The sequence below is a fragment of the Haliotis rufescens genome, unplaced genomic scaffold (assembly GCF_023055435.1).
Source record: "Haliotis rufescens isolate VD_foot unplaced genomic scaffold, xgHalRufe1.0.p SCAF_15, whole genome shotgun sequence".
In the NCBI taxonomy this organism is placed as follows: Eukaryota; Metazoa; Mollusca; class Gastropoda; order Lepetellida; family Haliotidae; genus Haliotis; species Haliotis rufescens.
This window is the reverse complement of record NW_025963835.1, coordinates 22,440,233-22,512,321: the sequence shown is the minus strand read 5'-3', so window position 1 is coordinate 22,512,321 and position 72,089 is coordinate 22,440,233. Positions and strand designations below refer to the sequence as shown.

The following is a 72,089-nucleotide window of genomic DNA, read 5'->3' as shown; positions in this document are numbered from 1 at the left end:
ACAACAGAGCGTGTACCAATACTTACCACAACATACCCTGTAACCATATTTACCACAACAAAGCTTGTACCCATATTTACCACAACATACCTTGTACCCATGCTACCACAACATAGCTTGTACCCATAGTTATCATAGCAGAGCTTGTACCCATATTTACCATAAAATACCTTGTACCCATATTTACCAGAACAAAGCTTGTACCCATATTTACCACAGCATACCTTGTACCCATGCTACCACAACAGAGCTTGTACCCATAGCTATCACAGCATAGCTTGTACCCATATTTACCACAGCATACCTTGTACCCATATTTACCACAACATAGCGTGTACCCATATTTACGACAGCATACCTTGTACCCATGCTACCACAACATAGCTTGTACCCATAGTTATCACAGCATACCTTGTACCCATATTTACCACAACATAGCGTGTACCCATATTTACGACAGCATACCTTGTACCCATGCTACCACAACATAGCTTGTACCCATAGTTATCACAGCATAGCTTGTACCCATATTTACCACAGCATACCTTGTACCCATATTTACCACAGCATAGCGTGTACCCATAGTTATCACAGCATAGCTTGTACCCATATTTACCACAACATACCGTGTACCCATATTTATCACAACATACCTTGTACCCATATTTACCACAACATAGCGTGTACCCATATTTACCACAGCACACCTTGTACCCATGCTACCACAACATAGCTTGTACCCATAGTTATCACAGCATAGCTTGTACCCATATTTACCACAAAATACCTTGTACCCATATTTACCACAACATAGCGTGTACCCATATTTACCACAGCATACCTTGTACCAATGCTACCACAACATAGCTTGTACCCATAGCTATCACAGCATAGCTTGTACCCATATTTACCACAGCATACCTTGTACCCATATTTACCACAACATAGCGTGTACCCATATTTACGACAGCATACCTTGTACCCATGCTACCACAACATAGCTTGTACCCATAGTTATCACAGCATAGCTTGTACCCATATTTACCACAACATACCTTGTACCCATATTTACCACAGCATAGCGTGTACCCATAGTTAACACAGCATAGCTTGTACCCATATTTACCACAACATACCGTGTACCCATATTTATCACAACATACCTTGTACCCATATTTACCACAACATACCTTGTAACCATATTTACCACAACAAAGCTTGTACCCATATTTACCACAACATAGCGTGTACACATATTTACCACAACATAGCTTGTATTTATATTTACCACAACATACCTTGTACCCATATTTACCACAACAAAGCTTGTACCCATATTTACCACAACATAGCGTGTACACATATTTACCACAACATAGCTTGTATTTATATTTACCACAAAACATCTGCCTCCAAAGGCACATTTACCCCATTCAGCTTACACAGGCATGACGACAGGAGCACAAGCTGTTGGAAGGAAATAGCAATATTATTTTATGGAATGCAAAGCACAATGCAACCGTTTTATCAATAGCTGAGATCACATGGACCGATGCTGGCATAAACAGGAGGACAAGTATGACAACAACAGGTGTGTGACCTCTTGAGTGTTCATGATCATCTAGTAACGCGAGGCCCGTGAAGATCCGGGGGTAGAATAGGTCTTCAGCAACCCATGCTTGCCGTTAAGGGCGACTGTGCTTGTCATTAGAGGCGACATACGGAATTGGGTGGTCTGGCTCGCTGACTTGGTTGATGCATGTTATTGTATCCCAATTACGATGTGTGTGGAGGGGGAATGGAAGGGTACAAGGGTTAATTGGGTAATAAACAACAGAATGTGCTCTAAACATACTAGACTATGAAGGTGTACTAAAAATGCACTGAAAATGCACAGTTCCTCGGAAAGGTAGCAAGGGAAATGAGGAACATTCTGTAGGTAACGCGAAAGACATTGTGTGTGTGTGTGTGTGGAGGGTGGGCGGGGGGGGGGGGGGGGGGGGGGGTAGTTGGGATAGGAGGAGGATGTTGGGTGAATAGTGGTTGGATTTATATATGAGGAAGCGATGCACCCAGTGTGTTTATTACAATTAGTTGCTAAGACATCGGATCCATGCAGTATGAGCCCCATCATACATCAGGGCAACCAGATCGCTCATTGGTGTAAGGCTTTAAATAGTAGCATGTCACACAGACAGACGCGTTCAGACGAAAATCACTTTGATGCCTTCAAGCTCAGAAACCATTTCCAGATAAGAGAGTCAAAGGGATATTTTGCTGAATTGTCACACATACCACATGTAGCTCTTTATAAAAAGAAATGCCACGACTGTCACGGGAGCAGAGAGAGAGAGAGCCATCGGTATGGCCGAAATGGGGACAACACAGGTCCAAATTGCCAAAAGGTGCGGTAGTACACCATTGACAGTAGCCAGGCTGATTCAACGGTACAGGCAGACAGGGAGGACACTGGACAGGCCTAGAACCGGACGATCTCGAGTGAAAACACCACTGGAAGACGGTCAGATACGGCCCATTCACCTGCGAAACAGACTCGTAACGGCGATGGCGATGGCAGAACAGCGTTGGGACATCCCATTAGCCAACGTACAGTACAACGACGACTTCGTGCTGCTGGAATCCGAGCGTATCGCCCTTTCCGAGCAATGGAACTGACTGCTCAACATCGACGCCTGAGACTGCGATGAGCGAGGCAGGTTCGACGCTGACAAGTGAGAAATTGGCGTCGAGTGCGGTTTACTGATGAAAGTCGGTTTAACTTGTTTCGAAATGACGGCAGAGAACGAGTTTATTGACGCAGAGGGGAACGTTTGGCTCCGGCGTGTATTCGAGAGGTCCATCTTTTCGGCGGGGGAGGTGTCATGGTTTGGGGCGGTATTTGTGGAGATGAGAAGACTGAATTGGTGATTAAACAGGGAAACCTGAACGCTTTGCAGTACAGAGACCAAGTGTTGCAGCCAGTTGTGCTTCCGTTCTTACAAAACTAACAGCAGGGGACATTGTTTCAACACGACAATGTCAGGCCCCATACTGCAAGACTGACTCGGAACTTTCTAAACCAGCAGAACGTTGACGTTTTGCCCTGGCCTGCCCACTCACCCGATATTAATCCTATTGAACATCTGTGGGACCATCTTTACAGACAGATTAGAGCACGCCATCAGCCTCCCGTCAACAGACAAGAATTGCAGCAGGCCCTGAGAGACGAGTGGCAACGGATTCGAGTCAACGTCATCAGAAGACTGACGTCATCGATGAGGCGGCGTATCACAGCATGCATTGAGGCAGCTGGAGGTCATACACGCTATTGAAGGCAACTGTGTCGACAATGAACTTGTAGTGTGTCTGACAATTTTTTGGTGACATTTCAGACAACTTTTGAAAATGAAATTTCTTACCCCACCATTGTTTACCTTGAGCTTACATTAACTGTGATTGCACAATTTCATTCGTACTGTGGTTGATCAATCATTTGTTACCCTCCATAGATTAGATTATAATTCATAACAAAACCTCTTCTTGTTATTTTTGTACCGATCATGGAACTCGACCTATACTTTCTTTTGCCGCCCACTTTATATAGCTGCTGAAGAATTTAAGGTCCAGGAGATAACCTGAACGCGGTAAACGTTATGGAACAGCTGATGTTCACGCCAGACTTATATTTACAATGATCTATTTGTCCTGAATTTCATAGAAATGAAATGGTGAATTTCACAGTGAATTACCACTATCATAACAGTGAGTTGAATGACTTCTTTAAATTCTAGCACACGCCCGTACAGTCGAATGTAAATACACATCGAATCAATACTATGAATAATAGGAAGCATATGTGTAACCCAGAGCTGTGTAAGTGGGTCGAGCTAAGTCAAACCTGTACGTGTATGTATGCTTCCCCATAGAGGCATTGGCGAAGCATGTGTAACATTCTTAAAACTACAATTTGTCCGGTGACGAGATTTAACATAAGACAATGCAAAAAGCCTTTATTGACGTAAATCGCATGGTCCTGACGTACTTACTTAATAATATTTAAAAAATCCGTCACAATCAGGGTTACAATTAGTTCTCTGCAACCCATGCTTGTCGTGAGAGGGTGATCAGACTCGCTGACTTGGTTAATGCATGCATCGTATACCAATTGCGCATACCCATGCTCATGATGTCAATCACTGGATTGTCTGGTCCACGTTCAATTATTTACAGACCGCCGTCGTATAACTGGTATATTGCTTAGTGGGGCGTTAAACAACAAACCATCATAATTATATACAACATCAACGCCTGTCCATAACCAGAACATTATATGACGCCGTAAATGATGAAATGACACCGGTGTGTTCGTGCTTCAGGTAATAATCCAGCAGTATCAGGCCGGGACACCAGAAATGTGTTAATCACATTTAAGGATGGTACTTGTTATAATATTACATGCCGCTTAACAACATGATTTAACACAAGTTCTAGTCGGTTCGGAGTCAGAATACTGTGTCTGAGTGGTGTATCCATGTAAAACTGCTGCATGGTGTCTCAGTGGGCTGGCACTGTAAAACCAGCATTAGTCCGGACTATAACAAACAGCACCCCAGTCCCCAGCCCCCAGCCCCACACACACTCACGTGCATGCACTTCGCTATTTAAGTGGATGAATAATCTTGAACGCGACCTCACAAGTAATTTCACGTCACGCACCTTCTTCAGGGATGGTGTACAGTAATTAATTCAGGCATCAACTAGGGATTTTACGTGCGACCGTCCAGCTTGTGATCGGCGCGTTTTGTTATACACAGGTTGGCAGTACCGAATTACAGCCTGGGACCTACATACAACATTCACAACAAAGATAAAGAGCTTCATAACTACTACTACTACTACTACTACTACTACTACTACTTACAATAATAACAAAGACACTTGCAATGCACCGAAGCCACCGACTGGTGAATGTTGACCTCGCTATATATTGTCATTGGATTGGTATACACTCGAATTTTATCGCCTTATGTGGCGCCATATGTGTGTCTATCCATGTCGTATTTGAAGACCTGTAATTCTGATTCTGCTGTTTCTGTTTGTAAAATGTTATTTGAAGATCCTGTAAAATGAAAGAGTTGAAGGTATCAATAGTCGTTCAATAATATTTCTATACTTGTATACCTCATATAAGCATATTTGCTAAATGGAATCCATACAGCTCTGTATCATTTATGGAGAACCCATGATCTCAGGTTTCTGGCGTGCTCAAGGGACGCACGGCGAATTGCGGTGCCCCAGACGAGTAGGCCACCCGTGACTCCTGGACATTGAAGTGTTCCTGAGAAATGGAAACCGAAAGTGTTCATTGTTGCAAGTACATAATCGAGTCTGGAGCACACAGTGGCTGGTATTATAAGTAACGTCCCACGTGGCCAGGGCAGCCCGTGGCTGGTATTATAAGTAACGTCCCACGTGGTCAGGGCAGCCCGTGGCTGGTATTATAAGTAACGTCCCACGTGGTCAGGGCAGCCCGTGGCTGGTATTATAAGTAACGTCCAACGTGGTCAGGGCAGCCCGTGGCTGGTATTATAAGTAACGTCCCACGTGGCCAGGGCAGCCCGTGGCTGGTATTATAAGTAACGTCCCACGTGGTCAGGGCAGCCCGTGGCTGGTATTATAAGAAACGTCCAACGTGGTCAGGGCAGCCCGTGGCTGGTATTATAAGTAACGTCCCACGTGACCAGGGCAGCCCGTGGCTGGTATTATAAGTAACGTCCAACGTGGTCAGGGCAGCCCGTGGCTGGTATTATTAGTAACGTCCAACGTGGTCAGGGCAGCCCGTGGCTGGTATTATAAGTAACGTCCCACGTGGCCAGGGCAGCCCGTGGCTGGTATTATAAGTAACGTCCCACGTGGCCAGGGCAGCCCGTGGCTGGTATTATAAGTAACGTCCCACGTGGCCAGGGCAGCCCGTGGCTGGTATTATAAGTAACGTCCAACGTGGTCAGGGCAGCCCGTGGCTGGTATTATAAGTAACGTCCCACGTGGCCAGGGCAGCCCGTGGCTGGTATTATAAGTAACGTCCCACGTGGCCAGGGCAGCCCGTGGCTGGTATTATAAGTAACGTCCCACGTGGCCAGGGCAGCCCGTGGCTGGTATTATAAGTAACGTCCAACGTGGTCAGGGCAGCCCGTGGCTGGTATTATAAGTAACGTCCCACGTGGCCAGGGCAGCCCGTGGCTGGTATTATAAGTAACGTCCCACGTGGCCAGGGCAGCCCGTGGCTGGTATTATAAGTAACGTCCAACGTGGTCAGGGCAGCCCGTGGCTGGTATTATAAGTAACGTCCCACGTGGCCAGGGCAGCCCGTGGCTGGTATTATAAGTAACGTCCCACGTGGCCAGGGCAGCCCGTGGCTGGTATTATAAGTAACGTCCCACGTGGCCAGGGCAGCCCGTGGCTGGTATTATAAGTAACGTCCAACGTGGTCAGGGCAGCCCGTGGCTGGTATTATAAGTAACGTCCCACGTGGCCAGGGCAGCCCGTGGCTGGTATTATAAGTAACGTCCCACGTGGCCAGGGCAGCCCGTGGCTGGTATTATAAGTAACGTCCAACGTGGTCAGGGCAGCCCGTGGCTGGTATTATAAGTAACGTCCAACGTGGCCAGGGCAGCCCGTGGCTGGTATTATAAGCAACGTCCCACGTGGCCAGGGCAGCCCGTGGCTGGTATTATAAGTGACGTCCCACGTGGCCAGGGCAGCCCGTGGCTGGTATTATAAGTAACGTCCCACGTGGCCAGGGCAGCCCGTGGCTGGTATTATAAGTAACGTCCCACGTGGCCAGGGCAGCCCGTGGCTTGTATTATAAGTAACGTCCCACGTGGCCAGGGCAGCCCGTGGCTGGTATTATAAGTAACGTCCCACGTGGCCAGGGCAGCCCGTGGCTGGTATTATAAGTAACGTCCAACGTGGTCAGGGCAGCCCGTGGCTGGTATTATAATTAACGTCCAACGTGGTCAGGGCAGCCCGTGGCTGGTATTATAAGTAACGTCCCACGTGGCCAGGGCAGCCCGTGGCTGGTATTATAAGTAACGTCCCACGTGGCCAGGGCAGCCCGTGGCTGGTATTATAAGTAACGTCCAACGTGGTCAGGGCAGCCCGTGGCTGGTATTATAAGTAACGTCCCACGTGGCCAGGGCAGCCCGTGGCTGGTATTATAAGTAACGTCCCACGTGGCCAGGGCAGCCCGTGGCTGGTATTATAAGTAACGTCCCACGTGGCCAGGGCAGCCCGTGGCTGGTATTATAAGTAACGTCCAACGTGGTCAGGGCAGCCCGTGGCTGGTATTATAAGTAACGTCCAACGTGGTCAGGGCAGCCCGTGGCTGGTATTATAAGCAACGTCCCACGTGGTCAGGGCAGCCCGTGGCTGGTATTATAAGTAACGTCCCACGTGGCCAGGGCAGCCCGTGGCTGGTATTATAAGTAACGTCCCACGTGGCCAGGGCAGCCCGTGGCTGGTATTATAAGTAACGTCCAACGTGGTCAGGGCAGCCCGTGGCTGGTATTATAAGTAACGTCCCACGTGGCCAGGGCAGCCCGTGGCTGGTATTATAAGTAACGTCCAACGTGGTCAGGGCAGCCCGTGGCTGGTATTATAAGTAACGTCCCACGTGGCCAGGGCAGCCCGTGGCTGGTATTATAAGTAACGTCCCACGTGGCCAGGGCAGCCCGTGGCTGGTATTATAAGTAACGTCCAACGTGGTCAGGGCATCCCGTGGCTGGTATTATAAGTAACGTCCCACGTGGCCAGGGCAGCCCGTGGCTGGTATTATAAGTAACGTCCCTCGTGGTCAGGGCAGCCCGTGGCTAGTATTATAAGTAACGTCCCACGTGGTCAGGGCAGCCCGTGGCTAGTATTATAAGTAACGTCCCACGTGGTCAGGGCAGCCCGTGGCTGGTATTATAAGTAACGTCCAACGTGGTCAGGGCAGCCTGGACATTATAACTTGAAAGCATGAACAATGATCCACACCATCGGGGTACGATGTCACGCATAGGCCACACAGTCTGACCACCCAGTATCTTAAGTTGTCGGCTCTTCTGTCGTCAGGTATTGGGAGCTTTACTGGGAATTCTGACCTGGACAACAGCTTTCATGGGAATATAGAAGGTAAGGAGAGGTGAAGTGGGGTTTAACGTCGCGTTCAAGATTATTCCACTTGTATAGCGACGTGCATGGCTGTAATTCGAGACTTCCAATAAGCGAAGTACATGCACACGCGCGCGTGCTTGCCCACTGAGATACCATGGCGCAGTCCAGTACTTGTATTTTAGCCCCTTAATGCCGAGCGCCAGACAGGGTAACAACAAGTACCATATTTTAACGTATGTAGGTATGACACGACCGGGGATCGAACCCCGGACCTTCCACTCTCCTATCGGACGCTCTACCACTAGACCACGATGACGGCGGGAACATAAGGTTTCATGCCAAAGGTCACTGACTGGTTTAGGTTTCCTATTTCCCTAAAATGATTGCAACTGTTTTATCCAGAGTTCACTAGAGGAATGGACAGGTCATTGGAAGATGATGCACTCACCAACAATTTGTATGTATTCCTTATTTGATTAGGTTAGTTCGTCTGTTGATCCATTCCTCGGACGTCATCAGTGATTCAGAATGGTCTGTTTGCTGAGTACAATAAACACAGTGTCTAATGCTGTCATGAGCGTCTCCTAACTTTGTAGAGATTTCAAGAACTGTCACAGAAACTGCTTGTGTACATTGTCATTCAGCATTTCTACCAACAGTCTCTTTCAAGTTGTTGTGAAGGCAGAAAAACCAACGTACACACTGTTATACCATTCTACCAGGCAAGCAGGATGATACGTTGCTTTGATAATCCTGTTCCACTACAATCCAAGTATTGCGAGAAGTCTTCCATCACTGATATTCCTGGCGCATTATTTTATTCTATGATTTAGTTGCATGGTCATGGCTTTTCTCAATATTGATGTTGGTGCAACTTTCTAACATATGAAGCATTCAGATGGTTCAGGCGAATTACTTCCAGGAACTTTACTACTGCTCCCATAGAGTGACCTTTCCTTGCACTTTACAGCTTGGTATTATTTAACATCAGCCTATGGCTTTCATGATAGTTTACCCTTACTCGTCTCAATGTGTGTTCCATACCACCACTGTGTTCTACTCTGGTTGGCTCAAGCATTATTGGTAGAGCATTCAAAATCATGAAACAATTGAAGTTTGGTGGCTGTCTTGTTATAACCATCCTGCTCTGTCGCGTTCATGGTTCATGGCGATGAAAGACTAGTACTTTCAGTATTGGTCTGTTGACAAAGCCAACATTTGCTCCAATCAGTTTGGCATTTAGATGCCATTGTTTTCAGGTGAGAGGCCGCGCGTTTATCACCTTTCATCGAATACACTTTTTATTATGTCACACAACTAGGTTCAAGCCACTGCAATACATGTAGCTCGATCAGGGGTCACGAGTGGCTCAGTCGTCTAAGGCGCCGTGATTCGCTGTGCAGAGTTGCGTCCCTTGGGCACGCCAGAAAACTATGATTGTGGGTTCGAATCCCGGTTCGCCCCGATTATGTTTCTAGGTTTGTCAGCACCATTACCGTGCTCGTGGGTTTCACCGAAGTGGTAAACATCTGAGACCTGCATCACTTCGGGCTTTCCTCCCACATTAAGCTGACACCCCGCGATATAACTGGAATAATGTTAAAAGCGGCTTTAAACCCAACTCACTCACTCTAGCTCGATCATTCATCCATTGTCATTCACGTCCTGTGCGATCTATACACCTTCCCCACACAACCTTCCCCAAACATCCTGAATGTTGACATGCACTCTTTCATCATTTATCCCTTGCGACAAACTCTTTCTACTTTATATTTTATTCAAAACATTTTCAAATGAAAATCATATCACTGACTTCACTGATGATCTCCTCAAAGAAAACAGTTTGTACATTCGTAAGTCTTTGGTGGTTAATTTTAGATCGATAATTTCATATATTTTTCTTTAAAACAACAAAGAATCAAGGCACAAATCTGTTTAACTGTATTGACCTTTGCGAAACGAGTGTGTACATACTAGAAAACATAAATCAATAGTATATCAATCGTATAACTATGTCAGTTTCTAGGTTTTAGATTTTCAAATGATCAACACATTTTGTGTGAACAAGTAACCCAAGGCGACTGACTATACATGCACATTGTTCCTCTTGTATCATCATACCGCCTCCGTGGTCTAGTGGTAGAGCGTCCGCCCGGACAGCGGAAGGTCCGGGGTTCGATCCCCGGCCGCGTCAAACCAAAAGACGTTAAAAGATGGTACTTGTTGTTACCCTGTCTGGCGCTCGGCATTAAGGAGCTAAAACAAGGACTGGTCGGCTCGGAGTCAGTATACTGTGTCTGAGTGGGGTATTCATGTTAAACTGCGGCATGGTATCTCAGTGAGCTAGCACTATAAATCGGCATCAGTCCGGACTAGTACAAGCAGCCACACAAACACACACAATTATTTAATGAACGTTTTCATTATGACATGGGGGGAAGTCGGGTAGCCTAGTGGTTAAAGCGTTCGCTCGTCACGCCGAAGACCCGGGTTCGATTCCCGACATGGGTACAATGTGTGAAGCCCATTTTTTGGTGTCACCCGCCGTGATATTGCTGGAATATTGCTACAAGCGGCGTAGAACCAAACTCACTCACTCACTCATTGTGACATCAACACCCTTCATGGGGGTTGGTTTCTTGGAGAACGAGAATCTTATGAAGGAGATTTCCGCAGAAACAATGTAATGGGCAAGGATGTATGCAGAACTAGCAGGGCCGTATTTTGTATACCTTCTCAGAACATATAAGACGGTCCTTTCATGCTTTATGAAGAAGGGGTTCCAGAGGACATATATGTTTCCCCCGACTGGATGCCTGGATATGCAACACAACATCTCTGTATTACAAGTACCTGTATCTAGGTTGGTGGCTCGCCAGGCGTCGTAGAAGAAGCCAGTTAGTTTGTTGTCAGAGGGACAGGACGAGATCCTGACCCAACAAACGCCTCCAGCATGTCTGGTGGCACCTGTTGAAAGTTTACAGCACATTGAAATAACAATATAAGCCGTCTGCAACCTTTGTAACATTCTACTTTTACCTGTTATCCGTACTTTGTTGAAACTTTAGTGCACAGGCCTGACATACTTTATGATTATATTTCTACATCAGTACACGTTCTGCTCATTACAGTATAAACCATGCAATTGTCATCAATGGGCCCGTGGCCTCTTACGTCTCCGAAATAAATTAACACTATCTGTCACAGTGTTATATTGAGTGACAAATACTTGTTGGGCCATCCATGCTTGTGTAGGTATGGATTGGCAGGATTGAGCCCACAATACATACAGTCACTGAAAACCCACAGGAGGGCCTATTGGGCCATACATGTGTGTATAGCGATGGTCAGAATCGAAATCAGAGTAAAGCCACTGACTACGCATAAGCGTACATGTTGTCTCGTACATGTTTGTGCAGGCATGAGGAGGGTCAAAGCTTCAGTACATCCACATGCTGCCCACAAACGTACCTGTTGGGCCACTTATGTTAGGGTAGGGATGATCAGAATAGACCTCAGTGCAGCCACTGACTGTCTAGGAACGTACCTATTGTGCCATACGTCCTAGAGATAGACGACTAAGATCAAATTCACAGTACAACCACTTAATAACCAGAAACGCACCTGTTGGGTAATGTTCGTGCGTGTACAGGGGTGAGCAGGATCAGACCAACCCACTGACTACGCAGATACGTACCTGTTGGACCATAGATGCTTGTGTAGGGATGAGCAGGATCGGACCCACAATTGACCCACTGGACATCTGCTCTAGCCAGACACTTCTCCTCGTCTGTCAGTCCGCCATGGGTCTCCCCCTTGCCATCTACCACCAGTCTCCCGGGATGGAAACCGCCATGTTTGGGACACCCGTAGTTGGCGGAGTAGCAGCGCCTTGATTCAATAAGCATACACCAGAAGAATGTATAAAATATTGTATGTCTTACTATTCGTTTTTTAAGGTGGAGGTGCTCGTTTTTGTTTCTCGTGCTTTAGTTTAGGGTTCTTACATTAAAAGTAAATACCACGTTTTGTCTCTCCCGAAAACACACACAAGAATACACTTAACATCGATAATCATACAATAAATATTAGTTTAATTTTGAATTAAGGATATGTATTGTTCTCGGACCCGTGGGTAATGAGTGACAACTGTAACGAAGGGTCATGCATAGGTTTCAGGGGATTTCATAACACAATTTCACCTGTAGGCCCGAAGACTACAGTGACAGTTTCGTTGTCCGGTGAGCCACAATACTGCCACTGTCTGGCTGCCCGTTTCAGACAGTTCTCCTCCTTTACCCCAGTCTGCTCATGCTGCTCCCCCACACGTCCCGCTGTGTGCCACTGATGGGGTGGGACGGGCACCCGGAGTAGATCAACCAACAACCTGTAATAGCAGAATTCCTGATACTCGTAATCAATCAGTTGATACGTATGTAAGTTTATAGAGGGTTATGTAATACGTATAAGTTTAGGTTGGTGTAATACTTATAATATATACATAAATTGCAAGTGAATCCGTGGCTTTTGACTTGTGGATGCTTCAAGAATTTGTGCTTGCGTTCAAGTGTACATCAACTGAAAAACATTTAGGACACGCCCACTAACACAAATGATTCCTAACTGGCTGATAATAGAATGGTCGTTATTTGTGTTTCATTATTGAGCTGAACGATTTTGTATTGTTGTTATAGTTTGGAGTTTGATTAAATAAGAAGATGATGACTGTGAATTTTGAAATGGAAGTACCAAACAATGTGACAACAAGATTTATGTCCTTAATTTAAAATATATATATATATATATATATATATATATATATATATATATATATGACGCTCGGAAACAGCATAACGTTATCAACGGATATATTTCAGCCACCATTGATGTATCCATGAATGTTATATTATCATAATTTTCCAGTTAAAAGAGGCAGATCAAGGACAATACAATTAGCATCAAGAAAATGCCCACGCTGCCATATGTGACAAGGGACATGAATGTCACTATTTGTGTATCTGTTAAAATATAAACAGATCTGTTCAGAAAATATGTTTGTGGCATTGTGATACTGTATTAATGTACATACATTTGTGCATAATCAGTACATGATTCGTACCTCTAATGTACTGTTACTTTGTAAAAGTTGCAACAAATAAGTCAGTTTTACTTAAATGAGCTTTTCAGTCTCAACATAAAGCCATAAAAACATAAGTCCACAACGTCAATCGTCTGTTTAAAATAGACAAATACATATTACCGAATATACTTGTTTATAAAGTGGAATAAGTACGCTCTCTGACCCAATCATAATGTGATTCACAGGAATCTCGTGCCAGTCGGGATGGTCCTTGAGTTAATTGCGGTATTATGGAAAAATCAAGCCTAAATTCATGCATAAACATTATAAATAGCTGTTACACTATAACGATAAGGAAATATATGACATCATCGATTGTATTGTCTGGAGGTATTAGCCGTCATGACATAACTGGAATATTACAACAGTATCTGATTTTGTCATAACACATAAAACAAACGATGCTTTTGGGTAGACACTCGTCACATGAAATGGCATACGACCATGTCCGAAGAAAACTACACTCACCTTTAATTATATATATTAATTCATTTTATGTTTTTTGTTGTTACTTTTACTTTAAGATATGTTTTAGCATGTGACATATAGGTAAAGTATCTGTTCCTAAGAACTACATTTCAAATGCCAATTGGTCCTCAATATTAATTACGTACCAATATATCGAGTCATTAAAACAGATGCACACCTTGCTTTGGGATATTTGGGTAGAGTGTGTTAGGACCAGAACCATCTGAGAAGTATGGCGTCTGTGGTGTCTTTGTTGCTGGGGCGACGGTCCCGGCACATGCAGGAGCTTGAACTGGGGGCGTCTTAGTTTGTCTGGCTGTAAAAGTGTACAAGTAATAAAGGATATTCAGGTCATAAAATATTAATGACATTTTATTGATATTCATCCTGCCTGCTTCACTACCTAAAACCCATCTCACATCATCTTATCTCCCAAAGTACACCCAAACAATGGATACTGTCTACATGTGTTCTTTTGCTCTTCTTTCTTTACTTGGTGAAATACACCATAGACAAATCATTCGTTGAGTTAATGTATGCACATGTCTTGAACAGCGACAAGATAGATGCCTCCCTCTTTACAAGTTTTAATCAATTGAATGAAAATCTAAGATCATGTATCTTATGGCCCTATCATGTCACTGTAGTAACTGTCTTGATATGTGGTACAGTGATGATGACTAAATGATAGATGGTCCACTGACCTTGGTGCATGTAGACAGGCCCTGTAGCATAGCGAGGTCCCACGTGGTTCACGTCTATTGGCTGGGGGAAGTTAATGGCGTTGGCCCACTCTTGCGCATGACATCTGACCCGGAAGTCAGCATCCTCAGGTGACCAGAAGTCAGTTGGCGATATGGACTGACATTTAGTATTAGTTTAGTTGAGAAGATATGACAGTGATCATTTGAGCTTTAGCAATAAGTACAACGTTGCAAGCCAGCATGTTAAATGTTCACAATCAATGTGTGGGGTGGCAGGTGAAGTTACTCATCTACACAAAGTATCGAAGCTGATAAGTTGCAAAACAATAACAGTATGTAGGCTTTTTCTTCCATTGTGATATAAGTTCTTGACTATTAAACCACTATGGTGACGTCATGCCATTGTTGTTAGGATATATTACTCGCATCTGGTGATTGCAAAAGAGGCAAATTCCAATGTAGACGGAAATTACTTCAACTTGTGATCGAATTGAATTCCATATTTGAGCCAAAATGTCCACGATACCGACAGTGCCTTTTGTGCATTTACCTGATCGTGCCTGTGTGCTATTTAAGTTTCCTCTGTGAGGTATGGTACCACTACTGTACGGCGTATTTTGTGCTGTATTTTAAGAGGAATCATGTTTCAATCAGTATTAAAGAGACCTGATTCGAGAGTAATTATGTCAAATATATGCAGACATATATACCTAGTCTTGAAATACCATGCACATTACCTTATGATTATCGTGAATGTAGAAGTACTCTGGTTTCTCTATACCGCGACCTTTGTAAAAGATATAGGGGATCCCACGAATGTTGTAAAAGATGTTGTTGTAGATTTGATTGCCTGAAATAAAGTTCGACTTGAAATTGTTGTCATCATTTATCATCATTACATCAATCATCATCATCATCATCATCATCATCATCCAACAGCACATAGAAAAAGGGAGATAACTTTTTGCGAGCTTCGGACCACCAGCAACTTGGCCACTTTTCTGGGACCACGGGAATTATTTGGCTCCGTTGCTTCTTTCATGATACCTGAAGAGGATGTACCTCCTATCTCTGGTTATATTTATATCATAATCATCCAATAATGCGAGGATTTTCATTCTTGTTATTGTTAACCACTTTGATTAACACCCAAACATCATCGTTACAGGGGTAGCACTACTGACATAGACAGACGATGCGTCTGGCTGCATATTTAGGGGTGTTGCTTTACTACACTGCACACGTGCTGAATGTCACTTTCATTAACGTGAACGAATGTGTGAGTAAACACGGTTATATATCGGCATACCAAATTTGTAATAGGTATCACAGCTTTGCGGCATCATTAATTTTGTACCGAGGGCATTGTGTTCTGACTTCAGTGTACCATTTCAGAAATATTTTAAGACTTCAACTTGTGGCTGATCACTGCGACTGCACCTGTGAATGGGTGTGTCATTTCATATTCTGATTTGCAAAATACGTGAACTGTGACTGGCTTTCTGAATCGACTTGTGATTGTTCTATGCAGAAACGCTCCCGTACCTGCTGGTTCCAGTGGGTTTGTTATGTTCGCCAGTTTGGGGTATCTGCTGGTCCACAGTGGGTTCCTATAGGGCATAGTCTGGAAGGAAACGTCAGGATACTGGGGACATGCATGTCTGAAGTCATACTTCTCTCTAAAGATCAGATCACATGGACTGGCATTATCAGAAATATATCATTACCAGAGTCTTCGGCATGAATGATGACGCTGCGATTAACCCAAAGCATTGTTGACAGAAATGTAATCATTACCAGTATCCAATGGCCTAAGGCTCCTTCTCATGTGCCCATCGTGCATCCTCAGTGGAGCCGTTTGTGAAGGTTGTATTGGTATTTCCAGGAATCCCTGTCACGTCAATGTACCCCTGAACATATCACAACAATTAGTACAGTATTAACAGGTATGAACAAAGTTTTATTCTCTAAGGTCATTCCTCTTAGTTCTCACTCGTCGAGCTGGAGACTGTTCTGACACACACCCAGTGGGTATCCTGACAATTCCTTCTTGTCCTGAAAACTGAAAGCAGTGCATGGACGTCTGATAACGGACCTCACATTTCTTTTATTGAGGGAGGGAGGGAGGGAGGGCGTTAACGAGCGAGTAGGATGGGTCTGCACAACATTTTACATCACGGCGTGTCAGCTTTATGTTTGATAAAAGCCTGAAGTGACTGATTCCCAACCGGAATCATAGAACTGAAAAACCATAAAGATGATAATCGAGGTGTATGAGCAATTTGCACCCGTGATCCGTGGATCACGGCACACCTAGGGGACGCAACTCTTCACAGAGAGTCTATAGCGGTAAGGGCGAGAACGCTAAATATCGTGGTCTTCTTTACTTTTGTGTGTACAATATACACTTTATTATTTACAAGTTTTCGATGGTGCGAAATTGAGATATAAAACAAAAATACCCTTAATGATGAATGCTTTGTGGAATCTGTCGGGTAGTGCAGCTGAGTTAGTGAGTGATTTAAATGTTAGTCTCCTCTGCAGTATTTCAGCCATATGCCATCATCCAAAGTTAGTACAAATACTTGGGACATTTGGGACTTACAAAACCAGTGCTATCTGCATGACAATCCAGCACAAGTATTTCGCTGGAGTTTCTTTTTAAAGTTACCTGGTAAAAAAATCGCAAGCACAAAATGTATTGATTTTAGTAAAACTAGCGAAGACAAGTATATGTGGTACATTTTCCCTTAGTTGAATCTGAGACATTGTCACTATTGTATCTTAATGTTTAAAAAGTATAGCCGAGCTTTGAACATAAAATCTACCTCATTTGGGTACCTGGCCAGGTGTAACGGGTTTCCGTTGATAAACAGCTCCAGCCATGAAGTCTTAGTTATGAAGAAACCAAAGCGCGTGATGTTGCCATAGTCAGATATTCCAGCACTCGGGAGGTGGACTTGAAGAATCTAGAAACAGTGACCCGAAGTTGATAAGTCACAAAGCTGTGAGTTTACGGAGTTGATAAAGAGTGAGTGAGTTAGTTAGTTTGATTTTAAGCCGCCTTTAGCAATATTCTAGCAATTGCGGGTGACACCAGAAATGGGCTTCACATATTGTATCCATGTCGGGAATCGAAGCCGGGTTTTCAGCATGACAAGCGAACGCTTTTACCACTAGGCTTTTACCGACCGCAGTTAATAAGAGGGCTAGATTACATATGTATACTTTTCCATGTATGTCAGCAGCATTATTTGCTTCAGAGTTTGGGGGGTTGCCACCAGTTTGAGTTTTGTTTCGTGAGTGAGTTTGCAATTTCGACTTACCCATCCATATTCAACAGTTATTGTTATGGCCTGTATACGTATATATAAAACTAATGATTGATACAGTAAACTACTTACATAACGAGCTGACGGATATTACGAACTCTTTTTTTATTCCCGACCATTTGTTGAAAATATGCTGTATATATGCTTATAAGGAAGTACGGTTATAACGAATTGAAATTAATGGTCCATTTGAGTTCGTTATAACCGTAGTTTACTGTAAACTGAATAACGCCCACGTCAAAGGGTTACGACGACTAGCTACCGACATCACGAAGTCACCGAACAGAACCATCGATGCATTAACCTTCTTTCACCACGAGCATAAGGTGTCTAAGCCAGAATCCCCATGTGGGTTTGAACATAAGTTGAAGTTATATCACAGGGTACAATGCTTAACTGGTGAGGCAAGGCCGAACAGATCCCAATCAGGCCAAATCTTAAATGTGCACCCAGGATCATAGGAAAACTGGCAAAGTTAACAAATGGAACCAAAAACAGCGAATTACGGCGACATCAACGTCTAGTGCACCAGTAAGCAAGGCATGTGTACATGTTAGACAACGACACATATGGACCATGCTCCGTCGTACCTTTCCGCGGGCATTCTGTGGCAACATTTGAAGAACTGCGTTGTCCGTGACCTTGTGGAACATCGAGGCTGCCATCCGCTTTCCGCCCGTCTGAAGGTCAGATCCCAGTGACATGTTAACTCAAACATGAACAAACGGACGTTTCTGAATACATACATAGTTTTCAAAACTGTCAAGTAAGCTGATTTTATTGTTGACTTGAAACAAGTCATAATTTTCCATTATCCTAAGCATGTCATAAGCATTCGTAGGTGATGTACACTCAATCATACTCAAATAGTGTTGACCAGAGAATACATGTAGCCACTAGAATACATTCCTCTTGTCATTCTTAGGGACGGACTCCGTGGTCTAGTTGATAGAACTTCTGCCCGACGGTTCGATCCACGTCATACATAGCCACGTTAAAATATGGTATTTGTTGTTAACCTGCCCGGCGCTCGGAATTGAGGGGATTAAATAAGGACTGTTCGGCTCGGAGTCAGTATACTGTGTGTGGGTGGGGTATCCATGTTAAACTGCAACATGGTCAGTGGACTAGCACTATTACAAGCAGCACAGACACATTCACGTGAACGCATTTCGCTATATAAGTCCAATAATATTAAATCTGATGTTAAACCCAATTTAACCACCATCACTTCCAAGGTATTTATTATTCATTTCAAAATTACGAACTTGTACGAAGAGGAACAGTACGTGTTATGTTCATCATTTATACAGGACCGACCTTGTGTGAGTTGGCTAGAAGGCCGGTTAAAGTAGTTCAAGTTGTACGAACAAGATAGCAATGAACTTTGGACATATTAATTCAACACGTCAACGCCACAAAGGCCACACAGTGATGAATAAGGTTCTGCTATACGATGACGGCCTGTAAACAATCGAGTCTGGGCCAGACAATCCAGTGATCAATATCATGAGCGATGATCCAAGAGGTTGGGGTACGACGCCACGCAAAGTCACCAACCTTTATCACCCATCCACTGAGGTTAGTACGAAGGTGTGAAAACTCACTATCAAAGTCATAAACCTGTTGAGATAAATTAGATAATTGTCGACTCACCACGTGCACCTCCTGGTCATTGTAGGCCCTGAATGTGACCGGGGCCGTGTATTTGGATGTAAAGTGGAGGGTGGAGGGCAGGTCATAGTAACCCTTCATCAGCTCAACATAGATGGCTGAAAAACATCAGAATGAACGTTATTCTAATGACATTTGCAGTTGATATCCGTTTGATCCTTGAGTCGTCTTTCTCATTTTGATATGTGCATTAAAAATTCGGCTCCACATGCCCTTATTCCCCACATGCATAGAATGTGTGAAGCCTATTCTTGTTCACCTCCGACCCCTTTTGGTTTATACCTTTTGCCCACCACGTGCACCTCCTGGTCATTGTAGGCCCTGAAGGTGACCTGGACCTGGTTTATGGATGTAAAGTGGAGGGTTGAGGGTGGGAGGCGGGTCATGGTAACCCTCCATCAGCTCGACATAGATTACCGAATTTTAAAAGAATGACAGTGACAATTACAGTTAATATGAAAATTATCCATATATTCTTTGCGTTTTTGTTATCCTGCTGATTTATACAGAACATTTTCTTTCTCCTCTCTAGGCCCAACATACACGTACAGAACGAGTGAAGCCCATGCTTGTTCACGTCTGACCAGTCTCCGTTTTGTTATAATATAATGTAAATAATCTCTCACATTAACTTTAAACAGCAGAAACAAAACACCTCAAAAAGAATTATTTTGAAACTATGTTCCGGAGGTTCTGGTGGGTTCCATGCACACGGACAGGTACGTATTTTGCGATTTTTCCAGTTAGGTTCTGAAGCTCACATTCGAAACAGGAATTGGTTTGTCCACACAGTGATATGTTAAAGTTTCTACTTACTATTGCCTCTCATTCCAGGCTCATCGATTTTAGACTTGGCCTTGTCCAAGGTCTTCAGAGGATGACCCACATCCAGGCTACAGAAAAAGTATGTGCGTTTATTTATGACATTGTACGCAGGCAATTAATTGCGGAAACATCAAATCACTCGGAAGTGCATATTTTACCCCCTCTGACATTTGTTTCGCGATATTTTGTTTCACCTCTTCCGGCAAAATGCATGAAACAGCATTGGCACAGTGTAAATTGATCTTATCCCCAGCCTATTTACATACCCTGAATTCGAATCCGACCCAGTTGGACTGACATAGACGTGGATAGTTTGGGCCCTACCAACAGCGCTCACCACGCATTGTATTAGCAGCCACAGCCACATTCCTTGTCCAGGCGCAGCACTAAACTGAGGCTATCTTGGCCAAGAACTCTTTGTCAGCGTGTGAAAAGTCACCTGATTTCTGATTAATATTTACTCCTAAAAAAACAACGAACACGTAATAATGGCACGGCAGCAGTGCTGGAGAACTGGCTGTTTTACGTAACGATTCAGACTGGATCGAATACAAAATAGGGCCAGGATGTACCGACTTCGAATTCGCCATTTACGTATTGCCAACAACTGCAGACGGAAGGTCGACCGATTTGGCAGGAGCAGCGTGAACGCGTATGCGGAAAACTCCCACACTCATAGAAAGAAATTTGTCTATGTCAACTTAATGACTCAATAATATTGGAAGAAAATTCTACAACCTCATTTTCCCATTATGAACCATGCTAATGTCATATGTCAAGACTACAATGCTAGACCGCACACAATACGTTTACAGACGCATTCTTGCGGAACCTCCATGAACTAATCCCCCGTGACGTTCCTTATCGCAAAATTTGAACGCAACAGACATTCACTGCCGGAGTTTGTACAGGCACTATATTGCAGGGTTGGTTGACATTTTTCAGTGTGTGATTCATAATCTCATTTCGTCCATGAGCAGAAGGTAGCAAGCAGCACTTGACACTGATGGTGAACCCTAAGTGCACATGATCTTTACCTTTGATATTGAAGTGTAATCTCTTTGTATTGGAAACGTGCGCTATAGTTCAACATTCACCAAGTGCCCAGTTGTGCAGTAAGTGTGTTTCTTCCCACACCAATGATCGGGTTATGATTTTCTTTTTGTTTGGTGGAATGTATACGCCCAGTTATCAAAGCTTTTTATTTCTAAATAACTCATGCATGATAAACAACAAATAACTAGTCTCGACTGTTAAACTATATGTTGATACATGTTCTTAGGGCGCAGTCTTAGAAATTGCTCTTGGTTTGTAGAAGGCCGTGACGGGGAGGTCTCGATGGTACCCACAGTGTTGCCAGAAGTGGTCAGCTCGGGCCAGGCACTCGGTGGAGTCATTATCTGGAATAATTGAAAACGTCATTCTCCAAATTATATTGTTTTGTGGCTTTTTAACCAAATAAAAAGGTTTTGAAGAGTGATTTGGTTTTGTTTGTTGTTTAACGCCGCACTCAGCAATATTCCAGCTATATGACCGCGGTCTGTAAATAATCGATTCTGGACCAGACAATCCAGTGATTAATATCATGATCATCGATCCACGCTATTGGGATCGATGACATGCATCAACCAAGTCAGCGAGCCTGACCACCGATCCCGTAATTAGTCGCCTTTTAAGACAAGCATAGGCACCTTTCACGGCACGCATGGGTTGCTGAAGACCTTTTCTACCCCGGAATCTCCACGGGTCTTTTGAGTGAGTGAGTTGGGGTTTACACCGCTGTTAATAGTATTCACGGAGTGTCAGCTTAATGTGGGAGGAAAGCCCGAAGTGATGCATGTCTCAGTCGTTTACCACTTCGATGAAACCCACGAGCACGGTATGGTGCTGACGAACATAGAAACATAATCGGGGCGAACCGGGATTTGAACCCACAATCATAGGTTTCTGGCGTGCCCAAGGGACGCAACTCTGCACAGCGAATCGCGGCGCCTCAGACGACTAGGCCACCCGTGTGAAGCTATGACAGGAGTGAATTCAACAGTGAATCTGTGGAGTGGGTATTGGTGAGCAACACGATCCGAAAGACAATACAAAGACAAAGGTGATCGGAAAAGAGCGTAAAATGAAAACACACGTGATTTGGAAATTCAGAGAAAAGTGGTGAAAAAACAGAGAAGCTCGTACACTGTGGCTACAGTCACGCCAAACCAACGTGGCGGACATACAAGGACAATTCAAATTAAAACAACGGTAGCGAAGACGTCAAAGTATGTTCTCTCTGCTTATAAAGGAAATGACTCTCACGGGATCAGATCTTAATCAGAAGAAAACTAAGCTGTAAAGATAATACATTTGATAACAGATGAGAAAGTCAATATAGAGATTATTTCTGTTCATGAGGAAACTGACTCTAAGCTCGAAGCATTTGAGAGAAAAATACAAGACATTCAAAAGTATACTCAAATGTTATAAATGGGAAACCGGCGGCAAATTCTGTTGAAAGACTTGTTGCAGTACAGAACTGACGAGGATACTGATTCTGGTGTGACAGAGAACAAAGTGGTGGCGTTGTTACGTGACGGTCTGACGCTACGCGATGTTAACATCAACAAGGTTGACAGGAAGAGGCAGAGAGGTAATAACCAAGCTTTAGTCATAGCAACTATGCACTCTTTGGAAGCAAAAACTGATCGACACTCAAAGACTGAACACTGCTCAACACTAGCAGCAACCTCAGAACATTGATCTGAGAAATAGTGAAAGACAACCTTTACCCAGTTAACAGTAGATCATACATCTCAAGCGCATCGACAAAACACCCGAATTGTGTCCGGCTTGGTTTATGGAATATTTGCGGGTGGTCTCTAAAAGATGTAAACTGTAAATTCAGTTTAGGGTTGGTTGGTTGGTTGGTTGGTTGTTTAATGCCGCACTCAGCAATATTCCAGCTATATGACGGCGATCGGTAAATAATCGAGTCTGGACCAGACAATCCAGTGATTGATATCATGAGCATCGATCCACGCAATTGGGATCGATGCCATGTATCAACCAAGTCACCGAGCCTGACCACCCGATCCCGTTAGTCGCCATTTACGACACGCATAGTCGCCTTTTACGCCAAGCATGGGTTGCTGAAGACCTTTTAGCTCAAAATGGTAAATACGTCCAAAATATTTTACATTTTATGGTGTTTTCTTGCGTATTGGTATCGGTGGTTATCAGCGTTCGTGTGGCTACATTCTCAGTTCTTTTGATTGTGCTTATCGTTATCTGGGAATATTTGGACATGCACTTGAATGTAAAAGAGCTTTGAAAGTCCTCTCGTAGAACGTTGTCTGCTCTGTACGCTAAGTATATATATGTTGTGGTATGTCATATGATGTTTTTACGATGTTGTATAAATCGCTGGTTGAACCAGCTTTGTTTAATTGTGTCAGTATATTGGGCGTGCTTATTTTTAAAGAAGTTGAAGTTGTGCAGAATAAGACCGCCAGAATGTTTATTGGTTTATGTAAATATGCACCTGTTGCAAGTGCAAGGGATATGGGATGGTGTTCAGCTTCGGTAACTCCGACACATTAGCAAACATTTTACTACTACTGCATTACCTGTATCTAGGTTGGTAGCTCCCCAGGCGTCGTAGAAGAAGCCAGTCAGTTTGTTGTCAGAGGGACAGGTCTTTATTTTGATCCAACACCCGCCTCCAGCATGTCTTGTGGCACCTTTGAGTAAAATGATTATACTGTAAATATAGTTTTTTTCAAGATTATTACATAACGATTCAATAGCTGTCATCGATCAATATAAGGTTGATACATTACGTCATAGCTGTCATAGAGTAAATAAAAGGTTTTTACATAACGATACCATAAATGTCATAAGTAAATATTAAGATGGTACATAACGATTTCGTAGTTGTCATAAAGCATGAAATAAGGTTATTACATTACGATACAATAACCGTCATACAGTCAATATTAGGTTGTTACATAACGATGTCATAGCTGTCAAACTGGTACATGACTATATCTAGTTGTCATAAAGCAAATATTGAGGTTATTACATTACGATTTCTAAGCTGCCATACAATAACATGCACCCATTGCCCTGATGGGTAATATGTTTGTGGAAATACCAGCAGGTCTACGGTTGATCAGTAGCTGTACCCATAAATAGAAGACGACGAACTACGTTGTATTGAGTTGCGTCCCTTAACCTTGTCGGGATCCTCTGATCGTGGATTCTAATCACAGGTTCGCCTCAGTATACTTACCAATCGTCATACTTACCAATCGTCATAGGTTTCTCTGTTCCTTTGCCCTGTCGACCATCCTTCCCACAATAATATGATCCGTCGTTGTACGACTGAAATTCTGTTCAACGCGGTGCCAAACTCACTCAATCATTTACGCGATGTATTCACAGACGTACCTGTTGGGCCATAGATGCTTGTGTAGGGATGAGCAGGATCGGACCCACACCATGTCCATTGGCCATCAGCTCTCGTCAAACACTTCTCCTCGTCTGTGAGTCCCCCGTGGGTCTCCCCGTAGGCATCTACCTCCAGCCTGCCGGGATGGGCACCGCCATGACTTGGACACCCGTAGTCGGCGAAATAGCAGTGTTTCCCAGCAATGGTCATAGCGCCTGACACACAATAATCATGTTCATATCAGACACTTTTTTTTAAGTTTCCACAAACAAATAACCAAAAAACATCAAATTTATATTGACTAAGCCATGTGATATTATTTTGTGATCTATGGGGCTTCTGGGGTAGATAGGGGGCACGGGTGGCAGAGTTGCGTCCCTTGGGCACGCCAGAAACCTATGATTGTTGGTTCGAATCCCAGTTCGCCCCGATTATGTTCTAGGTTTGTCAGCACCATACCCGTGCTCGTGGGTTTCACCGAAGTGGTAAACGTCTGAGACCTGCATCACTTCGGGCTTTCGCCGTGATATAACTCAAATACTGTTAAAAGCGGCGTTTAACCAAACTCACTCACTCAATCACTCACTCTGGGGTAGACGTGTATTTGGTGACGAAATGAGACACCAGAGCTCTAATGTTTCATATCTAGAGCATGCCTGTAGACACTGTTATTAGTTCCCTGATGGGCATAAAGCATATTCTGCCACAGTGATAACAGCCAACCTGTAGGTCCGAAGACTGCAGTGACAGTTTCCTTGTCGGGGGAGCCACAGTACCGCCACTCCTTTGCTGCCCGCTGCAGACAGTTCTCCTCCTTCACCCCCGCCTGCTCATGCTGCTCCCCCCACACGTCCCTCTGTGTGCCACTGACGGGGTGGGGCGGGCACCCGGAGATGATCAACCAACAACCTGAATAGATGGAGCTCTTTGATTGACATTCTTACCTGTTGTGTGTGTGTGTCACCAAAATTCACACACATACCACTTAACTGTATAACCGTCTGTTGTTCTATTCGCGTTTTACTGGTGGGAGTGGAGGGCACGCGGATTAGATTAGCCAACACCCATTGACACACGATTAGAATTATTAGATACACTTGCACTGAATTGGACGGGAATACACTTTTACATACACGGTAGTCAAGGTTAAAAACATCCTCACCATTAATCGTAACAGGTACATCTGTTAACACACATTCTGTATGACCAACATAAATGTACTAGAATTAGAAGAAGTATTACTAATCAGTGGAAATAGTTTTCATTGCTTTACTTTCTTTTTTCTTTTATCATATGGTGAGGTGAGATGAAATGGGGTTTAACGTCGCGTCCAAGATTATTGCACTTATATAGCGACGTGCATGTACGTGTGTGTGGCTGCTTGTACTAGTCCGGACTGATGCCGATTAATAGTGCTAGCACACTGAGATACCATGCCGCAGTTTTACATGAATACCCCACTCAGACACAGTATACTGACTCCGAGCCGACCAGTCCTTGTTTTAGTCCCTTAATGCCGAGCGCCAGATAGGGTAACAACAAGTACCATCTTTTAACGTCTTTTGGTATGATGCTGCCGGGGATCGAACCCTGGACCTTCCGCTCTCCGGGCGGACGCTCTACCACTAGACCATGGAGGCGGTCAATTATCATATGGAATACGGAGGTGTTGTTGTGATTAAGATGCATTTATTTAAATGTTGAGATTGTCACCAAACAGTTATATTGGTCCAAAGAAATACCTTGTTTTGGAATGCTCGGGTAGAGTGTGTTTGGACCAGAGCCATCTGAGATGTATGGCGTCTGTGGTGTCTTCGTTGCTGGAGCGATGGTACCTGAACATGCAGCAGGTTGAGCTGGAGATTTTTGAGTTGGTCTGGCTGGAAAGAATGAGTGGGCGAATGTTGTTTAATGCCACAATTGTTATGAAAAGTCCAGACGTACCTCCGTGGCCTGTAAATATTCGAGTCTGGACCAGACACGCCAGTGACTGAAACAATGTTAACTATGTACGCCATCGGTGTACGATGACAAGCAATTGGCCAAGTCTCACAGTCAGAGCACCGGATCTATTTTAAAACGAAACTCTTGCAACAGCCATAAATTACAAGAGACACGTTTTACCTGTGCCAAAGGGCCGTGAAACATAACCCTGGCTTTAATTAATTTATGGTTCATCTACGTATGGATAAAACAAATATTTCGCTTCATTGGATAAATAAAATATTGAAAGCTTGCTATACATTTTTACAATAAATACAACAATATTCTTTGTGAATATCGGGGGCGCGGGTGCCCGTCTAAGGGACCGCGATTCGCCAGAAACCTATGATTGCGTGTTCGAATCCCGGTCCTCCCTGATTATGTTTCTAGGTTTGTCAGCACCATACCCGTACTCGTTGGTTTCACCGAAGTGGTAAACGTCTGAGACCTGCATCACTTCGGGCTTTCTCCCATATTAAGCTGACACGCCGCGATATAACTGGAATACTGTTAAAAAGGGGCGTTAAATCCAACTCACTCACTGAATGAAATAACGTGACATAATACTAAGAAGAGGCGTTATCTCTATTATATCCTCACTTGAAATGCACATTTCTACTGAGTCCTATATTCACTTCAGGGCAAATCCGTTACATGGTGACTTTTATTATCCTCTGACCTATGGAGTTAAGCATAATCCGACACAATACAAATAACGTGTGACAAATGATACCATAAAATACATTGGTATAAATAAACTGACGCTGGTTCAAGTAGCTTGGTCCTGTGAAGTAACGTGGTCCCACATGGTTTACATCGGGGGGCTGGGGAAAATTGATAGCGTTCGCCCACTCTTGCGCATGACACCTGACCCGGAAATCAGCATCATCACGTGACCAGAAGTCAGTTGGTGAAATCGACTGTGAAGTAAAATTGAATGAGCATTTCCTGTTTGATATATTACTGTAATTATACTCAACAAGACACTTCACCTAAAGAATGCAAACTTTTATGTATTAGGATTCACAGAGAACATAAATAACTACATGAACATTTAATGTGGTATGAATGCAGGGACAGGTGACAGTTGAAGGTAAAAAATTCAAAAACGTAAATTCGTGTGATTTCAGTGAGTTTCAATGCAAGCTAAACATCTTTGTCACACGAAATCAACCAAACGCTGGAGACCTGTTGACTGTCATGTTCGATCCGAACAAATGAGTCTCCAAGCGCCCGATGATCTTCTGACGCTCTTGTCAGACTTTCAAGACGTTGATCTATTTCATCACACACATGTGATACAGGAGAAAGATCTGGAGGTCGACCAAGCCAGGGCAACACATTCACATTTTTCTTTATAAGATATTGCTGGACAATACGTGCCATATGTGGTCTGGCGTTGTCGTGTTGAAAAGTCAAACCCCTGGAACTGAAGAACGGGATGACAACCGGAAAAGATTCCGGGGTAGAATAGGTCTTCAGCAACCCATACTTGCCGTAAAAGGCGACTATGCTTGTTGTAAAAGGCGACTAACGTGATCGGGTGGTCAGGCTCGCTGACTTGGTTTATACATGTCATCGATCCCAATTGCGTGGATCGAGGCTCATGCTGTCATTCACTGGATAGTCTGGTCCAGACTCGATTATTTACAGACCGCCGTCATATAGCTGGAATATTGCTGAATGCAGCGTTAAACAACAACCAACCAACCGGAAAACGCCCTCTTTGCGATTCCACCGAGCGTTCAAGTTTTACACAGTCAAACGAGTCCTCTGTGGTGCTGTTATCTCACCCCAAACAATAATGCTGTCTCCGACATACCGATCTACTTCAATGACAGTATTGACGAAAACGGAACTAGTCTGTGACCATTACATTTATCCACTGCTTTGCAACCTCTCATAAAATTACCCGCAAAAAGGGAAAAATAGGCGTCACACTAACTTGTGTTTCTGAGTATACATACGTATTGACGTTTTCTCTCTCAAATGGTCATGCATTATATTACCTTATGGTTATTCCTCACGTAGAAGTACTCTGTTTTTTCTATACCAGCTTGGCTGTAATATATGCTTGGGATGCCATGAGTGTTGAAAAATATATTATTTGAGATTTCGTTGCCTGAAACATAATTGTGAATGCAATGATATGTATCGTCTTTAATGGTTTAAAAAATATAGGTATATTGATACATAATAGTGTTTCAAGGTATGTAATATTGTGAGTGTAATAGTTCATAAGGATACCCACTGACTGCCTGAAAACTAATAAGTATGACTTGAGAGTTGTGTACATATGTTCTCCTGTGATGGATAATTGTTCTGAAATAATATTTAGCCTGTAAGCAGCAATACATAAGTAATGTCGGGGGACCTCATTACTGTTACCTTTACAGTCCTTATGTGTGAACAAAACACATCATTTAGTTCTGTTTCTTTATGAATATGAATCGGAATGTCTGCTCGGATTGGCTAAGTGAAATCAAGGTTATTTAGCCTAGTGGTCAAGTTTTTTTTATCAGGGTTACATCTAGTGCCTCGGTAAAGCTTTCAAAACGTTTTATGGTCGACATGTGGTGGTCACTTGACGAAACAGTGACAAACCGTATGTTCGATGCAGTTCCCCATTTGGCGTGTACCATATGTTCCCGTGTGAACAGTTGACTTGCCTTTGCAAGTGTTTGTGTTGTTTGGGATGGTGCCACCGGTGGGGATGGATATGCTCACCCTTTCCCGAACACTTGGCATCATTTTGATTTGACAGTGATTCATAAGGACATGCTAATGGAACAGTCTCAATCGTGAAATCGACTCTTTCTTGCAGATACGAAAATGGCTTGTTTCTTTTATCATGAATAAAAGACACAAAACCATTTCCATAATATATGAAATCTCTAATGAAAGTAGCAACCCTGGTACAGATGCGGCCACATCAGCATGTGTGCTTAGCATCTCTATCAAAAAGTGATGATGCCAGATGCCATATCATACTCCACCGGTGGCACCCATCACAAACACATTCAAAGGCAAGTAAAATGTTTATCAATAAGGTATCAGGTTATCAACTCCATTGTGCACCTATATGTTATCAAAATTATAATTACCAGATAATATTTGAAGAAACGCTTATTTTAATGGATCATTTATGCACACACTCTGATATACCTCTTGGTTCCCCAGGGTTGGTGATGTTTGCCAATTTAGGGTATCTGCTGGTCCACAGGGGGTTAGTGTACGGCATAGCCTGGGATGAAATATTTTGCATTGTTAGATAAAATAAGGGAAGAGTATGCTACATATATTAGTACAGTAAACTACGGTTATAACGAACTCAAAGGGACTGCTAATTTTAGTTCGTTATAACCGTAGTTCGTTATAAGCATATATACAGCATAACTACAGCAAATAGTCGGGACCAAAAAGTAAGTTCGTTATATCCGTCAGTTCGTTATAAGCGTGTTCGTTATAACCGTAGTTTACTGTAGTACTATGTTAATCCAACTCCAGGTGAAACACACATACATGAAGGGAATGGAAACACAACCATGTATCCTTAGTCGTACGCAAGTAACGATGTAAATACGTTATAACATAGGTTCGTGCATAATGCCGATTTGAGGGCTGTCGTGTATATCTATAAAGGAAAGACGAAACACAGGACAATCATTACATTCCAACAATATGACAAACACCCGTGTCGTAGTGACCTCAATTTGTCATCCACAACATTCTTCCACAGGAGATATTGCTTGGGTGAGATCAAGCGATATCTACTAGGATAAGTAATTGCAGACGTCATTGGTTACGATGATGTCACAAACGAACAACATCACCAATCCTTCTGCTTCTGAGGATATTAAATCGTACTTTTTACACTCAAGACACTGGTTATTATTGTTTTCAAACTAAAAACATTGGAAGAGTGACTTGGATGATAAATAGAATCTCAACCTCGTCGATAGACGCTTCAAAAATTGTTTCGACTCGTGTAACTATATTTGACATCATAAGACATTCGCGTGTATGGTGTAAGCGCCTCAAAGGTAAAGTTTTATCAAAATTGACCTTGAGTGTGGATAGAGCATGTTCTCAGATGAAGGTTATTTTTTTCATTTTTATCTATGTTGTCCTCTGTATGTTGAACACAAATATTGTTGTTGCAAAGCTTGTCAATATTATTATTGTCGGTAAATTGACATATTTGACCTCCACAAAATAAAATTTAAACGTGTCTATCATTTAAAATAAATCTGAAAACAAAACATCGAATATTATATTAGGACATGTATCCATGAATAGGTAAATCCGTTAGGTAACGTTAATCCTGCTGTATCTTGATTTGCCTGCACAATTTGGATTAGTAACAATTTCTATTACAGAATACGGACACACAAACTTGTTCTGAAGATACAAAATAATGCATGTGACGTAATTGAGAACTATCACACTTGAAGAACTACAATTTACCTTGAGATGCTGCATCAGTTCTGCTTCGCTGGAATGGTGTAGTCCTCTGCCATCAACCTGTATGGCCTCGGCAGTGGCATTGTAGAAGACGTTGTAACGGATGAGGTTGTCACGGCCACCGCCGATGTTGGCGTGTACCTCGTTCTATGGACGTTAACGTAAATTGATATAATTATCACATACAACTTATGGTAAGGATCAGCGTATATTCATTTCTTATCAGCGTACAAAATCTCTGACTGTTCTAATAATGCCGTTACTTTATCCACAGGACTTACATCGCAGAAGACGTTGTGTTCAATGTTGACGCTGGAGTACTCGTCGTCCAGCATAATGCCTCGGACTTGGGCCCCGGGGAAGTATCTCAGTGTATGGTGGATGTGGTTGTAGCGGATGACGTTGCCTCGCTGATAGGTCAATGAAAAGGAGGATTTCAGATGCGCTGTGCAGTTTCCGTGTACCCTTTGTGACTTTTTCAGTGAATAAATCTTTGTTTTTGTCAATGTTCAGACATTTAATCGGATCTGAGTATCGCTAGCACTATCACATTAGGGTTAAGATAATACCTCTTTGAATTAAAGGGCATTCTCTTCCATGTGTTATGCCCAGATCTTATTAAAATTAAATGTAGGTTTACATGGCTTCTGAAAACGTTCTGGCCATATCGATCAATACTTGGTTTATAGCCAAGCCCATGTGACAGATCAATTCGAGGTCATCAATTTGATGATCCCACAGACCATGGTGCAAGGAACATGAGATGTTATCGGATTCGACTTCTGAAGAAGGATATCACACATACCATGGTCCAGTCTCTCCCGGCGTGTATTGCTCCACAGTCGCTGGAGTTGGCACAAAGATGATGCACGTGGTTGTACTCTATCAAGTGATCATTGCCCTACAAACGAAAATAATGCAACAAAACGCGATGTATTGGATGACTCAACCCTCAACATGGTGAATCGAGTTTGTAAGACAACGCACCAGGCAAATAAAATTGTATATCTTTTTGTGCACAACTATCTAAATAGAGGAAATTTTTTTTACCGCCCATCGGATGCCCGTGTACTGGCCGTCATGGATGTGGTTGTAGCGCATGGCTATTCCCACACCCTCGGGGCTGATGGCGTTGTTACCGACGGCCCCCACACGTGCGTACTGCCAGATGTGGTTGTCTTCTATCACGTTACCAGATGTCGATAGGGTTTTCCGATCACCACCTGTTTCAAATAATATTAGACATGATTTACGGCCGCTTTCAACAATTGTTCATTGCGGTTATATCCTGTGAGAAGAGATGAAACGGGTTAAATGGGTTTCGCGTTCAAGATTGTTGCACTTTAATAACCATGTGCATTGGCTTCCTTTATCCCTAAATGTTGAACGCCAGGCAGAGTAACAAGTACCATTTTAGACTTTTTTGGAATGACGCGGTCGAACCACCGACCTTCCGACCTTCGGTCAGGCGCTCTTTCTGCTAAATATAAACCACCGAGGCGGCCTCGTTATGTTGTGTGTAAGGTTAATGCTATGGGAACATATAGGGTAGTGATATTGGCCAGGCCAAGATTAAAACAGATGATCAGCAGATCAACATACGTGTACATTTTATGGTGTTGCTGTAAAAAGAAGTTCTCGTCAGATGGTAGGCCTTTCCGTCTCTTAACCTGTCTCTCCTTTACCAAATACAGAATCACAATGAGTTCCTCCATAAACTAACAAGAGCATTTGGTGTATTGGCATGCATATAGTGCATTAGAAACAATTGCTTCTAGATTATTTAGTTTAATGAAATACGAAGAACACAATAAATGTATCAATCCATTTTTGGTAAAGTGTCGAAATAAAACAAAAACGTGGCAGCACAGACAGGAGCATCCCACTTACCTGTGATTGCAATTCCTCCACAGGTGTGATGTATCTCACACCTGGACACAGTCACAGACCGACAGTCACCAGAACAATGGATTCCGTAACCACCTGAAGCACAGTTCGTTTTTCGATGTACTCATGGTTCAAGACTAAAGTGCCAAAGTTGACATTCTAGTCTATTGATGTAGTTCAAGAAAGCCATGGAATCGCTTACCACGTGGTGTCAATGGTCGTTTGAACATTACTTTAATATCTCATCACTGAAGATACCCGGGGTAGAATAGGTCTTCAGCAAACATGCTAACCGTACATGGTGACGTAAAAGGCGACTATGCTTGCCGTAAGAGGCGACTAACGGGATCAGGTGGTCAGGCTCGCTGACGGGCTTGATGCATGTCATGGTATCCCAATGGCGTGGGTCGTTGCTCATGATGTCAATCACTGGATTGTTTGGTCCAAACTAGTTTATTTACAGACCGCCGCCATACAGCCTGAATATTGCTGAGTGTGGCGTTAAACATCAAACAAACAAACAACACCACTGAAGATGGAATCGTTGGCAGCATGAAAACAGTGCACATTTTCCTTATCCAGCGCTCTTGCTCTGGCAAGTACCGTAAGTAGATATAAACGGGCAAAAGAAAGTATACACCCATGTTTGATGGTGGCTAAAAATGAAATAAAGAAGAAATGGTTTATTCGAAGGTATTTGATACGGGTATCATAGTTGTGTTTCGGACCTTGAGTTGTCAGCCTACAAACGTTTTCATAACGTTTCATATTTTTGGTCAAATCCAGTTTTTAAGTGTATACTTTCATTTGCTCGGCAGTAATTAAGAAACAATATCCCCAAGCTGTAGGGGGCACGGGTGGCCCAGTCGTCTAAGGCGCCGCGATTCGCTGTGCTGAGTTGCGTCCCATGGACACGCCAGAAACCTATGATTGTGTGTTCGAATCCCGGTTCGCCCCGATTATGTTTCTAGGTTTGTCGGCACCATACCCGTGCTCGTGGGTTTCACCGAAGTGGTAAACGTCTGAGACCTGCATCACTTCGGGCTTTCCTCCCACACTAAGCTGACACGCCGTGATATAACTGGAATACTGTTAAACCCAACTCACTCACTATCTCGAGCTGTAAATGTAAACAGGGTCTACCTGTATTTTTTATCTCCATATTGATGAAGTGAATATTGTGTCCATGGTTCAGATCAAATCCATACCGCCTACATGCCTCCAGGGTAAAGCCTTGGAATTGAAGATTGTTCACCTCAAAATCTGTTCTGTAACACATCACACGCATGTACATGCGAAGTAAATCAAAGCAAACATATTTACACAGGAACACGGATCAATATGTATTCACAAGCCTCTTCGGTAATACTGTCATGCCACTTTATTGAATGTTCAAAAACTACCTGACAAAATAATGATGATGTTAATTTTTCTCAAACAAAGTGATAATTAATGGCAAGTGCGTATACTGAAAGTAAATGCCGAGTCACGGGTGAAGGAAATCAGCACGCGATCATGGTAAAACATGTTTTCATCCTAAAGCATGAAATGCTCGTGCAGAAATGGTGTATAAATGCGATAATGTGATAGCTTAGAAACACACTTGATGAAAGCAGACCAATAAAATGTCTAGACTGATAACGGAACAGGAAGAGCGAGCCATCCTTATGGTTGAGATGGAGGCACAACAGGTCTAAATTGCAAGGGTTGGGTATACGCCATTGACGGTAGCCTGGCTTATGCAACGATACAGACAGACAGGGGAGGAGGACATAGGACAGGCCGAGAACAGGCGGTCCCTCGGTCACAACAGCACGGGGAGACCGCTAGATACGGTTCATTCACTTGCGAAAGAGATTCGTTACGGCGACGTATACGTCAGCAACAGCGTTGGGACATCGTCAAGCTCCTCGCAGCGATAGCCCGTTCGCGGAGCTCTCTATACTATCGCTGCCACCAGTCAAAACTCCCCACTGTCATAGGGGGTCCCAACCATGCTTGGAGTTGAACTCGCAACCGAATGACCGTCATGTTTACAAACAAATGACGACTGTCGTGGCGCCGAATACACTTAACCCTGCTAAATTACTTTCTTTGTTTGTCAATTTGAATTAGTATTTCACTAAAACTATCATGTTATTGATATAGTAAGAACGTAAGGGAGAGGTTTGTTGATATTCCGTTAGTCTGCAATCTCAAACCAATCGGATTATACAAACAACAAAGTAAATTCATCTGGAAAACATGGTCAGTCGTAAAACTTTTCAAAATTCACTTTGATGGCATTCCCAAAGACATAAAAAAAAGTACGAACGTTACTACATTCGGGGTTAGAGGCCAAATTTCAAGATTCTTGTAATGGCCGCGCCCACACTGGTGGCAGCGATGTTACCGATAGTGTAACGAAGGTGTCACGCGCTGGGAAGGAGCTTGGGACATAGCATGAGTTAACGTACAGTATTATGAAGACTAGGTGCTGGAGGAATCAGAGTGAGTGAGTGAGTGAGTGAGTTTGGTTTTACGCCGCTTTAAGCAATATTCCATCAATAGCACGGCGGGGGACACCAGAAATGGGCTTCACACATTGTACCCATGTCGGTAATCGAATCCGGGTCTTCGACGTGACGAGAGAAAGCTTTCACCACTAGGCTACCCGACCGCCCCTGGAGGAATCAGAGCTTATCGTACCTTCCGACGAATGCCATTGACCGGGCAACATCGGCTCCTAAGACCACTACATGCACAGGCGAGACAAGTTTGACGATGGCAAGCTAGAAAATTGGCGTCGAGTGCTCTTTTCCGACAAGGATCGTTACAACTTGTTTCGAAATGACGCAGAGAACAATTTCTTTTGTCGGGAAAAAATCTATTATATAATTATATACTTTCTAATAAAACAAAAGATCCTGGATATCATATCCATTCACCCTGGCTGCCAGCTGTTTCATAACTTACATACTCAAACCTGGCCAGGAATAAGAACTGTGTTGGCATGCCGTTCTATTCTTAAATTATTATTAGCAAACAGGTTGCTTCACACGACAAAGGTTTTCAAAGACGTAACACAATAAGTAGAACACTGGTTCACTTCACACAGTCTGTGGCCATAGAGGCGTAGATGACATCGGTGTCGGACAGGGTGCCGTGCGGTGTATTGGGCCACACATACAGGATGCCAGTAGACCGGTCCAGGTAGAATTCTCCCTGAAGTAGAGTGAGTGAGTGAGTTGGTTTAACGCCGCTTTTAACAGTATTCCAGTTATATCGCGGCGTGTCAGCTTAATGTGGGAGGAAAGCCCGAAGTGATGCAGGTCTCAGACGTTTACCATTTCGGTGAAACCCACGAGCACGGGTATGGTGCTGACAAACCTAGAAACATAATCGGGGCGAACCGGGATTCGAACCAACAATCATAGGTTTCTGGCGTGCCCAAGGGACGCAACTCTGCACAGCGAATCACGGCGCCTTAGACGACTGGGCCACCCGTGCCCCCCCCTGAAGTAGACATCATGAGGAACTGTTGTGTTGTTCAACTGACAACCCTATTTGTCATTTCTGACACAGTTCAACATAAATTTAAATTAAAAGAGACAAAAATCATTTCCATTACGATAAGAAATATCTACTACAAGCAGAGACTTTTGTACGATGTCACCAGCAGGTGTCTATGAATAATAATCAAGTAGTTACACACGAAAAGGTGAGCGTATCATGTCCGACACAAACACATGCACAGGCAGGCCAATTGTTCACCTAAAAACACGGGAATATGTGGTACAAGTAAATAATTGTAAATTGCCTCGGACATCATATTTGATACTGTGTGTCAGATTTGGAAATGCCCTCCACATGTCTACCATTAATCGTACACATGTGCATACCAGGTACCAACATCACAATCAACGTCTGGACACTGTCGTTGTATTAAGTTTCAGTCTCACCGGCTGATCCAGTTCCGACAACATGTTGAAGACCCTGAAGTAGCCTCCCTGGTTAGAGTATCCTTGAAGGTGAGCATCATTGTAATGACCTGGAATAGTGAACTCTGCTGAATCAGATCCTTACACGCAACATCAATGGCGATATAGTTGCCAATTACATTAAGTATTGTTTTTTAATAATCTAATCTTAATTTGTTTTGGGCGCCAGATGCGTTATTGTGAAATGTTATTATTAAATCAATAGCCAGGATATATGAAGACTCCTAAATTAATATCAATAGAACAGCTAGTGTAATATATAGTCTGTTGATATGTGTGGGTAATATGATGTATTAACTATAGCATATATATTAGCACTGATATGTTTGTTTAACGCCGCGCTTAGCAATATTCCAGTTATATGACAGCAGTCTGTGAATACTCTGAACCGAACAATCCAGTGATCGACATCATTACCATCGATCTACGCAATTGGTATATGACGACATGTGTGAACTTATTTAAGTAGCCATACCACCCGATCCCGTTACTGGTCTCTTTCGACTAGCATGGGCCGCTGAAGACCAATTCTAACCCATATATTGACGAGTCTTTTATATAATCAAGTCAATATTTAAGGACCATGCAATTTACGTCAATAAAGACGTTAACATTGTCTCATGGCTGTTCAATCGAATACACCATAGCTTAAAAATGTTTACTGCTCTTCACGTTGGTATATCAATGTGATGTCATTGCATGTATTTTCACAGACATTTCTATGATTATATACCCGTACCAAGTCTGAGGCCATATCGATTTTTGGTCGCCAAGGTGATTTGATGTTTATGCGGATCAATTTTCGCTATTTTGACAGCGTCATCAGCCCAGCTCCAGTACCTAACAAGTGAAATGATGAAATTTAATTGCGTCTATGCATAGTGTAACGGTACATGATTAAAATATTTTGGATTGATAATTGTTTAACTTATATGCTCCCTCTGATATACATTTATCAGTATGTGACAGAAATTCTTGGCAGTTTGAGATACTAGTATATACACAAAACGTAAAGCCCTACCAGTATCCAATGGCCCAAGGTTCCTTCTCATGTATCCACCGTGCATCCTCACTGGAGCCGTGTGTGAAGGTTGTGGTGTATCTGCTGCTTACAGCAGACACGTCTATGTACCCCTAAACAGTCATCATGGCATATATTGTATATTTGTCACGCGTTGGTCAATAAGAGTGAGTGAGTGAGTTGGGTTTAACGCCGCTTTTAACAGTATTCCAGTTACATCGCGGCGTGTCAGCTTAATGTAGGAGGAAAGCCCGAAGTGATGCAGATCTCAGACGTTTACCACTTCGGTGAAACCCACGAGCACGAGCATTGAGAGAATGCCCCCTTCTCGGATCTTGGTTCGATCCAAACCGATAGCATATAACATATTAACGGAAACGTAACTTTGCTCATATAAAGTTTGATAAAAATAAATTTGTTCTGATATTAAACTGTAAATAATGAATCCTTCAATGCATATTCAATACTTATCGAGACATATCCTCTATCTAAAGGTCGTGATTCACAATTTGCATATATATGTTAATACATGGCGCATACTTTGGATGTTTTCGTGTTTGTTGGGAGCAGGATACTCATACACGTGGTTTGTGAATGTGAACAGCATACACTTATTTGTAGCTGTCCGGTGCACATAAAACACGTGCTTTTAACGGTCAGCAATGCCACGACTTGGTGGAAATCAACGTCAGACACATCTAGCTTGGTGTAGACATCATCTGAGGTTTAGTAGACAGGATTGGGACAGTATACTTTTCACAGATTAGTCCAGGTTTCAATTAGACATCTCTGGTGGTCGTGCAATGGTCTACATGCGTCCAATAGAACGCTTTAGCGAGGCTGGTTTTACTCTACGTCGTCATCTTGGGGGTGGAAGTGCAATTGTGTGGGGCGACATCGCAAGGGAGAATACAACTCTTCATTCTTAATGGCAATTTGAATGGCGTACGCTGCCTGGGTGACATCGTTCAATATCATGTTCTACCCTTTGTGCAAATGCACGGAAGTAACGTCACGTTGCAACGGGTTATTCCAGCCTGTATGTTACACGTGTTGTAACAGGGTTTTTGAGGCAGCACAACAGTGCTGTACTGTCAGGGTCGATGTTTCTCCAGACGTCTTCCCCATAGAACATGTCTGAGATGAGAAGGAACGACGCCTAGGACAGGACCAGCAACAGCTGGTATCGTTAGCCCAGTTGGGTCAATCTTTAATTAACATTTGGCACAACACCCCCAGGCTGTTTTCAGTCATTTTGGTGGCTTCAAAGCACCGCCGCTGCCTCGTCTGTATCAACGCAAACACCCGAAATTAACATTGTTAATTGAATTTTTAAACCACACCCCTTTAAGGCCTCCTATCACCATGTATGGTTTTCATCAATGAACCTGTTATGGTAAATCATTGATCAGGCGAATGTCTAAGTATTATGTCGTTATTCTCAATAACATAACGTTACATTATAACACCACATTTTATGAAGCACAGTTACCTTTTTTCCGCTAGTATATGATAAAAAAAGAAATTCCTAATGTCAAAACAACGCATTCATCTTTAAGATAAGTATTAGTTTCAGTCTCAATTAACAGGAAGAATTACTCGGATAAGCTTGACTCATGTTGGTATCTGACCACACACAAAATTGTTTGTTCGGCGTTACTGATGAATTGACGAACAACTCGACATGAAATACGGATAAAGTGATGGTGACCTTTCGAACTAAAAGGAGATAAGGCCTACTTCATTAGGGTATCTGGCCAGACGTGTTGGGTTCCCGTTGATAAACAGCTCCAGCCATGAAATCTTGGTCGTGTAGAAACCAAAGCGCGTGATTTTGCCATAGTCAGATATTCCAGCGGCCGAGAGATGGACTTGCAGAACCTGGGAATGAAGTCAGTGCTGTGCTGTCAGTTGTCTTGCTTGTGCTCTCGTGCCATAAAGAAAGTTCAATTATGTACACATTTAAGAGTGAGTGAGTTGGGTTTAACGCCGCTTTTAAAGTATTCCAGTTATATCACGGCTTGTTAGCTTAATATCAGAGGAAAGCCCAAAGTGATGCAGGTCTCAGACGTTTACCACTTCGGTGAAATCCACGAGCACGGGTATGGTGCTGACAAATCCAGAAACATTAGTCGGGGCATATGAACAAGGGATATAGTTCTATGGATTTAAATAAAGAATTTCTATATCCATAGGATTATGTCCCTTGTTCAACTATACATTGCATAGAATGACATTTGTTGATAAATTATTGTGAAACGTAATATGGAAAATACCGATAAAGAGGGGCAACATATTTTTATGTCAAGTGTCGCGATCTCACATTCTCGCGTTTTTAAAAATATTTAAAAATATTAACTGTATAAGCAAATGTCACCAAAGCGCGAGATCGTGGCATTGGTCAAGTGGCGCGACCTCGCATTATCCCGTTTTTTTTCAAAATTTATATTTGTATACTTTAGGCAATTGGCACAAAAGCACGAAAACACGCGAACCTCGTGAAAAAACTCACTGGCCTGTGCTTTCATGTTTTCACAATCATTGGACATTTATGTAAACAATTTATATTGTTAATTTTTATTGAGCATGTGGAGGGTTTTAATCTAAAGTACATATAAAACTATAACAACGGGAAAGGACTTGTATACATTACATAGGACTTAAGTGTGTTTAAATTTATTTTTTTTAAAGTTTTTTCTAAATGGTATTTATGTATACCATTAAACTTTTTGAAAGATTTACTGAGACCAAACAAACTTTGAACAAGAATCCGATGACGATCCTTGAAATCTTCGTAGAAAGAGCATGCTCGACTGTACCTCAAAAGTTGTGCATTGTAGACACCAAGGGCTGGAGCTGCTGGAATATTGCTCGACATTAAGGAAGAGTTAACTATTGTCCAAGTACCGCATCTCGCGCTGCCGACTTTTGACAAAAATTGCTGTGTAAAAAACCCACGAGAATGGGAGATCGCGATAAAGCGAGATTTGGGCAAAATATCGATTTCTCGCAATTTTGGCATATTAAGCTGATTTCCAAAGGTCGAGATCGCGAGAGTGCAAGGCCGCGAGAATGTCCTTTACAGTATTCCATAGCAATAACACAAAATCCGTAAAATCCTGAAATCATCTTGTTATTGATATAAGTCAACTTATCACTTACATACCCGTTTAATACATGTTCCTTTTCTACGATCTGATTAATGAAAAGGCGAAATCGGTTACATGTAACGTGTTGTTGTAGAATGTTTGTTCGATCAAAATACCTTGCCTCGAGCTTGTTGTGGCAACATCTGAAGGATGGAGTTGTCCGTGACCTTGTGGAACAATGACGCTGGGATCCGCTTGCCGCCCGTCTTCAGGAACATGTAGGAAAAAATGAAAATGTAATCTCACCCACAGAGTAAAATAACTGCATTGGCATATGCATCTTGACATAAGTTGTATAATTGAAACATGGTATTTAAAGCTGTCATCAAAATGTGACGTCTTTGAAACGTTATCATCTCTGTCACCATATTATTAGGGGGCACGGGTAGCTCGAGATTCGCTGTACAGCGGTGCGTCCCTTGGGCACGCCAGAAACCTATGATTGTGGGTTCGAATCCCGGTTCGCCCCGATTATGTTTCTAGGTTTGTCAGCACATACCCGTGCTCGTGGGTTTCACCGAAGTTGTAAACGTCCGAGACCTGCATCACTCCCGGCTTTTCTCCCTCATTCAGCTGACACGCCGTGATATAAATGGAATGATGTTAAAAGCGGCGTTCAACCAAACTCACTATTACCATATTACTGTTCATTATCCATAACTCACCACGTGCACCTCCTGGTCATTGTAGGCCCTGAATGTGACCGGCGCCGGGTATTTGTGTGTGAAGTGGAGGGTGGATGGCAGGTCATAGTAGCCCTTCATCAGCTCAACATAGATAGCTGAAGCCACAATGAAATGATAGGCGTGACAGGAGTGACATGAAATACAATAACATAACAGTTCATTTTGAGGAGATCTATTTAATGTCATTGCGAGTAAACGAAATCACTTCGTTAAAATTCGTCGCTTTCAATCTTTCCTGACAGGTTATCAGAAGATTAAAATTGGTTTCTTTAGACATATTTATATTTTCCATCCGAGCTTTAATTGTATGAACATATTTATTTGAAATACAGCCTTAGTGGCAGATTTTTAAGCCAAAGGAGGTAATATATATTTTTTGTAATATATATACTGTTTTGAGTGAGTAAAAGTATAAAGACTTACTGACATATGCAGGTCATATCGCGGATATGTTTTACAAAGAAAAATAATGAAATCTTATTTTGAGTAAATTAGCCCTTCAAATTTGTTTGAATAAAAAATGTAGTAGATCAGTCTGGCAAAGAACAGACCAGTCGACAACATTTGTTATATGATCCCAACATACATGTACATTTATTCATATTCACTTTGTCAATGTAAATATAACCAAATATTCTTTCCCACGGTAATTGAAACACATGTTTGACAGTTTACATGAAATAATTTTCCTATATCTTATGTTTCAATATGAGTTCCTACTTACTGTTGCCTCTTATGCCAGACTCATCTATTTTCGACTTTGCCTTGTCCAAGGTCTTCAAAGGGTGTCTCACGTCAAGTCTATTAAAAAAGCACATTATTGTCTTAATGTATTCTTTAATGTAGACACATGTCTTGGGCTTATATGATGACATTACCCACATCACGTCTTATCACCTAGTTCTTTGCCAAACCAACAGCCTGTACACCATTACATAACGTACGAGATTCATACTAATGACATTCGGCAACTGGAATATGACAGAAGATATATGCTGGTTTATCGATGATCTGATATCGATCAATAACCATCAACTAGCCAATTCCCTTCCACTGATTTACCCACCTGAACTAGAAATAATGGAGATGAGTGAGAGCGCCTCATCTGTTTCATTTATAGATACATGCATAAAGATTCAGAGTAACAGAACACTCTCTATAAGACTGTATGCTAAGAGGAATGACTTCAACTTTCCAACAGTCAACTTTTCCTTTATGTCGAGCAATATTCCACCAGCTCCAGCCCTAGATGTCTACTTTTCACAAATTTGAGGTTCAAGCGAGCAGGCTCTTCTTCCAAGACTTCAAAGAGCGTCATCGGACGCTTGCTCAAAAGTTGTTTGGTCAAGGTTACAACACCCAAGGCCTCAGTAAAGCCTTCAGCACGTTTAATTGTAAAATTTCTGACCAAACAGTGGCAAAAATGATGTTCGATGCAATGCTTTAATTTCACTTGTACCATATGTTCCCGTGTATTTTAAGGTGAACAATTAAATTGCCTTTGCGCGTGTTTGTGCCGGGTGCCACCGGTAGGGCAGGATACGCTTACCTTTTCGCGAACACCTGGTTTTATCACTATTTAAAAGTGATTCATAAACACATGCTCGTGATACAGCCGGAATCGTACAATCGCCTTTTACAGAGATTTCTTATGGAAAGGGAGAGTTATTTCAGAGCCCTACTAACAATACTGATATGGAACGAAAGGTACATTCTCTTGGACATGTCTACATGATGCAAGGGTTTATCATTTTTCCGATCCATGTGTCAGTAAAAATAACTTAATAGTCAGGTTGACAGTATTTCAGCTGTAAAGTGTTCACAATGCAATTTTTTGTTAAGATTCAGTGCACAAATGAACACACGGATGCCATTTAGAAAGTGTTCAAATGTTACAACTGTTATATTTGGGATAACACGTTCTTAGTAAAGTATAGATTCTTGTACGTTTTGGGGGGTTGATTGTAAGTGGTCAAATGTAACAAATTTTATAAATTGTTTGTTCTTAGCTTTCGGCCATGGGATCCGTGCCAATTTACACTTGTCAGAGGGGTACACAAAGTACGTGATCTTGACTACTACTTGTTGGACTTTTTTTTGTGGAAGCCTCGGTGGCTGAGTGGTTTAGATCGCTGTCTTTGTGTGCTGGCAGTGTCGGTTCGAATCCCGGATAGGTCTCAACCTCCAAAAAGTACATCTGTACTTTATTAAGAAAGTCTTATCCCAACTATAACATTTAGTACACAGATGGTAACGATTCACTGACTTGCGTTAAAAGTAGAAAACTGACATTAACGCCAGTATCCAAGATTACTAAAATACACATTCTCACATGGCATTCTGATATTACGATTTTCACGAAGGCATTTTCCAGTAGGTAACACCTGTATCACCTGTACAAGCATATTTGATGAAAATATCAAGCTTGATAAAAACAAATAGCATATACCGACCCGTGTGTAGAGTCTCACATAGTAATGTGTTTTCAACCAACCATATCATACACAAGGGAGATGACTTCAACTTTTCCAATAGTTAACTCTTCCTTAATGTCAAGCAATATTCCAGCAGCTCCAGCCCTTGGTGTCTACATTTCACAACTTTTGAGGTACAGTCAAGCATGTTCTCTCTACGATTTCACGGACTCTTGCTCAAAGTTTGTTTGGTCTCAGTAAAGCTCCAAAAAGTGTAATGGTATACATATTAAGATTGATAAAAACAAAAAGCAAATACCGACCCGTGTGTAGATTCTCATATGACAATGGGTTTTCATTCTACCATGTCATACACAAGAGGGATCATCATGACTTCAAATTTCGATTGGTTGATGTGTTTTTTCAAATACCATGTTACACACATTATGCACCTACCCTGAGTTTAAATCCGAGCCACCAGGACTGACGTATACATGGACAGTCTTGGCTCCAACAAGCCCGAGGACTGCACATGGAAGCAGCAAACGGTAGAACAACATAGCACCACAAGATCAGATTTTCAACTGATTCAGCTCTTATCTTCAGCTGTTTAAGGATTGTGGGAATTGTCACCTGCCTCATCTAGTTCTTGGTCAAGCCACATCGAACTGTTTCCCTACATAAACCTGAAATGTGTGTCTGTTGTTATCCTGGCTAGAATGTACATGAACCGTCAGCGATGAGAGATATGTTCTAACACCTGTCATTACTATAATAGTGATTCATAAACACATGCTTATGATATAGTCTGAATCGTACAATGGACTTTATGGAAACATTTTTTTGAGCTTTTGTCGCTGTTATATGCATCTTGTCTTTTGTCAGAATTGTAGGATATATAACGAATACTTGTAGAATGTTGTATCTAATAAATAGTTGATACACTTACATACGAAATGTGGACACGTGAAGATCCGGGTTAGAGTAGGTCTTTGACTCATATTCATTAGTAATGTGTGCACGTCTATAACAAAGGTTTAATCAATTTCATTTCATATTCTTCGGAAACACAGATATTTGAAATTCATACAAAGTTCTTGTTTTTTGTCAGAAGAGGTAAACAAGTCAAATTACAGGTTAATAATGTAGCAAGGCTGATGCAATATTATTTGTAAGCAATTTGCATGCAGCGAGTATATGATTTGATTATAATGCAGCCACATTCGAAAACGGGCTTGTCTGAACAACTAATTCACATGATATAAACAATAGAACGAAACAATGATTGGGAAACCTGCTCTGATATCACGCGCACACAGATGAGCGAGCCCCAAGGCCAGACAAAAACATGCACGTGTATTGAAAAGAGCATCTTCTCAACCTCAACGGCGTTTCCTACAAATGACACATCCTGCTGGCGATCTTCCTCACCGAACTATTTGACTATGTGAAACCCCACATCATGTTGTACATATGACACAAAGTTCACAAAAACTGACATAAATATTACAATTGTTCATTTAACAGGTGTGGATTAAGAAGACACTGGTATGGGATTACGTAAATAACAACAAAAGGGTGCCCGAAATACAGTGTCAAATAATCAAATAATTACGTTGTTTGTATGTTTTGTTGTTTAACGACGCACTCAGTAATATGATGACGGTCTGTAAATAATCGAGTCTGGACCCGACAATCCAGTGATTGAAATCATGAGCATCGATCCACACAATTGGGATACGATGACATACATGAACCAAGTCAACGAGCCTGACCACCCGATCCCGTTAGTCGCCTCTTACGACAAGCATAGTCGACTCTTACGGCAAGCATAGGTTGCTGAAGACCTATTCTACCACGGAACTTCACGGGTCCAAATAATTAAGTAATTAAGAGTTATGATACCAGGTGTTGGCGAGAAGATGAGTGTAACATGTCGCACCGGTAGCACCCGTCACGAACACATGCAAAGGTAAGTCAATTGTTCACCGGGAAAACACGGGGAACATGTGGTGAGAAGTCAAGTTAGGGAAATGCATCGGACATCCTTTTTGTCACTGATGTGTGTCCTCAATATGTCCACCACACACGAATAAATCATGACACCGCTGCTCCTACCTGTATATATACTTGTCAACCATACTCTGTACATTACTTGCTTGATAACGGTATTAGAACCTACACCGAAACGTCGCTCCTAATTGTAATAAAGAAATTGTTCATCCATAAATCTTATCCTTACTTAGTTATAAGTGACAAGTGTGTGCGTGTGTGCGTGTGTGTGTGCGTGTGCATGTGTGCCCATGGTCCAATTACCTCCCGGCGTGTATTGGTCCACAATCACTGGAGTTGGCACACAGGTGATGAACGTGGTTGTATTCAAACACATGGTCATTGCCTTAGGCACAAATGACAACATATTAAAAGACAACCTAAAATGCAACACATGCTGAATAAAGTCTGTAAAGCTAACGCTCAAGGTAATTTAAATTAAAGCATTGATTCAAACATGTTCGCAAAGCTACCTGTAATGGGTCATCGTGATTGATGGCCTAATAGTGGAACTAACTTTGATATGTTTCATAACCCGTTAATTAGTATCCAAAGGCAAAATTCGACTCATTGTATCCCTCGGGCTTGGTGCATAACATTCAAAATTGACTATAAACGTTTTACACACACACACACACACACACACACACACACACACACACACACACACACACACACACACACACACACACACACACACACACACACACACACACACTTGATGCCGGTGTACTGGTGGTTGTAGCGCACTGATATCCCCACCCCAGAGAGATTGACAGCGTAGCCAAGTAGCGAACGCCCCCTAAACGGGCATACTGCCATACATGTATGTGGTTGTCTTCTATCAGGTGACTAGATGGCGCAAGTGTCTTTCGGTCACCATCTGTTTCATATAAGAAGTGATTGAATTAACAACGTCGGAAAATTATCAATCTCGAAATTCACAGGGCGGAAAAGACAAAATAGGAAAAATGGATCACTGGCAAGCTGTGGTGATACCAGGTGTTCGCGAAAAGTGTAAGCATGCCTTGCTCTGTCGGTATCATCCGCTTTGACACAAAATTTCATTAAAATGTAAGTGCCAGAGATCAGAAAGGAGGTATGAAAAATCAGCATTAAGGTCATGCGATTGAATAGAATCGTTGACGACCGACTAGTATGACTACAACTTTGGAATGACCTCACCAGGCCTTTGATGGTGAAACCATTCCATTAAAAATAGTTGTGTAGGTTAAAGTGATTTGAACGATCTGTACGAGCTCTAGTAATATAAAGTACTAAAGCGATTGACAAATGTAGATGATATAAGCTGATGAGAAATACATACTTTGCAAATCTTCTTATAACATAGAGGTTGCAGCTATATAATTGTTTTAGTTTATCCAGAGTTGGACTTATGCAATAACATTAAGGAAGTACCTGTTCCCTTAAATTCGAATAGAATAGACACTCGAGACAATAGTGGAATTCAGTTTCTATATATGGCACATTACAAAACTCTGTTGGATGGATAAGGGGACGAAACTGTTTGATCATGATAACGTTGGTTGGTTGTTTAGTGTTAAACGCGACCGCATCCGTGGTCTAGTGGTAGAGCGTCCGCCCGGAGAGCGGAAGGTCCGGGGTTCGATCCCCGGCCGCGTCATACCAAAAGACGTTAAAAGATGATACTTGTTGTTACCCTGTCTGGCGCTCGGCATTAAGGGACTAAAACAAGGACTGGTCGGCTCGGAGTCAGTATACTGTGTCTGAGTGGGGTATTCATGTTAAACTGCGGCATGGTATCTCAGTGAGCTAGCACTATAAATCGGCATCAGTCCGGACTAGTACAAGCAGCCAGACACACACACACGTGCATGCACGTCGCTATATAAGTGCAATAATCTTGGACGCGACGGTAAACCCAATTTCACCTCACCTTGATGTTAAACGCCGCATTCCGCAACGCCGCAATATTCCAGCTATATGGCGTCGGTCTGTAAATAATCGAGTCTGGACCAGACAATACAGTGATTATTATCATGAGCATCGATCCACGCAATTGGGATTCTTGATTATGTAAAAAGTTATCTATATATCTGAAAATCAGGTTGATCATTTTGGCAACATTCTTTGAGTTAACTAAAGTTAGTGAAACAATCCGACTCTGATGGAAAGAGGAAGAGATCGGCTAGGAGGCGGGCACACTTAGTCTTGGTAAACAAGAGGATCCAGGAGAATAGTCCAGTTACACAACGCTTACATTATGCAGAGGGAGCTTAATGTGACAAGAAGAAAATGGGTAGTAATTTCGACGACGCCAAGACAACAACTCACCACTAATCATCACCTATTTACGTTGTCAGAGTATAGTGTTGCTGTGAAGTATGATTGGATCTCTGCATCCAAAAACACATTACACTGGACATAGGTCAAGACTTTCGGTCTCTTAGCCAAGCTCATGTACCAAATTCATAATCGGAACCAGGTAATCTGACCATAAACCATCAGCGCTGGTACACGAGCATAATACAATACAATTATGCACAATTTAAACTCATGAGAGAGACGATACATGTTCCTAAATTAAAAGTTCAGTTCACTGAAATTAAAAGAAGAAATCATTATTTTTGGTAATGAATAGATATTGACAATGACAGTCATCATTCCGGTATTGAAGATTTGCCGTGTAGCAGTGAAGATTGTTGTTAGTTTATGTGTAGTGATTTTCACTGGCTGCAAATGATTGAAGCATTCTTAAAATGTCGAGCGCTGTCGAGGCCAGATTTTAGTGGTACTCGATGAGTAATTTAGAGTTATCCACCTTTGTTTACATGCAATATGACAAACGTGATCGTTCGAGAACTTTCGTGGTGGGACAGTTGTAGAAGGCTGACGGTACCTATGATATGAGCGACACGCCTTTTATGACCTGACTTGCATCTCATCTACTAGCCAAATGTGGTTTGGATACCTATCTAAACACACCGAATTCCTACGAGCTTCGAACACGCTTCCACACTGACATTATTCCGGTCAAAGACCGCCTCCGTGGTCTAGTGGTAGAACGTCTGCCCGGAGAGCGGAAGATCCGGGGTTCGATCCCCGGCCGCGTCATACCAAAAGACGTTAAAAGATGGTACTTGTTGTTACCCTGTCTGGTCGACTCGGAGTCAGTATATTGTGTCTGAGTGGGGTATTCATGTTAAACTGCGGCATGGTATCTCAGTGAGCTAGCACTATAAATCAGCATCAGTCCGGACTAGTACAAGCAGCTTCACAAACACACACACGAACATTCACGTCGCTATATAAGTGCAATAACCTTGTACGCGACGTTAAACCCCATTTCACCTCACCTCACCTTATTCCGGTCAATAGTGAGTGTACTGACATATATTGTAGGGCATGTTACTTGTTGCTGCTTCCACTTATTTGATCCATTTTATTGCCTTTTATGATCGTAAACCTAAAAGTGTGTGTTTCAATATGATATCTTGTGTGGTCACTTACTGTTTCACAGACCGCCTCCGTGGTCTGATGGTCGACCGTCCGCCCGGAGAGTGGAAGGTCTGGGGTTCGATCTCCGTCGCGTGATACCAAAAGACGTTAAAAATAGAACCACACTCACTCACTCACTCACTCACTCACTCACTCATTTCAATAGACATCCCATGCTCAACATGAAGATAAAACAGATATCGACTTCATGATTTCAGTAATGCCAGTGCAAATAAAACATCTAGTCATCATAAAACCGCATTGATCCAATGTGTCAATGTTCGCTCTTACTGGCTGATCCAGTTCCGACAACATGTTGAGGACCCGAAAGTAGCCGCCCTGGTTGGTGTATCCTTGAAGGTGAGCATCATTGTAATGACCTGGAATAGTGAATTCTGCTGAATCAGACCCTTACAGGCAACATCGAGTGCGATACAGGAGCCAGAGTAAAATGATAACCACGTACTATGAAATCGTAGCAATGTAAAGTTAAAGTCATCGCGACTGAATTCTGTAAATGTCATAAATGTCCCTGAAAATTTAGATCGTACCTGTTCGAAGCCCATATCGAGTTTCGGTTGCCGAGGTGATCTGGTTTGTGTGTAGATCTATCTTGGTTATTTTGACGGCGTTATTAGCACAGCTCCAGTACCTGACAATTAAAATACTCACCGTAAACTGTATTAATGCTAAGTGGACAAAAATAACGTGTTTCCATTAATTAGAACTGATAATCTTTCAATTGATCTTCTATCTCTGATCAGCGTTGGAAATACCTGACTGCCCGACTGCCCGAATTATTCCGTCTCGGGCAGTAAACTTTTTGAAAGTGCACGCCTGATGGTCGTGTTGATTTTTAAATGGTATATGTAAAATATATGAATACAAATTTGTCTAAACCTCATATTGGCTGACATGATGGCTACAAATGCAGCTAAGCGACTCATTTGCGATTGCACGAAATGTTACTGTAACCAATGCTAACGTTTATAAATATATTTACACGAAACTTTGGCGTGTACTCCCAACACTGCAACAACGCGTAGTAAATGTCTGGCATAACAACGCGAGGCCGCCAAAATAGTGTGTTGAGCTTTGTTTTTGTTTCTGTTTTGTGTGTGTGTCTGCGTGCGTGCGTGCGTGCGTGCGTGCGTGCGTGCGTGTGTGTGTGTGTGTGTGTGTGTGTGTGTGTGTGTGTGTGTGTGTGTGTGTGTAAATAATCAACATCAGTATTTGTCAGAATATCTTTGAAGTTAGGGATATATAAGTAAATCCATGCAGCCCTACCAGCCCTACCAGTATCCAATGGCCCAATGTTCCTTCTCATATCCTCACTGAAGCCATGTGTAAAGGTGGTGGCGGACTTGCTACTGACCGCTGACTCATCTATATACCCGTGAACAGTCATCATGTCATATAGGTGAGGTGAGGTGAAATTGGGTTTAACGTCGCGTCCAAGATTATTGCACTTATGTAGCGACGTGCATGCACGTGTATGTGTGTGTGTGGCTGCTTGTACTAGTCCGGACTGATGCCGATTTATAGTGCTAGCTCACTGAGATACCATGCCGCAGTTTAACATGAATACCCCACTCAGACACAGAATACTGACTCCGAGCTGACCAGTCCTTGTTTTAGCCCCTTAATGCCGAGCGCCAGACAGGGTAACAACAAGTACAATCTTTTAACGTCTTTTTGTATGACGCGGCCCGGGATCAAACGCTGGACCTTCTGCTCTCCGGGCGGACGCTCTACCACAAGACCACGGAGGCGGTCCCATGTCATATAGAGAAAAGCCAGCAAGGCATATGTTGTACACTGACACACTGTACCACATTCTACTCAATAAGAAACTGATGGCTTTCAGACCCCAAACAAATTTTAGAAACTTGAATAGAGCCTCGTAAGGACATCCCTGTCCAGAACGTTTCAAGCCATAGTTATGGTATGTTTAATGAGAGTATGCTTATACAGAATGGTCACACGTTCGTATAACGAAGGGGGCACGGGTGGCCCAGTCGTCTAAGGCGCCGCGATTCGCTGTGCAGAGTTGCGTCCCTTGGGCACGCCAGAAACCTATGATTGTGTTCGAATCCCGGTTAGCCCCGATTATGTTTCTAGGTTTGTCAGCACCATACCCGTGCTCGTGCGTTTCACCGAAATAGTAAACGTCTGAGACCTGCATCACGTCGGGCTTTCCTCCCACATTAAGCTGACACGCCGTGATATAACTGTAATACTGTTAAAAGCGGCGTTAAAACCCAACTCACTCACTCACTCACTCTTATAACGAAACCAACACATTATGTGAAAACAACCACTTCGTCCTTAATATCGCCTACTCTTTTCAATCTAAATACAGGACAAAATACTGGGATAAGGGTGACCTCATTTGGTATCCGGCAACACATGAAGTCGTACAACGGCGTGACTGATGACTCGGCATTTGGCTGGCAATGACCTTCAGTGCTTTCGAAATAAAAGGAGATAAGACTACTTCATTTGGCGCTTTCAAACCCAAAAGGAACTAAGGCCTACTTCATTTGGATATCTGGCCAGACGTGTTGGGTTTCCGTTGATAAACAGCTCCAGCCATGAAATCTTGGTCGTGTAGAAGCCAAAGCGTGTGGTTTTGCCATAGTCAGATAATCCAGCGTTCGGGAGATGGACCTATGATGAAGTTTATAATGTGTGAGTTATCTTCCCGTGTACGATTCCGACTATTCCATGAGCATGAGTTTATGAATCAATATACAGTAATGATGATGTTGGCACATAAAATAATGTATTTAAGGACATTTATAGTGCATAAAATTACATTATTTTATAACTTATAATGAAACTTGAAACAATGCTGAACATAATTATGAAGCTGCTGTAACGCTTTATATAGTATCAATGTACAGTATGCCATACTCAGGTACCTAGGGCAACACTCCTAAAAGCGGAAGGCAGAACATATTCCACAAAATCCTCACAATCCTTTGTGGAAAACATGTCTCAAAATGTACCTGCACTACAAACAAATTTATGCAATGTTATAAACATCGGTGTATATAAACAAATGTCACATATTATGTTTGAATGCTCAAAAATACCTTGCCGCGGGCATTTTGTGGCAACATCTGAAGAACAGAGTTGTCCGTGACCTTGTGGAACATGGATGCTGGGATCCGCTGGCCACCCGTCTACAAGAACATGTTAGAAAAAAAATTGAAATACAATCTCACCCACAGAATATGCATATGACAGGTATTTGAGCCTTTAAGTCTTAGACAGGGGACACTGGCTGTAGAACTGATACATCATAATCTTTATAATTATGCTTTATATTATCCCTGACTCACCACGTGCACCTCCTGGTCCTTGTAGGTCCTGAAGGTGACCTTGGCCGTGTATTTGTGTGTAACGTGGAGGGTGGAGGGTAGATAGATGAAGATATGTTAAATGTTAGATGTGTTACTCGTTAGTGAGCACCGAATACAATACACGTTCATAATCCATACCTAATATATAAAAAGCTTAATAAAAATAAATTGATGAATTATATGACTGCTATGGCAGGATGAAGTAACAATAATTCGACTAATAATTATATAAAGTATCCAACGTTTGCCCACAACGCTACATTGTTTCCCTGGTCTATAGATCAGTGCGGATTTCAATGATGGATTTATTGTTTAAAACATATTTGTGTTGAGTGAGTGAGTGAGTATGGTTTTACGCCGCTTTTAGCAATATTCCAGCAATATTCCAGCAATATCACGGCGGGGGACACCAATATGGGCTTCACACATTGTACCCATGTCGGGAATCTAACCCGGGTCCTTGGCGTGACGAGCGAACGCTTTAACCACTACGCTACCCGACCGCCCCGGCAACACATGTAGTAAATTAATGCTGCTACGTAGTCACATTCTTACAGATCCAATAGGGGGCATCTATAGGACCAGGGGCCACGGATGGCCCAGTCGTCTAAGGCGCCGGAATTCGCTGTGTAGAGTTGCGTCCCTTGGGCACGCCAGAAACCTATGATTGTGGGTTCGAATCCCGGTTCGCCCCGATTATGATTCTAGGTTTGTCAGCACCAAAACTTGTGGGTTTCACCGAAGTGGTAAACGTCAGAGACCTGCATCACTTCGGGCTTTCCGCCGACATTAAGCTGAAACGCCGTGATATAACTGGAATACTGTTGAAAGCGGCGTTAACCCAACTCACTCACTCACTCACTCTATAGTATAAGTTTATCCACACAATCCTTAATTTCGACATTTCTCCGAAAGTTTTTCGTCTGTACAAGAGAATAATGTCCAACCCTTTCTCTTGGATCCTTGATCACCGATCCATGTCACTGCATGTTATAACCAGCATGGAGATCAATTATATACCGGTATCCCCTCTGTGTGTGTGTGTGTGTGTGTGTGTGTGTGTGTGTGTGTGTGTGTGTGTGTGTGTGTGTGTGTGTGTGTGTGTGTGTGCTTGTACCAGTTCGAACGTATGCCTATTTTATAATGCTACCCCAATAAGATACCATTCCGCAGTTTAACATGGATACACCATACTCAGACCCTATCTCTTTAATGCCGTACGCAAGTTAGGATAACAACAGGTAAAGTCTTGTAAAGCCTTTTTATATGACGCGGCCACGGGATCGAACTATGGCCTTCCGCTCTCTGGGAGGACGCTCTATCCACTTGACCGCAGTGGATCTCACATACCTATGCTGTCGTCGGAATCCTACAATGGACTCTAAGAGCCTAAGGGTTTTCTCGCTTGTAAGATGGTTTCAGTCTATATACAAACTTTCATATAAAACTAGATACACTATATACATGTTCTTGTTGCCAGACATATCCGAAACCAAACCTGTATAAAATATATAATTTTTGAAGCCAAGCCAAGTTAGTCCTTCCATTCTCACAATAAAAAAAGTGAATTTTGGTTGATGAACTTATTTTTGTGACAACTGTATTCAAAATCTAAGGTTTACTGAATGTGAAGCATAAAACACGCTGTTGTTCAGAAGAGGTTTATTCAAGAAATATGGAGAGGCCATCGGTTCAATGCACAAATGTAAAACATATTGGAGAGAGAGGGTCACACATTGATGAATTAAAACGGTGACATCAATACATTCAACACTTGATGATAGAAAGAAGGCGCGCCAATTAATCATAATTTATGGACAAAACTTAAAATGAATTGCTCCTTTTAAAAAAACATACAGACAATATTTTATGACCTCAACATTTTTGGAAGAAAACATAGAAGAACCGTTACATTGTATCAAAGAGTTGGATTGTATAGATGTATTGTTTTCACAAACTCTTTACCCTTGTATAGCATTTGATGCGGCGTAAAGTATCTGCGTCTCTACTCCGTAGTGCAACCATCTGTTCTGCTCACTTGCAATCTCTCTGCCTCCTCTATCCTCTCTAGTCACCAGGTCCACCAACTCACTGCACTCACAGTATCCATTCTATCCTCCCTTGAACACTCCAAACACCCTTTCCCATATCAATCCGCCTACTCTAACCATTTTTACTCACTACACTAGTAAACCCAATGCCGTTATTACAAAGTATACCTAAACTCTAAAGGGCAATCTTTCATCTTCTCCTGGTAGGTTTTGTCAAACCACTCATTCTGGGCGACAGTGAACCAATTCTTCCAGTCACCGGTACCACCTAAAGTAATAACATAAGAAATTCAGGCGCAAAACATGAAAATATGAACTTTAGCTACCTTTAGAACATTAATTTACGAATTTATCTGTACATTTCAAATTGCTTCTATAAATTCATTCCCACAGGGCGTACTGGTAGCTAAATGCTCACCTTGTCTAGAAATGAGATTCCACAGAGAGTACAGTATACTCACCCTTTCTATACACGATGTCGGCCATAACCTTGATTTGCTTCATTGAGGCGAAGCTGCAGCGATCGCATACTTCCTTCATGAACTCATCACTTCTCGTTGTGCCAAGGAAATCTTGCATTTTCTTCATCTCGCGGAATGCATCCTTAAACGTATAACATCAATATTATTAATATCATGAACACAAAATGACCGTGAACGAACGTGGTAAGAAAACTAAAATTAGGGTAACAACATAAAAGCTTACATTAACACGAGCGCTCTGCTTTTTTGTAAATTACGAGGTTAACCAATTTCCTGAGAAGGAACTACTTTTCTAGCTTCGCGGTGGCGAGGCTGTTAAATTGGTTGTTTCAATCAGAGGTAGTTATTGTGATTTGATACCTCTGTTTGACAACTCAGAGTCGAGTATTTTCTAAATCTATCGTAGAATGTACGTTTTTACTTTTCTTTTCATAATTTCAAATTATATTCAAATACAACACTAGACTATTTAACATGAACACACGTTTTGATAAACACAGTAAAACTAATTAGGAGATCAACCTTCTGTGGTTTGAAATTTGAAAAGAGCGCTTTAGAACGGTTGTAAAATACGCCAGCTATCATAAAATGTGCTGAAGAGGGACCACAGGTAACAATGTAATTCCAGTTCAAGATTAATTACTTATGTTCTTGATTAGTTCAAAATAATGCTCACAAAATATAATACTTTCAACAAGAATAAATTTAATTGATTAAAAATAATGATAAACCCCCACAGATTTTGACCAATCAACAACTTGCATTTTTCACTGTCATGTTGAATACTATGCAAACACCAAAGCAAGGAACATGAGTGAGTGGGCGATTTTGCCTCGTTGATCAATATTCCAGCAGACTGGGACACAAAAATAAGCTTAATATTAACAGGCTACTATGAGTAAAATATTTCAGTAGCCCTGCTTACCTCTTTGATGTCTTCATAGCTGAGTGTCAGTATGGGGACGTCAGTGGTTTTCTTCACCTCCTCCCAGTCCTTCACATAGTCGAACCAGGAACCGTAGTCAACTGGAACAAGGTACATACTTATTAACGCCCCAAGGTCACACAATCATGATCAGGAATAGGTTGAAGAGTTAGGTTTAACGTCACTTTGAATGGTTAAGAGCATTTTAGAAATGTCTGAGGGAAACCAAATGTTCGTAGACGTCGACCTCCTGAACAAGAACACGATCATGCGAATTGTGCTGATCGACCACGGATTTTACTCGGGACGCATTTAGGGTTTCAACCCGCGATTAGTGTGGCCTGACACTATCAATGGAGAACATAACTGGGATTTATGAGATCTGCAATGCACGTATGCATAAGGTGTGTTCACTATTTCTTTATCTAAGAATCACTCACACTTCCCCTCCAGTGAGGGGCGGACGAAATTCTTCCATTCTCCAGTGTAGTTGTAGCACATCGGCAGTTTCTTCACAAAGTTGTAAAAAGAAACAGTCACGTCCTTTGGGTTCCTAGTCACGTACAGTATCTTAGGTTTCTTTACTTTAACCTGCTTTGGAAGTTCGTTGAACAACAAGTGAGAGTTGAGGACCCTGGGAGAAGGGAGATCTTTATAGTTTTCTTCATTACAGTATTCCAACATGCCAGCCCCTTTGCTGACTTCATCATAGTCGAGTTTTCCCGCCACCAGCAGGCGGACCATCTCCCAGACCCAGTGGGTACCTGTATAGTAATGCCATATGGAGGTTCGTGATTCGGGCAAACTAGTTTTGAGTTTTCAATGACGACACATACGACGTCCTACTGCAGCCACGTGCAATGGTGTACGCTTAAAACACAAATCACAGCCATAGACTGTTTGATTTGGGTTGAGATAAAAAAAATGTGTATAACGACAAGTGATGAGAGTGTAAACATAACTAATGTCAAAGCCAGAAAATAATCAGTCTCGATTATCTACTGTAACCACTCGGCGTAAGGGCAAAATAGAAGTGAACTTAATATGAATGGATCACTGAAAATCAGTGATTACCCCAGGTGGTCGGTTAAGAACGTTTACTGTACTGCTCTCCCGGGAGCACACACAATTTGCATAAAAAACGTGTTTGTTTGTTGCTTAACGCAAAACCTTGACGAGACAATCCAGTAATTCATCACCTGTATCCCAGGTATACCATCAGTGTATACCTGACTTACTGTTCACTTTCCACTGGGTTACCTCGACAATTATTACTTCATTGTATCACACTCTGTGGGAAACCCATTCTGTGTTGCGTCACTGTATAACAAAAAGCTGAAGATCGAGGCTTGTACAATGTCCCTTTCAATCTTTGGACTGTCTTGATATTCAACGTTTATAAGTGCTTTTAACAGTATGGCCCCTCTAAACTAACGTGCAATTTTGCCTGAACTATAAACTGCATTACAGTACAGTTTACCTACCTGACTTTGGGAAAGCACACACCAGAATATCGTCTGAGCGGATTTCAACAGATGGTAATTGCTCCAATGGCTTCGAATCCGTAGTTCCGGGAAACCTGGGATATTTGCGGCCATTGTAGCTTATCATCGTCAACTCATCTCCACCATCATCAGTTACACGTATCTCCATGGCGACGACAGGTCGTTGTCTTTTAAATCCAGTGACCAGAGCGTCTGAATATGGTACACACGACTTGAGTCTGAAGGGAAATATATTGATGGAATCATACTTTATTGGACAGATTTATTTTTCGGGGTCGACATTAAACGAAGTAATACAAGTAACTGGGGAATTCTGCTAGAGATGGAATATTCGGTCAGTCACCCTTCTAAACATACACATTTTTTCACTTCAAAACCTGAGCCCAAATTATTTTGTCAGCATTGTCTTATGACAACACATGTTTAAATTGCTATGTCGTAGCCTAAACGCGATATATGTTTAAACCGCAACGTTCACATGGACAAACACAGTTGACAGACAAGGCATAATGCACTTGTGAACAGCAATGTTCCCCTTAACATCAAGTGGGACCTCGCTAATCAGGACACTAGTTTCTCCTTCAGGACAATAAAACACGAATTGGTCAAGAAGGCGAACATGTGAAACATAATAAATATATCACAACATGCAACACTACAGGTGCTTACTGCTGAACGGTTTTCGTCTTATTAACATAGTCTGTTATCGCAGCAGTCGGACTTTGTACTTGTTACTAGGTTAGCTGAATGACTAAGGGTAAAACGACGCTCGTTTTAGTGCGCTGACATGCTGCTCACACTTACTCGTACAAATGGGAGCTTGGCTCATAATCTGTGCACACCATTTACAGCCATCCTGATCTCACAGGGTTAATATATTCATTATTCGGTCAAATTGTTTCAATGCTGACGTTACTGTGAACGTGATGTGTACGAAAATAGATATGTGGGCATAACACAGCTGTGCTTTACCGTGAACCTGATATAACGAGCCCGATATATGACGATTGTGTTACAACCGGACATGAGCATGTGCAGACATATCCTAACCGCGATCTACTTTTGTACGATGATGTTGACATGGCACAGTTGATTCAGGGGACATACAGACACTTGTGGACGAGCCGATCTCCTGACTGGTCAAGAGAATTTCCATTACGGGTTGATTAAGACATACATGTAATACGGTATTCACCACAACACAAATAGTACTCACCACTTAACGATCGCCCTCCTAATGTATTCTTTCATTGAAGCACTCATGCTGTATATATAATGCATTGCATCAGACTGACGCGTCACCAGGGGTATGTGTAGGTGACCTTCGTGCAACACGCACTTGCTGCTCGTACACAGTTAATGACACAGGGGCAGAATATGTGTACGCCCTTTACAACACGTTGACACACACGCACACATACACCTTTTCGCTCTCTACCCTCCACACACACAAACACAAACACACACACACACATACACACACACACATACACCTTTTCGCACTCTACACTCCACTTTGTTATATTTTCCCTTTCAGAAATGTTGTAGTTCATTTTAAGTAAGTGGCATTGCATTTCGTGGCACTACAATCGTCACATCAACGTTAAATGTGTCTGACGTTTTTGTCGGTGTGAACGTGTGGTACAATATCTGATATCAGATTATTTAAAACACACACACACACACACACACACACACACACACACACACACACTTTTAGGACTCTACCCTCCACACATATACATACACGAAAGAGGAAAGACGACATCACAAGAGACTATTAAGGGTTATAGTGCGATATGGAAGTATAGAGAAAATGTAATATTTCGAGAGGGATAGAGCTATAGTTTGATGGACTCAGGCTGCGGTTTGCTGTACACGTGTTACACCTCTGTACATTACAGTGGTTCTCCTCCTTCTCCCCTTTACACAGCAAAATACACAACTACAAACTATTGGAAAACCTATCGGTGCACTGACTGCAACACCCTCTACATTTGTTCGTCGTTCACACACACACACACACACACACACACACACACACACACACACACACACACACACACACACACACACACACACACACACACACACACACACACACACACACACACACACACACACACACACACACACACACACACACACACACATTTTATGTTTTATATATATATAAATCTGGGTTTAATATTAATAGTTCCCGTTGGTTTTTGTGGCCCAACCTTTGGCCAATCCCCTTCGGGAGCTATTTGGGGTTTCGTTCGGTTTGCTTCTATCTTCTATGGTTGTAGGCTTTTAGTTAACGGCAAATACGTATTTCTTTTGTTATGTATTCCCTTGCAAAATGTTGTAGTTCATTTTAAGTAAGTGGCATTACAATCGTCACATCTACGTTAAATATGTTATAGCCTGCTGACGTTTTTGTCGGTGTGAACGTGTGGTACAATATCTGAAATCAGATTATTTCCATTTTCTGATTTAGAGCTGAAATATGTATGTCATTTCATCATTAAAGTCACATGTGTATACATAGATAATACTTATAATATAACTCCTTTAGTAGACCAAAACATACACAGAGCGGATTGTGCTCAATTTCAGAACCGCAATGACATGGGCTGTGAAGTTGAAAATGACTTTTGTGGTTATGAGTGAACGTTTACAAAAGTACGAACATTTAATTTGTCATGTGAGGCGCTAATAGTGATGTAAGGGGGCTGTGTGTGTTTAAAGTAACGTACAGGAAGGTTCACTGCTCATGTTTAAGGGTATGTAACATGTAACTGCTCCTAATGATGATAGGGGGTGTACAATTGTGTTTCTGTTAGACCTGAGGATCAGGAGTCTGTTCAGTATGTTTCGGAGCAAAATATGATAGCCAACGTCAACATAGTGAATGTGTATGGCTACCTCTTACGTGTAGTCGCCTAGTTGTACGAACACACGTTATGATCTGCATATTTATTTATTTGTTTCTTCATTTGTTGAATTGAAATTGATGCAGTTTATCAGTTGGTAGGAGTATGCAAAGCTGACGCTAGTGTGTTCTACACAATCATACTATAAAAGTATGATTTCAGCGTCTTCATCCCCTGACGTACCAAGGTTCGGTAGTTTGTCTCCACCAAGGGTCATCACAGATATGCCCCTGCAATTGAAGGAACATGGTGTTGACTGGCATATATGGGATACATATATAATTATGGCATTATATGGCACATGGCGTTTTCATTTTATTGTAAGAACTACAAAATGTTAAGTTCGGGTTTGACAAATTGTTTGATAGGCATTACTTGGAAGTTGACGGATGGCAAGATAGACACAATCCATGGATAACAACTTCTTTAATACTTGAAAAGCGACGTTTCGGTATAGATCCTTATACCGTTTTCCAGCAAGACTGGTATAAGCTTGGCAACGGTGTACGGATCCATACCGAAACGTCGCTTTTCACAGTTTTAGAGAAGTTGTTATCCATAAATTGTGTCTATCTTCGGTTTTGACGTCTCAATTTCCACAAGAGGTTTTCGTAATATCACTTTGTGTTATCAACGTAATACATGTTAAACAGGAACAGATGACTGAACGGTTGTTTCTACGTATCGATAGAAAAAGAACGTAAACAGTTCAAGGATAAAGGCTCTAAACAATAACCAAACAAATACGTCTCACCTGTCAGTTTCTGTTTTGTAGTAAATTAACTGATCGTGAACAGTGATATGATAACACCACGAAACGTCCTGTATTATGATGTGTTCCGGTCCTAGAGGGTCTTGTTTCTGACTTGTCACAAAATAACGTTCAGTGGCCTTGTTCTTTGGACTCAGCCAATACAGAGTTTTATCTGCAATGTAAACTGATATATATATATATATATATATAAATAGCTGTCATGAGACAGCGAAAGTATTATGTCTGAAACTGATATAAAGAAGATGATGGACTAACGTGGACTTTATTATATATATATATATATATATATATATATATATTAGCTGGTCTCCCTAGGGCTGAATCTGTATGTATGAAAATTAAGGAGACCCAAAAACATGTATATTTTTTATTTTTTAATAATTTTTTTTCATCTTTTAGCTATCGATTGCCAGGATGATATAGAGTTAAAATACATCATTAAACTAAAAAAAAGTATATATGCAACAAAATATACACCTGTCTCCCTAAAGCTGGTTTTTACATACGGTCTCCCTAATGCTTGTTTCAGATATTTATATATATATATATATATATATATATATATATATATATATGGATAATGTCTGGTGGAGTAATTCTAAACCCCCAGAAAACGCTTGGAAGCTAACAAGTCTACAGATTCAATTTCCTTAAAATTATCAATATCCAATATAACAACAGGCAAAACTTTAGTGTCTTCAACTCATCGAAGAACACGTAGCAGCATTGGTAATATGATTATTCCAACATAAATAACTTGAACAAAATAACACCTACATCTTGTTTTTTCACAGTTATACCACTCTTCAAACCTAGAAAGGACACGCACGCGTTTGAACAGAACTTTGGTCTTATAGAAATTCCTGTTTAGAAATTATTGCCCAACGCCGCAACACCCTTGCCATATAACGATAGCATGTATACAATCGAGTCTCGCCCAGATAATACAGTGATAGATATTATGAGCAATATTGATGATAAACGCCATAGGCATACGACACCACGCTATCAATCAAGTCACCGCACCTGACGACCGGGTTTTATCTAGGTAGAACTGTTTTCCGCGTGGTTTGTTTTCCCATCTCGCAAGTATAATGAATTATGAAAGACATGTGATACTTACAAATCTACATTTACAAATGGATCCAAAGATGGTGGTGTAGTTGTATTTCTTATTACGTGTACTGAGAAATATATACACCATAATGGTGGGCACAAGAAACATACGATTGGGAAATCGAAATCGTCCCTCTTAACATACACATTGTACAGGGGCTTTTACAAATCCACACCTACACAAACATATGTTTGAAAACAAATCCAAACACTGTTCATAACACCTGTGAAGCTACAGTATTCCTTGTGGTTACTTCTCGTACGACAGGGAAACTATTTGTGATTTCTTTTTCAAGTATGACTATCGGAAATGAAACAAAGTGTCTTGCTGGTATGTCACATACTTCCACATTCCTGATAGCAAAGAATATGTACGCCAGGCACATGAAATAAAAGATGATACGCTTAAAAGATCAACAATGAATTAATGTTTTGTGAATATAGAACCAAATGAGGCACTGGTGAAGAGCAACCTCCCCGTGGTGAGTGTTGGGTAACGCTAATCGGTCTTCCCCCGTGTGGAACCGGGGTAGAATGTGTCCACAGAACTCCACTGCTGGTCGTAAAAAGCGACCAAATTGGGCAGCCCGTTTGTCGTGGGTTGCGTCCTAGTGTCGGCGGAGGACGGTAGTCTGGTGGTTAAGGGCAGTGGATCCAAGAATAGCGTTCCTTTGCCCAATACCTTCGACCCTTACTTCGCCTAGACGGGTGGTAGGATTGGCCCAATCCTATGAATCGGCTGGTCATGCCAAGCCCTGTGGATCAATATTGTGTTTAACAAGTTTTTTAAGCTATTGAGATTATTTGTCAAAATGTTGCAATGATTTGGTGTTGTCTTGGCCAATTGTTATATTTGTTGAATTTCTAATGAATACTTTCCAGTATGTACTTTGCCTAGAGTCCTAGGAAGGCCAGAAGGTGGTGGTTCATGGACCAATCTGGTGGATTAATTAATTTTCAATTAATTATTCTGCTTGAGTATATCACCTCAGTATCCTTGCTGCTGCCTGCTGCCAGGAGATCCACTGGTATTTAGCATTGTCTTTATGACACTCCGTGGTGGGTTAGGAGCTGGGGTGATGAACCGTAAATACACTACCCATGGCACACGTAAAAAACACAAAACGTGCATTAGAGGATTCCTCAGATGAGGAGAATGCATCCCTGAAGAAATCGTCTACTTGTTGGTCTCGATTTTTAGTGGTTTCTGCCACAGATGGTACTTCATTGAAGTTGAACCCATTTGCCATTTCTAAAGCATTTTATGGCATAGCTGGAGATAATATTCATCATCGGCTCCTGAAGCATTTGCCTAATTCATGTCTAGAGACGCTTCTTGATATATTTGATCAGATCTGGACGTCAGGAAATGTGGCGTGGCATAATAGTTGTTCCCACATCTAAACCTGCCACTGGACCATACTGATGCATCCAATTATTGACAAATATCACTAACAAGCTGTGTGTGCAAAACCATGGAGCGAATGGGAAACAATCGACTGGTGTGGTACTTGGAAACTAACAACCTTATAAGCAACATTCAATGTGGTTTCCGTCAAAATAGAAGTACCATTGACCATCTGGTACGTTTAGAATATTTTGTCAAAAATGGAATTCTCAATAATCAGCATGCAGTATCAATCTTTTTTATTTAGAAAAAGCGTATGATACCACATGGAAGCATCATGGTATTTTGAAGGATCTGCATGCTTTGGGGTTAAGAGGCCGTTTGCCTCAATTTATATCACAATTATTAACAGACCGACAATTTCAGGGTTCCACCCTGTCTGACCATTATAATCAGTTTCGGGAGTCCCACAAGGCAGTATTTTGTAACTCTGTTTAGTATAAAGATTGATAGTCTGTCAAAGGTTTTAAATAATTCCATTAATGGTTCCCTTTTTGTGGACGATTTTAATATTTCATGTCGTGGCAAAAATATGCATACCATCGAGAAACAGTTGCAGCTATGTCTCAACAAAATCGAAAAATGGTGTCTTGAAAATGGTTTTTAGTTTTCAGAAGCTAAGACCAATTGTATTCATTTCTGTGGGAAATACAACCATCATAAAGATCTAGAGCTATTTTTACATATAACTCCTATCATGATTGTAGAAGAAGCCAAGTTCCTGGTTCTCATTTTCGATCACCATTTGACTTTTAAGCCACATATTGATTATATTAAAACTAAATGCCTGAAGGCTCTAGATTTGTTGAAAGTTGTTGCTAATACAAAGTGGGGAGGTAATCCGAAACCCTTCTCCACTTGTATAGGTCTCTGATCCGCTCTAAATTAGATTATGGCTCCATCATTTATGGTGGAGCCTGTAAGCGCAATTTACAAAAGTTAGATTCAAATCACCATCAGGGCCTACGACTCTGTCTTGGTGCCTTTTTGAACATCTCCTGTTGACAGCCTATATGTAGAAGCTGATGAACCTTCATTGAAGCAACGCCATTTAAGGATTGACTGTGTATTTTTTTCGGTTCATTGAGGTATGAATCGAAAAGCCGATATGCAAACTGTATGAATCCGCGTAGCGGATTCTTACAAAAGTTTGCATATCGGCTTTTCGATTCATACCTCAATGAACCGAAAAAAATATACAGTCAATGCTTATAATTAAATTCGACAACGTAAAACATGTTTTATCTACAACTGTTTAACCCAAAACAGTTGCATATATCAAAACAGACAAAAATGACGACATTGATAAACATTCCAGGTGTAGGAATACATACAGTGGCGTGACATGAATCAGGTGATCGTTTAATTTATGCACATAACTTGACACGCCTACACAGTCAGTAGCCAATCAATGGAGAGTGGGATTAAAACAATGTTCATTTGACCTGTCAATTAAGGCAAGAGGCGAAAGAACTGCAACAGTCAGACTGTAACGAACCGGAAGAAATATGTCCGAGAGAAGGCGGCAGTTTCAAATAACATGGTCATTTACTGCGTGATTCAAACATTACTTCCCTGATTACGGTAAATCACAGTTGGAGAAATGCTAGTTATAAATGAAACCCGAAGACATGAAAGTTGAACCGGGGCGAGCGGGAAAAAAACAGGCGAGCGAGCCTGCACGTTTGCTGTTTCATTCATTCTCGGCCTTCGGTTTCAAAGGGTAGTTTGGACAATGAATATGCATGAAAATCGCTAAATGTCCTGTGCATGACGATACACGTGAGCAGAAAGGGAATTCCCTCGACTGTAATATTGGGATTCCCCGACATTCCGAAGTAATAAAAGTAGTGCGCCGCGGTGGGCGTGGCTTAATGTTTTACATTCATTGGGAAATGAATGCAATAACACGTGACCAATTCAGCTAATCAGAATGCAGGAATTTCCATGAACACAACGAAAATTTAATTATATCAAATTATCACTACAATACATTACTACATTTCATTCTAACCCATTAAACCCTGCATACAACTGTGTTTTTCAACCACGTTACGAACACCTTTTTCACAGTAAGCCTAAGCTGGTCCCACCTCTAGGCATTCGGATTAAACTACACACTACATTCACCTAGAGAGGGTGCGTAAGTCCCACTTCCTTCAAAGTATGTTTCATTTTCCTAGATTTTATTCGTAGAATATTTGTTGTTCTTAAATACTTTGGCTTAAAATGTCTAACAATCACCAGTAACCAGAGGGATGGTGTAAATCCTGCTGGGGTACCATGCAAGAAGCAGATGTACCGTAAGTCCCCATAGTCCCTAGTATAGTGGACTAACTTTGGTTGCTGGTGATCTCTAGCCAAATTTTATAATGTATTGTTGAGAATAGTCACATTTTTTTATGGTAACATGCTAGTTTTAAATCTATATCTGTGATAGTCTAGTTATTTTACTGTCCTTTGTCGACAGATTTCTATAGTCCATATTTATATATTATTCCTGTACAACTTGATTTAGTCACGATATGGCTGAAATACTGCCGACGTGACTATAAATCTTAACTCATTCACTCACTAGAACCAAATGAAAATGTTCATAGTATCATTCGCAGTTTTGAAGCATTGTAAGAATATTAATAAGAATATTTAATGATTATTTATAGCCAAATAATGTTAAGTTTACATTTTGGTATTTCAGATTCCTTTTGTGAAATCTTAGAAACATACGATGATTGTTGCTGAAACTGTATATGACAGATAAATTGTTTGTTTTTCTGCCTTTAACGGAAAGGTCATGCTTCAGGCTTAATGTTTTACTGAATATTTTACTCTGTACTTCTCCAATCTTCAAGGTAAATCTTACAAATGCTGGAAGGAAATAAAGAAGATATCTTTGTCAAAGACAATGGGGGTGTTCTGAGAGATAAGACTCGAGGTTTATATTAATCATTAATTTTTATAGATATAGATAGGAAGATAGATATCTTTTCCAGATATTTGGGGAATACACACTTTTGTTAAACTTTATCTCTCAAATGATGACAAAGGCAAAAAACATTAAAAAATATTCCTATTTGTATGAACATTGACAAATTTCTTTATCTCCCTGAAAGTCCAAAATATCTAATGCCAAATTCCAAGATGGCCAACAACTGTCGCAATGATTATCTAGTTGTTACATAGAATTCATAAAGTTGTCCGATTTTGGCGATTTTAGCTTTGTTGTCAATGTCCATCACCATGCTGAAATGATCTCTTCATAATTTCTGGATATGATTGCAACAAAGATCGCCAAAGGCGTTTATATATTTACATGACTTGTAGAAATGACTGATATACTCTGTAACAGACAGATTATAGTTTGCTTAATATGTGTACAATTACAAGTATAAAATAATATTTGGTGGATTTCTATGTATTTCTCGCGCAAAAATGGGAATATTTCTCGCAAACTGATGTTATTTTCCCCAAGCAATATAACTAACTATGTTCAGTGTACATTTTGTTTCTGCGTATATATCATATAGTAGATGTAACACTTGTATTTAGGCTCTTTCGTGTGTGTTGTGGTTGCTTGTACTAGTCCGGACTACTGCCGACTTTATAGTGCTAGCCCACTGATATACCATGCGTCAGTTTAACATGAATACCCCACTCAGACACAGTATACTGAGTCTGAAACGACCAGTCCTTGTTTTTTTCTCGATGATTCTCAGCCAGGATAACAAGTGCCAACTTGTAAAGTCTTTTGTTAAATACATATGATTTGATTAGTATGGGGAGGAGAATTTTAAATGAATAGTCTGTTTAGAAATATGCCCCAAATCAATAGTTTGTTGGCAGTGGTGAACACATCATCAGCTTGTTTTGTGGAAACTAGTGAAAGTGAATAGATTGATTGATGATGCTCAGTGATTAAATATGCTACCTTACCTGTTGTATACCTGTTGTGTAATCTTTGTTTGACAAATGTGTTATTCTTTATAAAATTTGGTTAAGACTCATCTATTTACAACCCGCCGTCAAAAACCTTGATCAATTCTCAATGAAGAGTTAAACAACACACAAACCATGTTTCCATACAAAGATGCTTTCAACAATCCACTTACCCGGCTCGTTGTAAAATACAAATCCAGTGGGTTTGGAGAGAACTTTTTGCAGACCGTCTCCATTGTAGTTGATGGCATACACTGATTCCTCATCTCCGAAATATATACGCCTGAATATAGGAACGAAACAACATTTGAAATGTGAAGGCAGGTCACCTATTCATATTGGTATCTCTGGCGTCTTATGATGGAGAGTGTATGCTGCTTTACATCGCAGTCAGTAATTTTCCAGCAATATAAAGGCTGGTCAAGTAAACCAGTGATTGACAGCATAGCAACAATTAAAAGTACTAGGTCATAAATGCAAATCACCCTCTTCTCCATTGGTCGGCTCTACGACATGCATGGCGCTGGGGATATATTGTACAGGGTTATTGTATCGCGTGAATGGGATGGCGTGCAGCTTGACTGTGTCACATTCATTATTCTTTATGTATTTCCCATATGGACTAAAACATGCTAATGTCATGTGGAGTCCTTTTGAGAAAGGTGATGAAAACACATAATATCATGCATGTTAATGAACTTTTTTTCTACCGATAAATTCCTAGACATTAAAGCATTCTGACAGCAGAGATATAAATGTTGTTATAAAAAACATTCCAAAAAGGAAATAAACTTACGTTTTTAATTTGTGTAAGGGTGGAAAGGGCCAATGTCTGTATTTTGGCCCTTTTTGACCCTCAGGCATTTGCATGGGATTTAACATGTGAGATTGACAAACTACTACTGAAAGTGAAAACACATACTATTGAAGTAATTTTAAATGATTAAAACTAATGCCAACTTTGTGTAATACTTGAAATATAATAATAAGGTGTCCAAACTTTCAAAAATCTCTCTCAGACAACCAGTCTCAACCTCAACCACACACTGAAATGAGAGCTAAAATGGCCAAAATCTAGCAAAGTGACTTTGGCCCTTTTGGAACTTGACTTTGGCCCTTTTATAGAATTTTAAGTAGCTATATTTCAAAAATGCATCAATGAAAACATACAATATTTTTTCTACAGGTAGACAATAACTCATAGATGTTATTTATGCAATAATAAGCAAAAAGGGCCAAAGTGCATTTTGGCCCCTTTTAGCTCTAAACTCTTCAGTTTAATATCTTTTGGATATTTGCAGTGTGCAATTAGTGATTCTTGAAGCTAAGTGGTCAGTTAAACACAGATCAATTTTTATTGGTCAACGGAACTACATGTATTTTTCTCTCACTGCATTCATTCACAAATCCACGGCATTCATTCACATGTTTTACGTGGTACAATCTCACTGATTCACATAGTTTCACATCAATAACATGATTTCAAATTAGAATCAACAAAGCATTTATTCCCCATGATTTTCATGTTACAATAAAAGACAAAACTATGTCTGCGTTGTTTGTAAACAAACATGGCTGATCATTTGATACCTGTCAAAGTAAATGACCTCGTTAAGGTGGACGGAGATCTGACTGACAAGAAGAGTTATTCGTATAATTCAACCCCTGAACACATATGTCTTTGAAGTTCCGACACTGTGACAGCAATCGTACTTTTCAAAGTTTACCTACTTTCCGTAACATTTCTCCAACAAACATGATTTTTGTACATTCCGTCTATGTTGTTGTTATAGGATTTTGCATTTTTTTCGAATAGCACATTAAAAAGTTGACAGGTTTTCAATGTTTCCTATTCTCAATGTCAGACCCGGGTTCGATTCCCGACATGGGTACAATGTGTGAAGCCCATTTCTGGTGTCCCCCGCCGTGATATTGCTAAAAGCGGCGTAAAACCATACTCACTCACTCACTTCTCAATGTCAAATGCCTGTCCATGCTGATGCACGGCGTCGGCTGTCTGTCAATGACGAGATCTTGTCAAACCAAGCCTTCATTAAAAAACCTGATGAACTTTATTTTAAAAGTTGTCTCCTATTATCAAGGTGGTGTACGCTGTGTAAATCAGACAGAAACTACAAATATATGATCTCAAGAGTTTTTTAACAGAGCTATATCTTTCACGCGTCAATTGAGGAATGAGGTTGGAGAGAGTGGACTGTTTTGTCACACGCGGGTTGATACAAAACAGCTGATTCTTGATCGGTGACAGTTTGTTCTTTAAATGTCTTTAATATGATTATGGGTAATAAATAGAAAAAAATACTCTGTATGAGTGATTACGGAAAATATGTCACGAGTGAAATTAATGTTTTAAGTTCCAAGCTTAGCTCGTACCTCGCGGGTTATTCTATAATTATTTTCCAAAAGAAGCAAATTACCTCGAAGCAGTTGTGTGATGGCGTTTCACAGTGAAAACATATGGTAACGATTCTGAATATGCTGCACCTCTCTAATATGCGGTTATCTTATAAAAACGTAACGGATCCACTCTTACCTGTTAATTCTGTCAATAGTAAGGTCCGCGTGATTAATGTGATTCATTCTGTACAGAAGTCTCGCTTTTTGTCCCTTTAAGTTGCTGCGTCTCAATTCAGATCGAGTTGTCCAAAACAGTATACTTCTGTCACTGTCTACTTTGAAGAGTACAGCTCCTTTGAATGTGAATGTGTTAAAATATCTCCAGACTCCAGACAGAACGATATAGATCTAGTTGTGAGTCATTACTCACCAAAGAGAGATTCATTTCTCTCACAGACAACAGACATTATTTTTTGTGTGTGGTGTTTTTTGTTTTTGTTTTTTGTTTTGTTTTGTCATACAATCGGTTCTATATAAATAGTGTAGAACTACCATGAGCACAGAGTGCTATTTTAACGTCTTAAATGTTTTTAATTCTGCATAAAGTCAGATATATCAAATATGGATAAGATTGGTTTTGAACATGATATTATTGAATAATCACTTAAGAAAGGGACAGCCCTTGGGGATTCCGGGTTACTATTGGTCCCTAGCGAGATATGCGTTTTGTCGCTGTTATATGCATCATGTCTTTTGTCAGAATTGTGGGATATATAACGAATACTTGTAGAATGTTGTATGTTATAAATATTTGATACACGTACATTCGAAATATGGACACGTGAAGATCCGGGTTAGAGTAGGTCTTTGACTCATATTCATAAGTAATGTGTTCACGTCTATAACAAAGATTTAATCAATTTCATTTCATATTCTTCGGAAACATAGACATTTGAAATTCATTCAAGGCTCTTGTTTTTTGTCAGAAGAGGTAAACAAGTCAAATTACAGGTAAATAATGTAGCAAGGCTGATTCAATATTATTTGTAAGCAATTTGCATGCAGCGAGTATATGATTTGATTATCATGCAGCCACATTCGAAAACGGGCTTGTCTGAACAACTAATTCACATGATATAAACAAAAGAACGAAACAATGATTGGGATACCTGCTCTGATATCACGCGCACACAGATGAGCGAGCCTCCAGGGTAGACGAAAACATGCACATGTATTGAAAAGAGCATCTTTTCAACCTCAACGGCGTTTCCTACAAGTGACACATCCTGCTGGTGATCTTCCTCACCAAAATATTTGACTATTTGAAGCCTCACATCATGTTGTACATATGACACAAAGTTCACAAAAACTGACATAAATATTACAATTGTTCATT

At 41.4% G+C, this 72,089-nt stretch overlaps 3 protein-coding genes across 5 annotated transcripts; all 3 read right to left on the bottom strand.

Moving 5' to 3' along the window:
- Positions 1-11,860: 11,860 nt before the first annotated feature.
- On the bottom strand, positions 11,861-16,370 carry LOC125380092. The gene is made up of 7 exons (XM_048396333.1): positions 16,264-16,370; positions 16,012-16,090; positions 15,204-15,316; positions 14,467-14,623; positions 13,941-14,078; positions 12,357-12,541; positions 11,861-12,045 (listed from the first exon to the last, which is right to left on the bottom strand). The coding sequence occupies exons 2-6, from the start codon at positions 16,085-16,087 to the stop codon at positions 12,450-12,452; spliced, it is 576 nt and encodes a 191-aa protein (XP_048252290.1). The 5' UTR covers positions 16,088-16,090; positions 16,264-16,370; the 3' UTR covers positions 11,861-12,045; positions 12,357-12,449.
- A 5,112-nt stretch (positions 16,371-21,482) lies between these two features.
- On the bottom strand, positions 21,483-50,480 carry LOC124135249. 2 transcript variants are annotated; one of them, XM_048396331.1, is made up of 24 exons: positions 50,403-50,480; positions 50,143-50,231; positions 42,630-42,706; positions 41,885-42,000; positions 41,336-41,425; positions 39,811-39,951; positions 38,071-38,183; positions 37,789-37,889; positions 37,011-37,099; positions 36,158-36,273; positions 34,213-34,337; positions 33,073-33,165; positions 32,233-32,405; positions 31,988-32,083; positions 31,464-31,592; positions 31,186-31,329; positions 29,884-29,962; positions 28,728-28,840; positions 27,482-27,638; positions 26,478-26,615; positions 25,459-25,644; positions 24,735-24,950; positions 23,912-24,025; positions 21,483-21,697 (listed from the first exon to the last, which is right to left on the bottom strand). In XM_048396331.1, the coding sequence occupies exons 1-24, from the start codon at positions 50,415-50,417 to the stop codon at positions 21,576-21,578; spliced, it is 2,832 nt and encodes a 943-aa protein (XP_048252288.1). In that variant the 5' UTR covers positions 50,418-50,480; the 3' UTR covers positions 21,483-21,575. The 2 variants fall into 2 exon arrangements, with proteins under 2 accessions (XP_048252288.1, XP_048252287.1); XM_048396330.1 differs by lacking the exons at positions 50,143-50,231; positions 50,403-50,480 and adding an exon at positions 44,776-44,905.
- Positions 50,481-54,866: 4,386 nt separating this feature from the next.
- On the bottom strand, positions 54,867-59,518 carry LOC124135203 (sulfotransferase 1A1-like). 2 transcript variants are annotated; one of them, XM_046500460.2, is made up of 6 exons: positions 59,399-59,518; positions 58,162-58,400; positions 57,118-57,441; positions 56,678-56,778; positions 55,732-55,873; positions 54,867-55,538 (listed from the first exon to the last, which is right to left on the bottom strand). In XM_046500460.2, exons 2-6 carry the CDS (start codon positions 58,328-58,330, stop codon positions 55,426-55,428), a joined length of 849 nt encoding a protein of 282 aa, XP_046356416.1. In that variant the 5' UTR covers positions 58,331-58,400; positions 59,399-59,518; the 3' UTR covers positions 54,867-55,425. The 2 variants fall into 2 exon arrangements, with proteins under 2 accessions (XP_046356416.1, XP_048252289.1); XM_048396332.1 differs by lacking the exon at positions 59,399-59,518 and adding an exon at positions 58,987-59,042.
- Positions 59,519-72,089: the final 12,571 nt, after the last annotated feature.

Bases quoted from the DNA above. Each gene is read 5' to 3' on its own strand.
- LOC125380092 (XM_048396333.1), bottom strand. From the start codon at position 16,087: ATGCCCTATAGGAACCCACTGTGGACCAGCAGATACCCCAAACTGGCG. The intron at 14,624-15,203 runs GTAATGTGCATG...ACTAAATGTCAG, and splicing joins ACATTCACGATAATCATAAG to TCCATATCGCCAACTGACTT. The intron at 12,542-13,940 runs GTGTGCATCTGT...CTGCTATTACAG, and splicing joins CCCAAATATCCCAAAGCAAG to GTTGTTGGTTGATCTACTCC.
- LOC124135249 (XM_048396331.1), bottom strand. The intron at 37,890-38,070 runs GTAGGGCTTTAC...TTCACTTGTTAG, and splicing joins CCTTGGGCCATTGGATACTG to GTACTGGAGCTGGGCTGATG. The intron at 26,616-27,481 runs GTCAGTTTATTT...CATTCTTTCCAG, and splicing joins ACCAAGCTACTTGAACCAGC to CCAGACCAACTCAAAAATCT.
- LOC124135203 (XM_048396332.1), bottom strand. From the start codon at position 59,027: ATGGTGTGCACAGATTATGAGCCAAGCTCCCATTTGTACGA. The intron at 58,401-58,986 runs GTAAGTGTGAGC...ATTTCCCTTCAG, and splicing joins CCAAGCTCCCATTTGTACGA to ACTCAAGTCGTGTGTACCAT. The intron at 55,539-55,731 runs GTGAGTATACTG...TTATTACTTTAG, and splicing joins CGACATCGTGTATAGAAAGG to GTGGTACCGGTGACTGGAAG.